The following is a 72,089-nucleotide window of genomic DNA, read 5'->3' on the forward strand; positions in this document are numbered from 1 at the left end:
AAATCAGTTCTCAGATTCCACAGAAAAGAGGCTAGCAAAGAAATCCAAGAAATACAGATGTAAATCTGTGAGTGGAAGTCACACATCACGGAGCAGTTTGTCAGAAACTTTCTCTCCAGATTTCATCTCAGGATATTTCCTTTTTCATTATAGCCCTCTATGGGCTTCCAAATATCACTTTGCCAATTCCACAAAAACTGTCTTAGCGAAAGGTTTCTTGAGGGGAAAGCTGTACCCCTGTGAGATGTTTTCACAGAACACTAAGAAGTTTCTCAGAAAGCTTCTTTCTCTTTGTTATCGGAGGATATTTCCTTTGGCCCTATAATCTTCAAAGGGATCCGAAATATCTGTTGTCAGATTCCACAGAAATAAGGCTAGCAAAGAGATCCATGAAATACAGATGTAACTCTGTGAGATGAATTAACAGAACACTAAGCAGTTTCTCAGAAAGCTTCTTTCCAGAGTTCATCTGAGGATATTTCCTTTTTCACCATTGCCCTCTATGGGCTGCCAAATATCAGTGTGCCAATTCCACAAGAACTGTCTTAGTGAAAGGCTTCTTGAGGGGAAAGCTGAAAATCTGTGAGATGATTTCACAGAACACAAAGAAGTTTCTCAAAAAGTTTCTTATTCTTTGTTATCGGAGGATATTTCCTTTGGCCCTAGAGTCTTCAAAGGGATCCGAAATATCTGTTCTCAGATTCCACAGAAATAAGGCTAACAAAGAGATCCACGAAATACAGATGTAACTCTGTGAGTGGAAGTCACACATCACAGAGCAGTTTCTCAGAAAGTTTCTTTCCGGATTTCATCTCAGGATATTTCCTTTTTCACCATAGCCCTCTAGGGGCTTACAAGTATCACTTTGCCAATTCCACAATAACTGTCTTAGCGAAAGGCTTCTTGAGGGGAAAGCTGTAACTCTGTGAGGTGATTTCACAGAACACAAAGAAGTTTCTCAGAAAGCATCTTTCTCTTTGTTATCGGAGGATATTTCCTTTGGCCCTATAGTCTTCAAAAGGATCCGAAATATCTGTTCTCAGATTCCACAGATATAAGCCTAGTAAAGAGATCCACGAAATACAGATGTAACCCTGTGAGTGGAAGTCACACATCACAGAGCAGTTTCTCAGAAAGCTTCTTTCCAGATTTCATCTGAGGGTATTTCCTTTTTCACCATAGACCACGATGGGCTTTCAAATATCACTCTGCCAATTACACAATAACTGTCTTAGCGAAAGGCTTCTTGAGGGGAAAGCTGTAACTTCGTGTGTTGATTTCACAGAACTCAAAGAAGTTTCTCAGAAAGCTTCTTTCTCTTTGTTATCAGAGGATATTTCCATTGGCCCTAGAGTCTTCAAAGGGATACGAAATATCTGTTCTCAGATTCCACAGAAATAAGGCTTGCAAAGAGATATACGAAATACAGATGTAACTCTGTGAGATGAATTAACAGAACACTCAGCATTTTCTCAGAAAGCTTCTTCCCAGATTTCATCTGAGGATATTTCCTTTTTCACCATAGCCCTCTACGGGCTTCCAAATATCACTTTGCCAATTCCACAAGAACTGTCTTAGCGAAAGGCTTCTTGAGGGGAAAGCTGTAACTCGGTGAGATGATTTTGCAGAACACAAAGAAGTTTCTCAGAAAGCTTCTTTCTCTTTGTTTTCGGATGATATTTCCTTTGGCAGTAGAGTATTGAAAGGGATCCGAAAAATCTGTTCTCAGATTCCACAGAAATGAGGCTAACAAAGAGATCCACGAAATACAGATGTAACTCTGTGAGTGGAAGTCACACATCACAGAGCAGTTTCTCAGAAAGCTTGTTCCAGATTTCATCTGAGGATATTTCCTTTTTCACCATAGACCTCGATGGGCTTCCAAATATCACTCTGCCAATTCCACAAGAACTGTGTTAGCGAAAGGCTACTTGAGGGGAAAGCTGTAACTCTGTGAGATGATTTCACAGAACACAAAGAAGTTTCTCAGAAAGCTTCTTTCTCTTTGTTATCGGAGGATACTTCCTTTGGCCCTATAGTCTTCAAAGGGATCCGAAATATCTGTTCTCAGATTCCACAGAAATAAGGCTAGCAAAGAGATCCACGAAATACAGATGTAACTCTGTGAGTGGAAGTCACACATCACAGAGCAGGTTCTCTGAAAGCTTCTTCCAGATTTCATCTGAGGATATTTCCTTTTTCACCATAGCCCTCTATGGGCTTCGAAATATCACTTTGCCAATTCCACAAGAACTGTCTTAGCGAAAGGATTCTTGAGGGGAAAGCTGTAACTCTGGGAGATGATTTCACAGAACACAAAGAAGTTTCTCAAAAAGCTTCTTTCTCTTTGTTACCGGAGGATATTTCATTTGGCCCTATAGACTTAAAAGGGATCCGAAATCTCTGTTCTCAGATTCCACAGAAATAAGGCTAGCAAAGAGATCCACGAAATACAGATGTAACTCTGTGAGATAAATTAACAGAACACTAAGCAGTTTCACAGAAAGCTTCTTTCCAGATTTCTTTTGAGGATACTTCCTTTTTTCACCATAGCCCTCTATGGGCTTCCAAATATCACTTTGCCAATTCCACAAGAACTGTCTTAACCAAAACCATCTTCTGGGGAAAGCTGTAACCCTGTGAGATGATTTCACAGAACACAAAGAAGTTTCTCAGAAAGCTTCTTTCTCTTTGTTATTGGAGGATATTTCCTTTGGCCCTATAGTCTTCAAAAGGATCCGCAATATCTGTTCTCAGATTCCACAGGAATAAGCCTAGCAAAGAGATCCACGAAATACAGATGTAACTCTATGAGTGGAAGTCAAACATCACAGAGCAGTTTCTCAGAAAGCTTCTTTCCAGATTTCATCTGAGGATATTTCCTTTTTCACCATAGCCCTCTATGGGCTTCCAAATATCACTCTGCCAATTCCACAAGAACTGTCTTAGCGAAAGGCTTCTTGAGGGGAAAGCTGTAACTCTGTGAGTTGATTTCACAGAACACAAAGAAGTTTCTCAGGAAGCTTCTTTCTCTTTGTTATCGGAGGATATTTCCATTGGCCCTAGAGTCTTCAAAGGGATCCGAAATATCTGTTCTCAGATTCCACGTAAATAAGGCTAGGAAAGAGATCCACGAAATACAGATGTAACTCTGTGAGTGGCAGTCACACATCACAGAGCAGTTTCTCTGAAAGCTTCTTCCAGATTTCATCTGAGGATATTTCCTTTTTCACCATAGCCCTCTATGGGCTTCCAAATATCACTTTACCAATTCCACAAGAACTGTCTCAGCGAAAGGCTTCTTGAGGGGAAAGCTGTAACTCTGTGGGATGATTTCACAGAACACAAAGAAGTTTCTCAAAAAGCTTCTTTCTCTTTGTTACCGGAGGATATTTCCTTTGGCCGTAGAGTCTTCAAAGGGATCCGAAAAATCTGTTCTCAGATTCCACAGATATGAGGCTAGCAAAGAGATCCACGAAATACAGATGTAAATCTCTGAGTGGAAGTCACACATCACAGAGCAGTTTGTCAGAAACTTTCTTTCCAGATTTCATCTCAGGATAATTCCTTTTTCACCATAGCCCTCTATGGGCTTCCAAACATCACTTTGCCAATTCCTCAAGAACTGTCTTAGAGAAAGGCTTCTTGAGGGGAAAGCTGTAACTCTGTGAGATGACTTCACAGAACACAAAGAAGTTTCTCAGAAAGCTTCTTTCTCTTTGTTATCGGAGGATATTTCCTTTGTCCCTTGAGGCTTCAAAGGGATCCGAAATATCTGTTCTCAGATACCACAGAAATAAGGCTAGGAAAGAGATCCATGAAATACAGATGTAACTCTGCGAGATGAATTAACAGAACACTAAGCAGTTTCTCAGAAAGCTTCTTTCCAGATTACATCTGAGCATATTTCCTTTTTCACCATTGTCCTCTATGGGCTTCCAAATATCACTTTGCCAATTCCACAAGAACTGTCTTAGCGAAAGGCTTCTTGAGGGGAAAGCTGAAACTCTGTGAGATGATTTCACAGAACACAAAGAAGTTTCTCAGAAACCTTATTTCTCTTTGTTATTGGAGGATATTTCCTTTGGCCCTAGAGTCTTCAAGGGATCCTAAATATCTGTTCTCAGATTCAACGAAAATAAGGCTACCAAAGATCCACGAAATACAGATGTAACTATGTGAGTGGAAGTCACACATCACAGAGCATTTTCTCAGAAAGTTTCTTTCCAAATTTCATCTCAGGATATTTCCTTTTTCAAAATAGCCCTCTAGGGGTTTACTAGTATCACTTTGCCAATTCCACAAGAACTGTCGTAGCCAAAGGCTTCTTGAGGGGAAAGCTGTAACTCTGTGAGATAATTTCACAGAACACAAAGAAGTTTCTCAGAAAGCTTCTTTCTCTTTGTTATCGGAGGATATTTCCTTTGGCCCTATAGTCTTCAAAAGGATACGAAATATCTGTTCTCAGATTCAACAGAAATAAGCCTAGTAATGAGATCCACGAAATACAGATGTCACCCTGCGAGTGGAAGTCACACATCACAGAGCAGTTTCTCAGAAACCTTCTTTCCAGATTTCATTTGAGGGTATTTCCATTTTCACCATAGACCTCGATGGGCTACCAAATATCACTCTGCCAATTACACAAGAACTGTCTTAGCGAAAGGCTTCTTGAGGGGAAAGCTGTAACTCTGTGAGATGATTTCACAGAACACAAAGAAGTTTCTCAAAAAGCTTCTTTCTCTTTGTTACCGGAGGATATTTCCTTTGGCCGTAGAGTCTTCAAAGGGATCCGAAAAATCTGTTCTCAGACTCCACAGATATGAGGCTAGCAAAGAGATCCACGAAATACAGATGTAAATCTCTGAGTGGAAGTCACACATCACAGAGCAGTTTGTCAGAAACTTTCTTTCCACATTTCATCTCAGGATATTTCCTTTTTCACCATAGCCTTCTATGGGCTTCCAAATAACACTTTGCCAATTCCACAAAAACTGTCTTAGCGAAAGGCTTCTTGAGGGGAAAGCTGTAACTCTGTGAGATGATTTCACAGAACACAAAGAAGTTTCTCAGAAAGCTTCTTTCTCTTTTTTGTCGGAGGATATTTCCTTTGGCCCTAGAGTCTTCAAAGGGATCCGAAATATCTGTTCTCAGATTCCACGCAAATGAGGCTAGCAAAGAGATCCACGAAATACAGTTGTAACTCTGCGAGATGAATTAACAGAACACTAAGCAGTTTCTCAGGAAGCTTCTTTCCAGATTTCATCTGAGGATACTTCCTTTTTCACCGTAGCCCTCTATGGGCATCCAAATATCACTTTGCCAATTCCACAAGAACTGTCTTAGCGAAAGGCTTCCTGAGGGGAAAGCTGTATCTCTGTGAGATGATTACACAGAACACAAAATAGTTTCTCAGAAAGCTTCTTTCTCTTTGTTATCGGAGGATATTTCCTTTGGCCCTAGAGTGTTCAAAGGGATCCGAAATATCTGTTCTCAGATTCCATGGAAATAAGGCTAGCAAAGAGATCCACGAAATTCAGATGTAACTCTGTGAGATCAATTAACAGAACACTAAGCAGTTTCTCAGAAAGCTTCATTCCAGATTTCATCTGAGGATATTTCTTTTTTCACCATAGCCATCTATGGGCTTCCAAATATCACTTTGCCAATTCCACAAGAACTGTCTTAGCGAAAGGCTTCTTGAGGGCAAAGCTATAACTCTGTGAGGTGATTTCAGAAAACCCTAAGAAATTTCTCAGAAAGCTTCTTTCTCTTTGTTATCGGAGGATATTTCCTTTGGCCCTATAGTCTTCAAAGGGATCCGAAATATCTGTTCTCAGATTCCACAGAAATAAGGCTAGCAAAGAGATCCACGAAATACAGATGGAACTCTGTGAGTGGAGTCACACATCACAGAGCAGTTTCTCAGAAAGCTTCTTTCCAGATTTCATCTGAGAATATTTCCTTTTTCACCATAGCCCTCTATGGGCTTCCAAATATCACTTTGCCAATTCCACAAAAACTGTCTAAGCGAAAGGCTTCTTGAGGGGAAAGCTGTAACTCTGTGAGATGATTTCACAGAACACAAAGAAGTTTCTCAGAAAGCTTCTTTCTCTTTGTTATCAGAGGATAATTCCTTTAGCCCTATAGTCTTCAAAGGGATCCGAAATATCTGTTCTCAGACTCCACAGAAATAAGGCTAGCAAACAGATCCACGAAATAAAGATATAACTCTGTGAATGGAAGGCACACATCACACAGCAGTTTCTCAGAAAGCTTCTTTCCAGTTTTCATCTGAGAATATTTCCTTTTTCTCCGTAGCCCTCTAAGGGCTTCCAAATATCACTTTGCCAATTCCACAAGAACAGTCTCAGCGAAAGGCTTCTTGAGGGGAAAGCTGTAACTCTGTGAGATGATTTCACAGAACACAAAGAAGTTTCTCACAAAGCTTCTTTGTCTTTGTTATCGGAGGATATTTCCTGTGGCCCTTGAGTCTTCAAAGGGATCAGAAATATCTGTTCTCAGATTCCACAGAAATAAGGCTAGCAAAGAGATCCACGAAATACAGATGTAACTCTGTGAGTGGAAGTCACCCATCACAGAGCAGTTTCTCAGAAAGCTTCTTTCCAGATTTCATCTGAGGATATTTCCTTTTTCAAGATAGCCCTCTAGGTGCTTCCAAATATCACTTTTTAATTCCACAAGAACTGCCTTAGCGAAAGGCTTCTTGAGGGGAAAGCTGTAACTCTGTGAGATGATGTCACAGAACACAAAGAAGTTTCTCAGAAAGCTTCTTTCTCTTTGTTATCGGAGGATATTTCCTTTTGTCCTATAGTCTTCAAAGGGATCCGAAATATCTGTTCTCAGATTCCACAGAAATAAGGCTAGCAAAGAGATCCACGAAATACAGGTGTACCTCTGTGAGTGGAAGTCACACACCACAGAGCAGTTTCACAGAAAGCTTCTTTCCAGATTTCATCTGAGGATATTTCCTTTTTCACCTTAGCCCTCTAAGGGCTTCCAAATATCACTTTGCCAATTCGACAAGAACTGTCTTAGCGAAAGGCTCTCTTCAGGGGAAAGCTGTAACTCTGTGAGATGACTTCACAGAACACAAAGAAGTTTCTCAGAAAGCTTCTTTCTCTTTGTTATCGGAGGATATTTTCTTTCGCCCTGTAGTCTTCAAAGGGTTCCGAAATATCTGTTCTCAGATTCCACAGAAATAAGGCTAGCATAGAGATCCACGAAAGACAGATGTAATTCTGTGAGATGAATTAACAGAACACTAAGCAGTTTCTCAGAAAACTTGTTTCCAGATTTCATTTGAGGATATTTCCTTTTTCACCGTAGCCCTCTATGGGATTCCAAATATCACTTTGCCAATTCCACAAGAACTTTGTTAGCGAAAGGCTTCTTGAGGGGAAAGCTGTAACTCTGTGAGTTGATTTCACAGAACACAAAGAAGTTTCTCAGAAAGCTTCTTTCTCTTTGTTATCGGAGGATATTTCCATTGGCCCTAGAGTCTTCCAAGGGATCCGAAATATCTGTTCTCAGATTCCACAGAAATAAGGCTAGCAAAGAGATCCACGAAATACAGATGTAACTCTGTGAGTGGAAGCCACACATCACAGAGCAGTTTCTCAGAAAGCTTCTTTCCAGATTTCATCTGAGGATATTTCCTTTTTCACCATAGCCCTCTATGGGCTTCCAAATATCACTTTGCCAATACCACAAGAACTGTCTTAGCGAAAGGCTTCTTGAGGGGAAAGTTGTAACTCTGTGAGATGATTTCACAGAACACAAAGAAGTTTCTCAAAAAGCTTCTTTCTCTTTGTTACCGGAGGATATTTCCTTTGGCCGTAGAGTCTTCAAAGGGATCCGAAAAATCTGTTCTCAGACTCCTCAGATATGAGGCTAGCAAAGAGATCCACGAAATACAGATGTAAATCTCTGAGTGGAAGTCACACATCACAGAGCAGTTTGTCAGAAACTTTCTTTCCAGATTTCATCTCAGGATATTTCCTTTTTCACCATAGCCCTCTATGGGCTTCCAAATAACACTTTGCCAATTCCACAAGAACTGTCTTAGCGAAAGGCTTCTTGAGGGGAAAGCTGTAACTCTGTGAGTTGATTTCACAGAACACAAAGAAGTTTCTCAGAAAGCTTCTTTCTCTTTGTTATCGGAGGATATTTCCATTGGCCCTAGAGTCTTCAAAGGGATCCGAAATATCTGTTCTCACATTCTACGCATATGAGGCTAGCAAAGAGATGCACGAAATACAGATGTAAATCTGTGAGTGGAAGTCACACATCACAGAGCAGTTTCTCAGAAAGCTTCTTTCCAGATTTCATCTCAGGATAATTCCTTTTTCACCATAGCCCTGTATGGGCTTCCAAACATCACTTTGCCAATTCCACAAGAACTGTCTTAGAGAAAGGCTTCTTGAGGGAAAAGCTGTATCTGTGTGAGATGATTTCACAGAACTCTAAGAAGTTTCTCAGAAAGCTTCTTTCTCTTTGTTATCGGAGGATATTTCCTTTGTCCCTTGAGTCTTCAAAGGGATCCGAAATATCTGTTCTCAGATTCCACAGAAATAAGGCTAGGAAAGAGATCCATGAAATACAGATGTAACTCTGTGAGATGAATTAACAGAACACTAAGCAGTTTCTCAGAAAGCTTTTTACCAGATTACATCTGAGCATATTTCCTTTTTCACCATTGTCCTCTATGGGCTTCCAAATATCACTTTGCCAATTCCACAAGAACTGTCTTAGCGAAAGGCTTCTTGAGGGGAAAGCTGAAACTCTGTGAGATGATTTCACAGAACGCAAAGAAGTTTCTCAGAAACCTTATTTCTCTTTGTTATTGGAGGATATTTCCTTTGGCCCTAGAGTCTTCAAAGGGATCCTAAATATCTGTTCTCAGATTCCACGAAAATAAGGCTACCAAAGATCCACGAAATACAGATGTAACTATGTGAGTGGAAGTCACACATCACAGAGCATTTTCTCAGAAAGTTTCTTTCCAAATTTCATCTCAGGATACTTCCTTTTTCAAAATAGCCCTCTAGGGGTTTACTAGTATCACTTTGCCAATTCCACAAGAACTGTCGTAGCCAAAGGCTTCTTGAGGGGAAAGCTGTAACTCTGTGAGATAATTTCACAGAACACGAAGAAGTTTCTCAGAAAGCTTCTTTCTCTTTGTTATCGGAGGATATTTCCTTTGGCCCTATAGTCTTCAAAAGGATACGAAATATCTGTTCTCAGATTCCACAGAAATAAGCCTAGTAATGAGATCTACGAAATACAGATGTCACCCTGCGAGTGGAAGTCACACATCACAGAGCAGTTTCTCAGAAACCTTCTTTCCAGATTTCATTTGAGGGTATTTCCATTTTCACCGTAGACCTCGATGGGCTACCAAATATCACTCTGCCAATTACACAAGAACTGTCTTAGCGAAAGGCTTCTTGAGGGGAAAGCTGTAACTTCGTGTGTTGATTTCACAGAACAGAAAGAAGTTTCTCAGAAAGCTTCTTTCTCTTTGTTATCGGAGGATATTTCCATTGGCCCTAGAGTCTTCAAAGGGATACGAAATATCGGTTCTCAGATTCCACAGAAATAAGGCTTGCAAAGAGATGTACGAAATACAGATGTAGCACTGTGAGATGAATTAACAGAACACTCAGCAGTTTCTCAGAAAGCTTCTTCCCAGATTTCATCTGAGGATATTTCCTTTTTCACCATAGCCCTCTATGGGCTTCCAAATATCACTTTGCCAATTCCACAAGAACTGTCTTAGCGAAAGGATTCTTGAGGGGAAAGATGTAACTCTCTGAGATGATTTCACAGAACACAAAGAAGTTTCTCAAAAAGCTTCTTTCTCTTTGTTACCGGAGGATATTTCCTTTGGCCGTAGAGTCTTCAAATGGATCCGAAAAATCTGTTCTCAGATTCCACAGATATGAGGCTAGCAAAGAGATCCACGAAATACAGATGTAAATCTCTGAGTGGAAGTCACACATCACAGAGCAGTTTGTCAGAAACTTTCTTTCCAGATTTCATCTCAGGATATTTCCTTTTTCACCATAGCCCTCTATGGGCTTCCAAATAACACTTTGCCATTTCCACAAAAACTGTCTTAGCGAAAGGCTTCTTGAGGGGAAAGCTGTAACTCTGTGAGATGATTTCACAGAACACAAAGAAGTTTCTCAGAAAGCTTCTTTATCTTTTTTGTCGGAGGATATTTCCTTTGGCCCTAGAGTCTTCAAAGGGATCCGAAATATCTGTTCTCAGATTCCACGCAAATGAGGCTAGCAAAGAGATACACGAAATACAGATGTAACTCTGCGAGATGAATTAACAGAACACTAAGCAGTTTCTCAGAAAGCTTCTTTCCAGATTTCATCTGAGGATACTTCCTTTTTCACCGTAGCCCTCTATGGCCATCCAAATATCACTTTGCCAATTCCACAAGAACTGTCTTAGCGAAAGGCTTCTTGAGGGGAACGCTGTAACTCTGTGAGATGATTTCACAGAACACAAAATAGTTTCTCAGAAAGCTTCTTTCTCTTTGTTATTGGAGGATATTTCCTTTGGCCCTAGACTCTTCAAATTGATCCGAAATATCTGTTCTCAGATTCCACGGAAATAAGGCTAGCAAAGAGATCCACGAAATTCAGATGTAACTCTGTGAGATGAATTAACAGAACACTAAGCAGTTTCTCAGAAAGCTTCATTCCAGATTTCATCTGAGGATCTTTCCTTTTTCACCATAGCCATCTATGGGCTTCCAAATATCACTTTACCAATTCCACAAGAACTGTCATAGCGAAAGGCTTCTTGAGGGCAAAGCTATAACTCTGTGAGATGATTTCAGAAAACCCTAAGAAATTTCTCAGAAAGCTTCTTTCTCTTTGTTGTCGGAGGATATTTCCTTTGGCCCTATAGTCTTCAAAGGGATCCGAAGTATCTGTTCTCAGATTCCACAGAAATAAGGCTAGCAAAGAGATCCACGAAATACAGATGTAACTCGGTGAGTAGAAGTCACACATCACAGAGCAGTTTCTCAAAAATCTCCTTTCCAGATTTCATCTGAGGATATTTCCTTTTCCACCGTAGCCATCTAAGGGCTTTCAAATATCACTTTGCCAATTCCACAAGAACTGTCTTAGCGAAAGGCTTCTTGAGGGGAAAGCTGTAACTCTGTGAGATGATTTCACAGAACACAAAGAAGTTTCTCAGAAAGCTTCTTTCTTTTGTTATGGGAGGATATTTCCTTCAGGCCTATAGTCTTCAAAGGGATCCGCAATATCTGTTCTCAGATTCCACAGAAATAAGGGTAGCAAAGAGTTCCACGAAATACAGATGTAACACTGTGAGATGAATTAACAGAACACTAAGCAGTTTCTCAGAAAGCTTATTTCCAGATTTCATCTGAGAATATTTCCTGTTTCAACGTAGCCCTCTATGGGCTTCCAAATATCACTTTGCCAATTCCACAAGAACTGTATCAGCGAAAGGCTTCTTGAGGGGAAAGCTGTAACTCTTTGATATGATTTCCCAGACACAAAAAAGGTTCTCACAAAGCTTCTTTCTTTTGTTATGAGAGGATATTTTCTTTGGCCCTATAGTCTTCAAAGGGATCCGAAATATTTGTTCTTAGTTTCCACAGAAACAAGGCTAGCAAAGAGATCCACGAAATACAGATGTAACTCTGTGAGATGAATTAACAGAACACTAAGCAGTTTCTCAGAAAGCTACTTTCCGGATTTCATCTGAGGATATTTCCTTTTTCATCATAGCCCTCTATGGGCTTCCAAATATCACTTTACCAATTCCACAAGAACTGTCTTAGCGAAAGGCTTCTTGGGGAAAGCTGTATCTCTGTGAGATGATTTCACAGAACACAAAGAAGATTCTCAGAAAGCTTCTTTCTTTTGTTATCGGAGGATATTTCCTTTGGCCCTAGAGCCTTCAAAGGGATCCGAAATATCTGTTCTCAGATTCCACGGAAATTAGGCTAGCAAAGAAATCCACGAAATACAGATGTAACTCTGTGAGTGGAAGTCACACATCATAGAGCAGTTTCTCAGAAAGTTTCTTTCAAGATTTCATCTGAGGATATTTCCTTTTACACCATAGCCCTCTTGGGGCTTCCAAATATCAGTTTGCCAATTCCACAAGAACTGTCTTAGCGAAAGGCTTTTTGAGGGGAAAGCTGTAACTCTGTGAGATGATTTCACAGAACACAAAATAGTTTCTCAGAAAGCTTCTTTCTCTTTGTTATCGGAGGATATTTCCTTTGTCCCTATAGTCTTCAAAGGGTTCCGAAATATCTGTTCTCAGATTCCATGGAAATAAGGCTAGCAAAGAGATCCACGAAATTCAGATGTAACTCTGTGAGATGAATTAACAGAACACTAAGCAGCTTCGCAGAAAGCTTCATTCCAGATTTCTTCTGAGGATATTTCCTTTTTCACCATAGCCATCTATGGGCTTCCAAATATCACTTTGCCAATTCCACAAGAACTGTCTTAGCGAAAGGCTTCTTGAGGGCAAAGCTGTAACTCTGTGAGATGATTTCAGAAAACCCTAAGAAATTTCTCAGAAAGCTTCTTTCTCTTTGATATCGGAGGATATTTCCTTTGCCCCTATATTCTTCTAAGGGATCCGAAATATCTGTTCTCAGATTCCACAGAAATAAGGCTAGCAAAGATATCCACGAAATACAGATGTAACTCTGTGAGTGGAAGGCACACATCACACTGCAGATTCTCAGAAAGCTTCTTTCCAGATTTCATCTGAGGATATTTCCTTTTTCACCAAAGCCCTCTATGTGCTTCCAAATATCACTTTGCCAATTCCACAAGAACTGTCTTAGCGAAAGGCTTCTTGAGGGGTAAGCTGGTACTCTGTGAGATGATTTCAAAGAACACAAAGAAGTTTCTCAGAAAGCTTATTTCTCTTTGTTATCGGAGGATATTTCCTTTGGCCCTAGAGTCTTCAAAGTGATCCGAAATATCTGTTCTCAGATTCCGCAGAAATAGGGCTAGCAAAGAGATCCACGAAATACAGATATAACTGTGTGAGTGGAAGGCACACATCACACAGTAGTTTCTCAGAAAGCTTCTTTCCAGATTTCATCTGTGGATATTTCCTTTTTCATCATAGCCTTCTACCGGCTTCCAAATATCACTTTGCCAATTCCACAAGAACTGTCTTAGCGAAAGGCTTCTTGAGGGGAAAGCTGTAACTCTGTGAGATGATTTCACAGAACACAAAGAAGTTTCTCAGAGAGCTTCTTTCTCTTTGTTACCGGAGGATATTTCCTTTGGCCCTATAGTCTTCAAAGGGATCCGAAATATCTGTTCTCAGATTCCACAGAAATAAGGCTAGCACAGAGATCATCGAAACACAGATGTAATTCTGAGAGATGAATTAACAGAACACTAAGCAGTTTCTCAGAAAGCTTCTTTCCAGATTTCCTCTGAGGATATTTCCTTTTTCAGAATAGCCCTCTAAGGGCTTCCAAATATCACTTTGCCAATTCCACAAGAACTGTCTCAGCGAAAGGCTTCTTGAGGGGAAAGCTGTAACTTTGTGAGATGATTTCGCAGAACACAAAGAAGTTTCTCAGAAAGCTTCTTTCTCTTTGTTATCGGAGGATATTTCCTTTGGTCCGAGAGTCTTCACAGGGATCCGAAATATCTGTTCTCAGATTCCACAGAAATAAGCCTAGCAAAGAGATCCACGAAATACAGATGTAACTCTGTGAGATGAATTAACAGAACACTAAGCAGTTTCTCAGAAAACTTCTTTCCAGATTTCATCTGAGGATATATCCTTTTTCACCATAGCCCTCTATGGGCTTCCAAATATCACTTTGCCCATTCCACAAGAACTGTCTTAGCGAAAGGCTTCTTGAGGGGTAAGCTGGTACTCTGTGAGATGATTTCACAGAACACAAAGAAGTTTCTCAGAAAGCTTCTTTCTCTTTGTTATCGGAGGATATTTCCTTTGGCCATAGAGTCTTCAATGGGATCCGAAATATCTGTTCTCAGATTCCACAGAAATAAGGCTACCAAAGAGATCCACGAAATACAGATGTAACTCTGTGAGTGGAAGTCACACGTCACAGAGCACTTTCTCAGAAAGCTTCTTTCCAGATTTCATCTGAGGATATTTCCTTTTTCACCATAGGCCTCTAAGGGCTTCCAAATATCACTTTGCCGATTCCACAAAAACTGTCTTAACGAAAGGCTTCTTGAACAGAAAGCTGTAAGTCTGTGAGATGATTTCACCCAACACTAAGAAGTTTCTCAGAAAGCTTCTTTCTCTTTGTTATCGGAGGATATTTCCTTTGGCCCTATAGTCTTGAAAGGAATCCGAAATATCTGTTCTCAGATTCCACGGAAATAAAGCTAGCAAAGAAATCCACGAAATACAGACGTAACTCTGTGAGGGGAAGGCGCACATCACACAGCAGATTCTCAGAAAGCTTCTTTCCAGATTTCATCTGAGAATATTTCCTTTTTCACCATAGCCCTCTACGGGCTTCCAAATATCACTTTGCCAAGTCCAGAAGAACTGTCTTAGCGAAAGGCTTCTTGAGGGGAAAGCTGTCACTCTGTGAGATGATTTCACGGAACACAAAGATGTTTCTCAGAAAGCTTCTTTCTCTTTGTTATCGGAGGATATTTCCTTTGGCCCGACAGTCTTCAAAGGGATCCGAAATATCTGTTCTCAGATTCCACGGAAATAAGGCTAGCAAAGAGATCCACGAAATTCAGATGTAACTCTGTGAGTGGAAGTCTGACATCACAGAACAGTTTCTCAGAAGTCTTCTTTCCAGATTTGATCGGAGCATATTTCCTTTTTCACCAAAGCCCTCTATGGGCTTCCAAATATCACTTTGCCAATTCCACAAGAACTGTCTTAGCGAAAGGCTTCTTGAGGGGAAAGCTGTAACTCTCCGAGATTATTTCATAGAACACAAAGAAGTTTCACAGAAAGCTTCTTTCTCTTTGTTATCAGGGGATATTTCCTTTGGCCCTATAGTCTTCAAAAGGATCCGAAATATCTGTTCTCAAATTCCACAGAAATAAGGCTAGCAAAGAGATCGACGAAATACAGATGCAACTCTAGGATTGGAAGTCACATATCACAGAGCAGTTTCTAAGAAAGCTTCTTTCCAGATTTCATCTGAGGATATTTCCTTTTTCACATAGCCCTCTATGGGCTTCCAAATATCACTTTGCCAATTCCACAAGAACTGTCTTAGTGAAAGGCTTCTTGAGAGGAAAGCTGTAAGTCTGTGAGATGATTTCACAGAACAGAAAGACGTTTCTCAGAAAGCTTCTTTCTCTTTTTTTTACAGGGGATATTTCTTTGGCCCTATAGTCTTCAAAGGGATCCGAAATATCTGTTCTCAGATTCCACAGAAATAAGGCTAGCAAAGAGATCCATGAAATACTGATGTAACTCTGTGAGTGGAATTTACTCTTCACACAGTAGTTTCTCACAAAGCTTCTTTCCAGATTTCATCTGAGGATATTTCCTTTTTCACCATAGCCCTCTAGGGGCTTCCAAATATCACTTTGCCAATTCCACAAGAACTGTCTTAGCGAAAGGCTTCTAGAGGGGAAAGCTGTAACTCTGTGAGATGATTTCACAGAACCCAAAGAAGTTTCTCAGAAAGCTTATTTCTCTTTGTTATCTGAGGATATTTCGTTTGGCCCTGTAGTCTTCAAAGGGATCCGAAATATCTGTTCTCACATTCCACGGAAATAAGGCTAGCAAAGAGATCTCTGAAATACAGGTGTAACACTGTGAGATGAATTAGCAGAACACTAAGCAGTTTCTCAGAAAGCTTCTTTCCAGATTTCATCTGAGGATATATCCTTTTTCACCACAGCCCTCTAAGGGCTTCCAAATATCACTTTGCCAATTCCACAAGAACTGTCTTAGCGAAATGCTTCTTGGGGGGAAAGCTGTAACTCTGTGAGATGATTTCACAGAACACAAAGACGTTTCTAATAAAGCTTCTTTCTCTTTGTTATCGGAGGATATTTCCTTTGGCCCTAGATTCTTCAAAGGGAAACGAAATATCTGTTCTCAGATTCCACAGAAATAAGACTAGCAAAGAGATCCACGAAATACAGATGTAACTCTGTGAGTGGAAGTCAAACATCACAGAGCAGTTTCTCAGAAGACTTCTTTCCAGATTTCATCTGAGGATATTTCCTTTTTAACCATAGCACTCTATGTGCTTCCAAATATCGCTTTGCCAATTCCACAAGAACTATCTTAGTGAAAGGCTTCTTGAGGGGAAAGCTGAAACTTTGTGAGATGTTTTCACAGAACACAAAGAAGTTTCTCAGAAAGCTTCTTTCTCTTGGTTATTAGAGGATATTTCCTTTCGCCCTATAGTCTTCAAAGGGATCCGAATTATCTGTTCTCAGATTCCACAGAAATAAGGCTAGCAAAGAGATCCACGAAATACTGATGTAACTCTGTGAGTGGAAGTCGCACATCACAGAGCAGTTTCTCAGAAATCTTCTTTCCAGATTTCATCTGAGGATATTTCCTTTTTCACCATAGCCGTCTATGGGCTTCCAAATATCACTTAGCCAATTCCACAAGAACTGTCTTAGCGATAGACTTCTTGTGGGGAAAGCTGTAACTCTGTGAGGTGATTTCACAGAACACAAAGAGGTTTCTCAGAAAGCTTCTTTCTCTTTGTTATCGGAGGATATTTCCTTTGGCCCTATAGTCTTCAAAGGGATCAGAAATATGTGTTCTCAGATCCAACAGAAATAAGGCTAGCAAAGAGATCCACGAAATACAGATGTAACTCTGTGAGGGGAAGTCACACATCACGGAGCAGTTTCTCAGAAAGCTTCTTTCCAGATTTCATCTCAGGATAGTTCCTTTTTCACCATAGCCCTCTATGGCCTTCCAAATATACTTTGCCAGTTCCACAGGAACTGTCTTAACGAAAGGCTTCTTGATGGGAAAGCTGTAACTCTGTGTGATGATTTCACAGAACACAAAGAAGTTTCTCAGATAGCTTCTTTCTCTTTGTTATCGGAGGATATTTACTTTGGCCCTATAGTCTTCAAAGGGATCCAAAATATCTGTTCTCAGATTCCACAGAAATAAGGCTAGCAAAGAGATCCACGAAATACAGATGTAACTCCGTGAGTGTAAGTCACACATCACAGAACAGTTTCTCAGAAAGCTTCTTTCCACATTTCATCTGAGGATATTTCCTTTATCACCATAGCCCTCTATGGGCTTCCAAATATCACTTTGCCAATTCCACAAGAACTGTCTTAGCGAAAGGCTTCTTGAGGGGAAAGCTATAACTCTGTGAGATGATTTCACAGAACACAAAGAAGTTCCTCAGAAAGCTTTTTTCTCTTTCTTATCATAGGATATTTCCTTTGGCCCTATAGTCTTCAAAGGGATCCGAAATATCTGTTCTCAGATTCCACAGAAATAAGGCTAGCAAAGAGATGCACGAAATACAGATGTAACTCTGTGAGTGGAAGTCACACATCACAGAGCAGTTTCTCAGAAAGTTTCTTTCCAGATTTCATCTGAGGATATTTCCTTTTTCTCCATAGCCCTCTATGGGCTTCCAAATATCACTTTGCCAATTCCACAAGAACTGTCTTATCAAAAGACTTCTTGAAAGGAAAGCTGTAACTCTGTGAGATGATTTCACAGAACACAAAGAAGTTTCTCAGAAAGTCTATTTCTCTTTGTTATCGGAGGATATTTCCTTTGGCCCTATGGTTTTCAAAGGGATCCGAAATATCTGTTCTCAGATTCCACAGAAATAAGGCTAGCAAAGAGATCCATGAAATACTGATGTAACTCTGTGATTGGAATTTACTCTTCACACAGTAGTTTCTCACAAAGCTTCTTTCCAGATTTTATCTGAGGATATTTCCTTTTTCACCATAGCCTTCTAGGGGATTCCAAGTATCACTTTGCCAATTCCACAAGAACTGTCTTAGCGAAAGGCTTCTAGAGGGGAAAGCTGTAACTCTGTGAGATGATTTCACAGAACCCATAGAAGTTTCTCAGAAAGCTTATTTCTCTTTGTTATCTGAGCATATTTCGTTTGGCCCTATAGTCTTCAAAGGGATCCGAAATATCTGTTCTCAGATTCCACGGAAATAAGGCTAGCAAAGAGATCCCTGAAATACAGATGTAACACTGTGAGATGAATTAGCAGAAGACTAAGCAGTTTCTCAGAAAGCTTCTTTCCAGATTTCATCTGAGGATATTTCCTTTTTCACCATAGCCCTCTATGGGCTTCCAAATATCACTTTGCCAATTCCACAAGAACTGTCTTAGCGAAAGGCTTCTTGTGGGGAAAGCTGTAACTCTGTAAGATGATTTCACAGAACACAAAGAAGTTTCTCAGAAAGCTACTTTCTCTTTGTTATAGGAGGATATTTCCTTTGGCCCTAGATTCTTCAAAGGGAACCGAAATATCTGTTCTCAGATTCCACAGAAATAAGGCTAGCAAAGAGATCCACGAAATACAGATGTAACTCTGTGAGTGGAAGTCAAACATCACAGAGCAGTTTCTCAGAAGACTTCTTTCCAGGTTTCATCTGAGGATATTTCCTTTTTAACCATAGCCCTCTACGGGCTTCCAAATATCGCTTTGCCAATTCCACAAGAACTATCTTAGTGAAAGGCTTCTTGAGGGGAAAGCTGAAACTTTGTGAGATGTTTTCACAGAACACAAAGAAGTTTCTCAGAAAGCTTCTTTCTGTTGGTTATTAGAGGATATTTCGTTTCGCCCTATAGTCTTCAAAGGGATCTGAATTATCTGTTCTCAGATTCCACAGAAATAAGGCTAGCAAAGAGATCCACGAAATACTGATGTAACTCTGTGAGTGGAAGTCGCACATCACAGAGCAGTTTCTCAGAAATCTTCTTTCCAGGTCTCGTCTCAGGATATTTCCTTTTTCACCATAGCCCTCTATGGGCTTGCAAATATCACTTAGCCAATTCCACAAGAACTGTCTTAGCGATAGACTTCTTGAGGGGAAAGCTGTAACTCTGTGAGATGATTTCACAGAACACAAAGAGGTTTCTCAGAAAGCTTCTTTCTCTTTGTTATCGGAGGATATTTCCTTAGGCCCTATAGTCTTCAAAGGGATCAGAAATATGTGTTCTCAGATCCAACAGAAATAAGGCTAGCAAAGAGATCCACGAAATACAGATGTAACTCTGTGAGTGGAAGTCACACATCACGGAGCAGTTTCTCAGAAAGTTTCTTTCCAGAGATCATGTGAGGATATTTCCTTTTTCACCACAGCCCTCTAAGGTCTTCCAAATATCACTTTTCAATTCCACAAGAACTGTCTTATCGAAAGACTTCTTGAGAGGAAAGCTGTCATTCTGTGAGATGATGTCACAGAACACAAAGAAGTTTCTCAGAAAGCTTCTTTCTCTTTGTTATCAGAGGATATTTTCTTTGGCCCTAGAGTCTTCAAAGGGATCCGAAATATCTGTTCTCAGATTCCACGGAAATAAGACTAGCAAAGAGATCCACGAAATACAGATGTAACTCCGTGAGTGGAAGTCACACATCACAGAACAGTTTCTCAGAAAGCTTCTTTCCAGATTTCATCTGAGGATATTTCCTTTTTCACCATAGCCCTCTATGGGCTTCCAAATATCACTTTACCAATTCCACAAGAACTGTCTTAGCGAAAGGCTTCTTGAGGGGAAAGCTGTAACTGTGTGAGATGATTTCACAGAACACGAAGAAGTTTCTCAGAAAGCTTCTTTCTCTTTGTTATCAGAGGATATTTGCTTTGTCCGTATAGTCTTCAAAGGGATCCGAAATATCTGTTCTCAGATTCCACAGAAATAAGGCTATCAAAGAGATCCACGAAATACAGATGGAACTCTGTGAGTGGAGTCACACATCACAGAGCAGTTTCTCAGAAAGCTTCTTTCCAGATTTCATCTGAGGATATTTCCTTTTTCACCATAGCCCTCTATGGGCTTCCAAATATCACTTTGCCAATTCCACAAGAACTGTCTTATCTGAAGACTTCTTGAGAGGACAGCTGTAATCTGTGAGATGATTTCACAGAACACAAAGAAGTTTCTCAGAAAGCTTCTTTCTCTTTGTTATCGGAGGGTATTTCCTTTGGCCCTAGAGTCTTCAAACGGATCTGTAATATGTGTTCTCAGATTCCACAGAAATAAGGCTAGCAAAGAGATCCACGAAATTCATATGTAACTCTGTGAGTGGAATTCACACATCACAGAGCAGTTTCTCAGAAATCTTCTTTCCAAATTTCATGTGAGGATATTTCCTTTTTCACCATAGCCCTCTATGGGCTTCCAAATATCACTTTGCCAATTGCACAAGAACTGTCTTAGCGAAAGGCTTCTTGAGGAGAAAGCTGTTCCTCTGTGAGATTATTTCACTGAACACAAAGAAGTTAATCAGAAAGCTTCTTTCTCTTTGTTATCGGACTATGTTTCCTTAGGCCCCAGAGTCTTCAAAGGGATCCGAAATATCTGTTCTCAGATTCCACAGAAATAAGCCTAGCAAAGTGTTCCACGAAATACAGATGTAACTCTGTGAGACGAATTAACAGAACACTAAGCAGTTTCGCAGAAAGCTTCTTTCCAGATTTCATCTGAGTATATTTCCTTTTTCACCATAGCCCTCTATGGGATTCCAAATATCACTTTGCCTATTCCACAAGAACTATCTTAGTGAAAGGCTTCATGAGGGGAAAGCTGTAACTCTGTGAGATGATTTCACAGAACACAAAGAAGATTCTCAGAAAGCTTCTTTCTCTTTGTTATCGGAGGATATTTACTTTGGCCCTAGAGTCTTCAAAGGGATCCGAAATATCTGTTCTCAGATACCACGGAAATAAGGCTAGAAAAGAGATACACGAAATACAGATGTAACTCTGTGAGTGGAAGTCACACATCACAGAGCAATTTCTCAGAAACCTTCTTTCTAGATTTCATCTGGGGATATTTCCTTTTTCACCATAGCCCTCTATGGGCTTCCAAATATCACATTGCCAATTCCACAAGAACTGTCTTATCGAAAGACTTCTTGAGAGGAAAGCTGTAACTCTGTGAGATGATTTCTCAGAACACAAAGAAGTTTCTCAGAAAGTTTCTTTCTCGTTGTTATCGGAGGATATTTCCTTTGGCCCTATGGTCTTCAAAGGGATCCGAAATACCTGTTCTCAGATTCCACAGAAATAAGGCTAGCAAAGAGATCCACGAAATACAGATGTAACTCTGTGAGGGGAATTTACACATCACACAGTAGTTTCTCACAAAGCTTCTTTCCAGATTTCATCTGAGGATATTTCCTTTTTCACCATAGCCCTCTAGGGGCTTCCAAATATCACTTTGCCAATTCCACAAGAACTGTCTTAGCGAAAGGCTTCTAGAGGGGAAAGCTGTAACTCTGTGAGATGATTTCACAGAACACAAAGAAGTTTCTCAGAAAGCTTATTTCTCTTTGTTATCTGAGGATATTTCCTTTGGCCCTATAGTCTTCAAAGGGATCCGAAATATCTGTTCTCAGATTCCACAGAAATAAGGCTAGCAAAGAGATCCATGAAATGCAGGTGTAACACTCTGAGATGAATTAACAGAACACTAAGCACTTTCTCAGAAAGATTCTTTCCAGATTTCATCTCAGGATATTTCCTTTTTCACCATAGCCCTCTATGGGCTTCCAAATATCATTTTCCGAATTCCACAAGAACAGACTTAGGGAGCGGCCTCTTGAGGGGAAAGCTGTAACTCTGTGAGATTAAATCACTGAACAATAAGCAGTTTCTCAGAATGCTTCTTTCCAGATTTCATCTGAGAATATTTCCTTTTTCACCAAAGCCCTCTATGGGCTTCCATATATAACATAGCAAATTCCACAAGGAATGTCTTAGCGAAAGGCTTCTAGAGTGGAAAGCTGTAACTGTGAGACGATTTCACAGAACACAAAGAAGTTTCTCAGAAAGCTTCTTACTCTTTGTTATCGGGGGATATTTCCTTTGGCCCTGAAGTATTCAAAGGGATCCGAAATATCTGTTCTCAGATTCCACAGAAATAAGACTAGCAAAGAGATCCACGAAATAGAGATGTAACTCTGTGAGTGGAAGTCACATATCACAAAGCAGTTTCTCAGAAACCTTCTTTCCAGTTTTTCTCTGAGGATATTTGCTTTTTCACCGTAGCCCTCTACGGGATTCCAAATATCACTTTGCGAATTCCACAAGAACTGTCTTAGCGAAAGTCTTCTTGAGGGGAAAGCTGTAACTCTGTGAGATGATTTCACAGAACACTAACAGTTTCTCAGAAAGCTTCTTTCCAGATTTCATCTGAGGATATTTCCTTTTTCGCCATAGCTCCCTATGGACTTCCAAATATCACCTTGCAAATTCCCCAAAAACTGTCCTAGTGAAAGGCCTCTTGAGGGGAAAGCTGTAACTCTGTGAGAAGATTTCACAGAACACAAAGAAGTTTCTCAGAAAGCGTCTTTCTCTTTGTTATCGGATGATATATCCTTTGGCCCTATAGACTTCAAAGGGATCCGAAATATCTGTTCTCATATTTCACAGAAATAAGGCTAGCAAAGACATACACGAAAGACAGATGTAACTCTGTGAGTGGAAGTCACACATCACAAAGCAGTTTCTCAGAAAGCTTCTTTCCAGTTTTTCTCTGAGGATATTTTCTTTTTCACCATAGCCCTCTATGGGCTTCCAAATATCACTTTGCGAATTCCACAAGAACTGTCTTAGCGAAAGTCTTCTTGAGGGGAAATCTGTAACACTGTGAGATGATTTCACAGAATACAAAGAAGTTTCTCAGAAAGCTTATTCCTCTTTGTTATCGGAGGATATTTCCTTTGGCCCTATAGTCTTCAAAGGGATCCGAAATATCTGTTCTCAGATTCCATAGAAATAAGGCTAGCAAAGAGATCCACGAAATACAGATGTAACTCTGTGAGTGGAAGTCACACATCACAAAGCAGTTTCTCAGAAAACTTCTTTCCAGTTTCTCTCTGAGTATATTTTCTTTTTCACCATAGTCCCCTATGGGCTTCCAAATATCACTTTGCGAATTCCACAGGAACAGACTTAGCGAGCCGCCTCGTGAGGGGAAAGCTGTAACTCTGTGAGATGAATTCACAGAACACTAAGCAATTTCTCAGAAAGCTTCTTTCCAGATTTCATCTGAGGATATTTCCTTTTTCACCATAGCCCTCTATGTTTTTGCAACTATCACTTTGCAAATTCCACAAGAACTGTCTTAGCGAAAGGCTTATTGAGGGGAAAGCTGTAAGTCTGTGAGATGATTTCACAGAACACAAAGAAGTTTCTCAGAAAGCTTCTTTCTCTATGTTATCGGAGGATATTTCCTTTGGCCCTATAGACTTCAAAGGGATTCGAAAAATGTGTTCTCAGATTCCACAGAGATAAGGCTAGCAAAGAGATCCACGAAATACAGAGGTAACTGTGTGAGTGGAAGTCACACATCACAAAGCAGTTTCTCAGAAAGCTTCTTTCCAGTTATTCTCTGAGGATATTTACTTTTTCACCATAGCCCTCTATGGGATTCCAATTATCACATTGCGAATTCCACAAGAACAAGCTTACCGAGCGGCCTCTTGAGGTGAAAACTGGAACTCTGTGAGATGAATTCACAGAATACTAAGCAGTTTCTCAGAAAGCTTCTTTCCAGATTTCATCTGAGGATATTTACTTTTTCACCATAGCTCCCTATGGGCTTTCATATATCACTTTGCAAATTACCCTAGAACTGTCCTAGTGAAAGGCTTCTTGAGGGGAAAGCTGTAACTCTGTGAGATGATTTCACGGAACACAAAGAAGTTTCTCAGAAACCTTCTTTCTCTTTGTAATAGCAGGATATTTCCTTTGGCCCTGTAGTCTTCAAAGGGATCCGAAATATGTGTTCTCAGATTCGACAGAAATAAGGCTAGCTAAGAGATCCACGAAAGACAGATGTAACTCTTCGAGTGGAAGTCACACATGACAAAGCAGTTTCTCAGAAAGCTTCTTTCCAGTTTTTCTCTGAGGATATTTTCTTTTTCACCATAGCCCTCTATGGGCTTCCAAATATCACTTTGCAAATTCCCAAAGAACAGACATAGCGAGCGACCTCTTGAGGGTAAAGCTCTAACTCTGTGAGATGAATTCACAGAACACCAAGCAGTTTCTCAGAAAGCTTCTTTCCAGATTTCATCTGATAATATTTCCTTTTTCACCATAGGCCTTTATGGGCTTCCAAATGTCACTTTGCAAATTCCACAAGAACTGTCTTAGCGAAAGGCTTCTTGAGGGGAAAGCTGTAACTCTGTGAGATGATTTCACAGAATACAAAGAAGTTTCTCAGAAAGCTTTTTTCTCTTTGTTATCGGAGGATTTTTCCTTTGGCCCTATAGACTTCTAAGGGATCCGAAATATCTGTTCTCATATTTCACAGAAATAAGGCTAGCAAAGACATCCACGAAATACAGATGTAACTCGGTGAGTGGAAGTCACACATCACAAAGCAGTTTCTCAGAAAGGTTCTTTCCAGTTTTTCTCTGAAGATATTTTCTTTTTCACCATAGCCCTCCAAGGGCTTCCAAATATCACTTTGCGAATTCCACAAGAACAGGCTTACCGAGCGGCCTCTTGAAGGGAAAGCTATAATTCTGTGAGATGAATTTACGGAACACTAACAATTTCTCAGAAAGCTTCTTTCCATATTTAATCTGAGGATATTTCCTTTTTCACCATAGCCCTCTATGGGCTTCCAAATATCACTTTGCAAATTCCTCAAGAACAGGCTTAGCGAGTGGCCTCTTGAGGGGAAAGCTGTAACTCTGTGAGATGAATTCACAGAATACTAGGCAGTTTCTCAGAAAGCTTCTTTCCAGATTTCATCTGAGGAGATTTCCTTTTTCACCACAGCCCTCTATGGGCTTCCAAATATCACTTTGCAAATTCCAAAAGAACTGTCTTAACGAAAGTCTTCTTGAGGGCAAAGCTCTAACTCTGTGAGATGATTTCACAGAACACACAGAAGTTTCTCAGAAAGCTTCTTTCTCTTTGTTATAGGAGGATATTTCCTTTGGCCCTATAGTCTTCAAAGGGATCCGAAATATCTCTTCTCAGATTCCATAGAAATAAGGCTAGTCAAGAGATGCACGAAATACAGATGTAACTCTGTGAGTGGAAGTCACACATCACAAAGCAGTTTCTCTGAAAGCTTCCTTCCAATTTTTCTCTGAGGATATTTTCTTTTTCACCATAGCCCTCTATGGGCTTCCAAATATCACTTTGCGAATTCCACAAGAACAGGCTTAGCGGGCTTCCTCCTGAGGGAAAGCTATAACTCTGTGAGATGAATTCAAAGAACAGTAAGCAGTTACTCAGAAAGCTTCTTTCCAGATTTCATCAGAGGATATTTCCTTTTTCACAATAGCCCTCTATGGGCTTCCAAATATCACTTTGCCAATTCCACAAGAACTCTCTTACCGAAAGGCTTCTTGAGGGGAAAGATGTTACTCTGTGAAATGATTTCACAGAACAGAAAGAAGTCTCTCAGAAAACTTCTTTCTCTTTGTTATCGGGGGATATTTGCTTTGGCCCTGTAGTCTTCAAAGGGATCCGAAATATCTGTTCTCAGATTCCACAGAAATAAGGCTAGTGAAGAGATCCACGAAATACAGATGTAACTCTGCGACTGGAAGTCACACATCACAAAGCAGTTTCTCAAAAAGCTGCTTTCCAGTGTTTCTCTGAGGATATTTTCTTTTTCACCATAGCCCTCTAAGGACTTCCAAATATCACTTTGCGAATTCCATAATAAAGGGCTTAGCGTGCGGCCTCTTGAGGAGAAACCTGTATTTCTGTGAGATATTTCACAGAACACTAAGCAGTTTCTCAGAAATCTTCTTTCCAGATTTCATCTGAGGTATTTACTTTTTCTCCATAGCCCTCTAAGGGCTTCCAAATATAACTTTGCAAATTCCAGAAGAACTGTCTTAGCGAAAGGTTTCTTGAGGGGATAGCTGTAACTCTGTGAGATGATTTCACAGAACACAAAGAAGTTTCTCAGAAAGTTTCTTTCTCTTTGTTATCGGAGGATATTTTCTTTGGCCCTATAGTCTTCAAATAGATCCGAAATATCTGTTCTCAGATTCGACAGAAATAAGGTGAGCAAAGAGATCCACGAAATACAGATGGAACTCTGTGAGTGGAAGTCACACATCACCAAGCAGTTTTTCAGAAAGCTTCTTTCCACTTTTTCTCTGAGGATATTTTCTTTTTCACCATAGCCTTCTAAGGGCTTCCAAATATCACTTTGCGAGTTCCCCAAGAATAGGCTTAGCGAGCGGCCTCTTGAGGGGAAAGCTGTAACTCTATGAGATGATTTCACAGAACACTAAGCAGTTTCTCAGAAAGCTTCTTTCCAGATTACATCTGAGGATATTTCCTTTTTCACCATAGCTCTCTATGGGCTTCGAAATATCACTTTGCCAATTCCACAAGAACTGTCTTAGCGAAAGGGTTCTTGAGGGGAAAGCTGTAACTCTGTGAGATGATTTCACAGAAAACAAAGAAGTTTCTCAGAAAGCTTCCTTCTCTTTGTTATCAGAGGATATTTCCTTTGGCCCTATAGTCTTCAAAGGGATCCGAAATATCTGTTCTCAGATTCCACAGAAATAAGGCTAGCAAAGAGATCCACGAAATACAGATGTAACTCTGTGAGATGAATTAACAGAACACTCAGCAGTTTCTCATAAAGCTTCTTTCCAGATTTCATCAGAGGATATTTCCTTTTTCACCATAGCCCTCTATGGGCTTCCAAATATCACTTTGCCAATTCCACAAGAACTGTCTTAGCGAAAGGCTTCTTGAGGAGAAAACAGTAACTCTGTGAGATGATTTCACAGAACACAAAGAAGTTTCTCAGAAAGCTTCTTTCTCTTTGTTATCAGAGGATATTTCCTTTTGCCCTATAGTCTTCAAAGGGATCCGAAATATGTGTTCTCAGATTCCACAGAAATAAGGCTATCAAAGAGATCCACGTAAGACAGATGTAACTCTGTGAGTGGTAGTCACACGTCACAAAGCAGTTTCTCAGAAAGCTAATTTCCAGTTTTTCTCTGAGGATATTTTCTTTTTCACCATAGCCCTCTAAGGGCTTCCAAATAACACTTTGCGAATTCCACAAGAACAGGCTTAGCGAGCGGCTTCTTCAGTGAAAAGCTGTAACTCTGTGAGATTTATTCACAGAACACTAAGCAGTTTCTCAGAAAGCTTCTTTCCAGATTTCATCTGAGGATATTTCCTTTTTCAACTTAGCCTTCTATGGGCTTCCAAATATCCCTTTACAAATTCCACTAGAACTGTCTTAGCCAAAGGCTTCTTGAGGGGAAAGCTGTTACTCTGTGTGATCATATCAGAGAACACAAAGAAGTTTTCCGAAAGCTTCTTACTCTTTATTATCGGAGGATATTTCCTTTGGCCCTACAGTCTTCAAAGGGATCCGAAATATCTGTTGTCAGATTCGACAGAAATAAGGCTAACAAAGAGATCCACGAAACACAGATGTAACTCTGTGAGTGGAAGTCACACATCACGGAGCAGTTTCTCAGAAAGCTTCTTTCCAGTGTTTCTCTGAGGATATTTTCTTTTTCACCATAACCCTCTAGGGGCTTTCAAATATCACTATGCGAATTCCACAAGAACTGGCTTAGCGAGCGGCCTCTTGAGGGGAAAGCTGTAACTCTGTGAGATGATTTCACAGAACACTAAGATGTGTCTCAGAGAGCATCTTTCCAGATTTAATCTGAGGATATTTCGTTTTTCACCAGAGCCCTCTATGGGCTTCCAAATGTTACTTTGCAAATTCCCCAAGAACTGTCTTAGCGAAAGGCTTCTTCAGGGGAATGCTGTAACTCTGTGAGATGATTTCACAGAACACAAAGGAATTTCTCAGAAAGCTTCTTTCTCTTTGTTATCGGAGGATATTTCCTTTGGCCCTATAGTCTTCAAAGGGATCCGAAATATCTGTCCTCAGATTCCACAGAAATAAGGCTAGCAAAGATATCCACGAAAGAGAGATGTAACTCTATGAGTGGAAGTCACGCATCACAAAGCAGTTTCTCAGAAAGCTTCTTTCCAGTTTTTCTCTGAGGATATTTTCTTTCTCAACATAGCCCTCTATGGGCTTCCAAATATCACTTTGCGAATTCCACAAGAACAGGCGTAGCGAGCGGCCTCTTGAGGGGAAAGCTGTAACTCTGTGAGATGAATTCAGAGAACACTAAGCAGTTTTTCAGAAAGTTTCTTTCCAGCTGTCTTCTGAGGTATTTCCTTTTTCACCATAGCCCGCTAAGGGATTGCTAATATCACTTTGCAAATTCTACAAGAACTGTCTTAGCGAAAGGCTTCATGAGGGTAAAGCTGTAACTCTGTGAGATGAATTCACGGAACACTTTCCAGTTTCCCAGAAAGCTTCTTTCCAGATTTCATCTGAGGATATTTCCTTTTTCACCATAGCACTCTATGGGCTTCTAAATATCACTTTGCAAATTCCACAAGAACTGTCTTAGCGAAAGGCTTCTTGATTGGAAAGCTGTAACTCTGTGAGATGATTTCACAGAACACAAAGAAGTTTCTCAGAAAGCTGCTTTCTCTTTGTTATCGGAGGATATTTCCTTTGGCCCTATAGTCTTCAAAGGAATCCGAAATATCTGTTCTAGGATTCCACAGAAATAAGGCTAGCAAAGAGATCCATGAAAGACAGATGTAGCTCTGCGAGTGAAAGTCACACATCACAAAGCAGTTTCTCAGAAATCTTCTTTCCAGTTTTTCTCTGAGCATATTTTGTTTTTCCCCATAGCCCTCTATGGGCTTCCAAATATCACTTTGCGAATTCCACAAGAACTGGCTTAGCCAGCGGCCTCTTAATGGGAAAGCTGTAACTCTGTGAGTTGATTTCACAGAACATTAAGCAGTTTCTCAGAAAGCTTCTTTCAAGATTTCATCTGAGGATATTTCCTTTTCCACCATAGCCCTCTACGGGTTTCCAAATGTCACTTTGCAAATTCCACAAGAACTGTCTTACTGAAAGGCTTTTGAGGTGAATCCTGTAACTCTGTGTGATGATTTCACAGAACACAATGAAGTTTCTCAGAAAGTTTCTTTCTCTTTGTTATCGGAGGATATTTCCTTTGGCCCTATAATCTTCAAAGGTATCCGTAGTATCTGTTCTCAGATTCCACATAAATAAGGCTAGCAAAGTGATCCACGAAAGGCAGATGTACCTCGGTGGTTGGAAGTCACACATCACAAAGAAGTTTCTCAGAAAGCTTCTTTCCAGTTTTTCTCTGACGATATTTTCTTTTTCACCGTAGCCCTCTATGGGCTTCCAAATATCCTTTGCGAATTCCTCAAGAACAGGCTTAGCGAGCGGCGTCTTAATGGGAAAGCTGTAACTCCGTGAGATGATTTCACAGAACACTAAGCAGTTTCTCAGAAACCTTTCCAGATTTCATCTGAGCATATTTCCTTTTTCACCATAGCTGTCTAAGGACTTGAAAAAATCACTTTGCAAATTCCACAAGAACTGTCTTAGCGAAAGGCGTCTTGAGGGGAAAGTTGTAACTCTGTGAGATGATTTCACAGAACACAAAGAAGTTTCTCCGAAAGCTTCTTTCTCTTTGTTATCGGAGGATATTTCCTTTGGCCCTATAGTCTTAAAAGGGATCCGAAATACCTGTTCTCAGATTCCACAGAAATAAGGCTAGCAAAGAGATCTACGAAAGACAGATGTAACTCTGTGAGTGGAAGTCACACATCACACAGCAGTTTCTCAGAAAGCTTCTTTCCAGTTTTTCTCTGAGGATATTTTCTTTTACACCATAGCCCTCAATGGGCTTCCAAATACCACTTTGCAAATTCCACAAGAACTGTCTTAGCCAAAGGCTTCTTGAGGTGAAAGCTGTAACTCTGTGAGACGATTTCACAGAACACAAAGAAGTTTCTCAGAAAGTTCTTTCTCTTAGTTATCGGAGGTTATTTCCTTTGGCCCTATAGTCTTCAAACGGATGTGAAATATCTGTTCTCAGATACCACAGAAATAAGGCTAGCAAAGAGATCCACGAAATACCGATGTAACTCTGTGAGTGGAAGGCACACATTACAAAGCAGTTTCTCAGAAAGCTTCTTTCCGGTTTTTCCCTGAGGATATTTTCTTTTTCACCATATCCCTCTGTGGGCTTCCAAATATCACTTTGCGTATTCCACATGAACAGGCTTAGCGAACGGCCTCTTGAGGGGAAAGCTGTAACGCTGTGAGATGATTACACAGAACACTAAGCAGTTTCTCAGAAAGTTCTTTCCAGATTTCATCTGAGGATATTTCCTTTTTCACCATAGCCCTCTAAAGGCTTCCAAATATCACTTGGCAAATTCCACAAGAACTGTCTTAGCGAAAGGCTTCTTGAAGGGAAAGCTGTAACTCTGTGAGATGATTTCACAGAACACAAAGAAGTTTCTCATAACACTTCTTTCTCTTTGTTATCGGAGCATATTGCCTTTTGCCGTATAGTCTTCAAAGGGATCCGAAATATCTGTTCTCACATTCCACAGAAATAAGGCTAGCACTGAGATCCACGAAACACAGATGTAACTCTCTGAGTGGAAGTCACACATCACACAGCAGTTTCTCAGAAAGCTTCTTTCCAGTTTTTCTCTAAGGATATTTCCTTTTTCACCATACCTCTCCATGGGCTTCCAAATGTCACTTTGCGAATCCCACAAGAACAGGATTACCGAGCGGCCTCTTTAGGGGAAGGCTGTAACGCTGTGAGATGATTTCACAGAACACTAAGCAGTTTCTCAGAAAGATCTTTCCAGATTTCATCTGAGGATATTTCCTTTTTCACCATACCCTATAAGGGCTTCCAAATATCACTTTGCAAATTCAGAAGAACTGTCGTAGCGAAAGGCTTCTTGAAGGGAAAGCTGTAACTCTGTGAGATGATTTCACACAACACAAAGAAGTTTCTCAGAAAACTTCTTTCTCTTTGTTATCGGAGGATATTTCCTTTGGCCCCATAGTCTTCAAAGGGATCCGAAATATCTCTTCTCAAATTCCACAGAAATAAGGCTAGCACAGAGATCCACGAAATACAGATGTAACTCTGTGAGTGTAAGTCACACATCACAAAGTAGATTCTCAGAAAGCTGCTTTCCAGTTTTTCTCTGAGGATATTTCCTTTTTAACCATAGCCCTCTATGAGCTTCCAAATATCACTTTGTAAATTCCACAAGAACTGTCTTAGCGAAAGGCTTCTTGAGGGGAAACCTGTAACTCTGTGAGATGACTTCACATAACAGAAAGAAGTTTCTGAGAGAGATTCTTTCTCTTTATTATCGGAGGATATTTCCTGTGCCCCTATAGTATTCAAGGGAATTTGAAATATCTTCTCAGATTCCAAAGAAATAAGGCTAGCAAAGAGATCCACGAAATACAGATGGAACTCTGTGAGTAGAAATCACACATCACAAAGCAGTTTCTCAGAAAGCTTTTTTCCAGTTTTTCTCTGAGTATATTTTCTTTTTCACCATAGCCCTCTAGGGGCTTTCAAATATCACTTTGCGAATTCCACAAGAACTGGCTTAGCGAGCGGCCTCTTGAGGGAAAAGCTGTAACTCTGTGAAATGATTTCGCAGAACACTAAGATGTGTCTCAGAGAGCATCTTTCCACATTTCATCTGAGGATATTTCCTTTTTCACCATAGCCCTCTAAGGGATTCCAAATACCACTTTGCAAATTCCACAAGAACTGTCTTAGCGAAAGGCTTCTTGAGGGGAAAGCTGTAACTCTGTGAGATCATTTCACAGAACACAATGTAGGTTCTCTGAAAACTTCTTTCTCTTTTATCGCAGGATATTGCCTTTGGGCCTATAGTCTTCAAAGGGATCCGAAATATCTGTTCTCAGATTTCACAGAAATAACTCTAGCAAAGATATCCACGAAATACAGTTGTAACTCTGTGAGTGGAAGTCACACATCACAAAGCAGTTTCTCAGAAAGCTTCTTCCCAGTTTTTCTCTGAGGTTATTTTCTTTTTCACGATAGCCCTCTATGGGCTTCCAAATATCACTTTGCGAATTCCACAAGAACAGGCTTAGTGAGGGGCTTCTTGAGGGGAATACTGTAACTCTGTGAGATGAATTCACAGAACACTAAGCAGTTTCTCAGAAAGCTTCTTTACAGATTTCATCTGAGGATATTTCCTTTTTAATCATAGCCCTCTATGTGCTGGAAATATCACTTTGCAAATTCCACAAGAACTGTCTTGCTGAGAGGCTTTTGAGGTGAAACCTGTAACTCTGTGAGAGGATTCCACAGAACACAAAGAAGTTTCTCAGAATTCTTCTTTCTCTTTGTTATCGTAGGATATTTCCTTTGGCCCTATAGTCTTCAAAGGGATCTGAAATATCTGTTCTCAGATTCCACAGAAATAAGGATAGCAAAGAGATCCACGAAAGACAGTTGTAACTCTATGAGTGAAAGTCACACATCACAAAGCAGTTTCTCAGATAGCTTCTTTCCCGTTTTTCTCTGAGGATATTTTCTTTTTCACCACAGCCCTCTATGGGCTTCCAAATATCACTTTGCAAATTCCTCAAGAACAGGCTTAGCGAGCGGCCTCTTTATGGGAACGCTGTAACTCTGTGAGATGATTTCACAGAACACTAAGCAGTTTCTCAGAAAGCTTCTTTCCAGATTTCATCTGAGGATATTTCCTTTTTCACCATAGCCGTCTATGGGCTTCAAAATATCATTTTGCAAATTCCACAAGAACTGAGTTAGCGAAAGCTTTCTTGAGGTGAAAGCTATAACTCTGTGAGATGATTTCACAGAACACAAAGAAGTTTCTCAGAAAGTTTCTTCCTCCTTGTTGTCGGAGGATATTTCCTTCGGCCTTATAGTCTTCAAAGGAATCCGAAATATCTGCTCTCAAATTCCACAGAAATAAGGGTAGCAAACAGATCCACGAAGTACAGATGTAACCCTGTGAGTGGAAGTCACACATCACAAAGCAGTTTCTCAGAAAGCTTTTTTCCAGTTTTTCCCTGAGGATATTTTCTTTTACACCATATTCCTCTATGGGCTTCCAAATATGACTCTGCGTAATCCACAAGAACAGGCTTAGCGAGTGGCCTCTTGAGGGGAAAGCTGTAACTCTCTGAGACGATTCCACAGAACACTAAGCAGTTTGTCAGAAAGTTCTTTAAAGATTTCATCTGAGGATATTTCCTTTTTCACCATAGCCCTCTATGAGCTTCCAATTATCACTTTGCAAATTCCACAGGAACTGTCTTAGCGAAACTCTTCTTGAGGGGAAAGCTGTAACTCTGTGAGTTGATTTCACAGAACACAAAGAAGTTTCTCAGAAAGCTTCTTTCTCTTTGTTATCGGAGGATATTTCCTTTGTCCCTATAGTCTTCAAAGGGATCCGAAATATCTGTTCTCAGATTTCACAGAAACAAGGCTAGCAAAGAGATCCACGAAATACAGATGTAACTCCGTGAGTGGAAGTCACACATCACAAAGCAGTTTCTCAGAAAGCTTCTTTCCAGTTTTTCTCTGAGGTTATTTTCTTTTTCACGATAGCCCTCTATGGGCTTCCAAATATCACTTTGCGAATTCCACAAGAACAGGCTGAGCGAGCGGCCTCTTGAGGGGAATGCTGTAACTCTGTGAGATGAATTCACAGAACACTAACCAGTTTCTAAGAAAGCTTCATTACAGATTTCATTGAGGATATTTCCTTTTTCACCATAGCCCTGTAGGGGTTCCAAATATCACTTGGCAAATTCTACAAGAACTGTCTTAGCAAAATTCTTCTTGAGGGGAAAGCTGTATCTCTCAGAGATGATTTCACAGAACACAAAGAAGTTTCTCAGAAAACTTCTTTCTCTTTGTTATCGGAGGATATTTCCTTTGGCCCTAAAGACTTCAAAGGGATCCGAAATATCTCTTCTCAGATTCCACACAAATAGGGCTAGCAAAGAGATCCAAAAGAGACAGATCTCACTCTGCGAGTGAAAGTCACATACCACAAAACAGTTTCTCAGAAAGCTTCTTTCCCGTTTTCTTTTCCTTTGGCCCAATAGTTTTCAAAGGGATCCGAAATATCTGTTCTCAGATTCCACAGAAATAATGCTAGCAAAGAGATCCACGAAATACAGATGTAACTCGGTGAGTGGAAGTCACACATCACAAAGGAGTTTCTCAGAAAGCTTCTTTCCAGTTTTTCTCTGAGTATATTTTCTTTTTCACCATAGCCCTCTATGGGCTTCCAAATATCACTTTGCGAATTCCACAAGAACAGGCTTAGCGAGAGGCCTCTTGAGGGGAATGCTGTAACTCTGTGAGATGAATTCACAGAACACTACGCAGTTTCTCAGAAAGCTTCTTTCCAAATTTCATCTGAGGATATTTCATTTTTCTCCATAGCCCACTATGGGCTTCCAAATATCACTTTGCAAATTCCACAAGAATTGTCTTACTGAAACGCTTCTTTAGGTGAAAGCTGTAACTCTGTGAGATGATTTCACAGAACACAAAGAAGTTTCTCAGAAAGCTTATTTATCTTTGTTATCGGAGGATATTTCCTTTGGTCCTATAGTCTTCAAAGGGATCCGAAATATCTGCTCTCAGATTTCACAGAAATAAGGCTAGCAAAGAGATCCACGAAATACAGATGTAACTCTGTGAGTGGAAGTCACACATAAAGAGCACTTTCTCAGAAAGCTTCTTTCCAGTTTTTCTCTGAGGATATTTTCTTTTTCACCATAGCCCCCTAAGGGCTTCCAAATATCACTTTGCGAATTCCACAAGAACAGGCTTAGTGAGCGGCCTCTTCAGGGGAAATCTGTAACTCTGTGAGATGAATTCACAGAACACTAAGCATTTCTCAGAAAGCTTCTTTCCAGATTTCATCTGAGGATATTTCCTTTTTCAGCATAGCCCTCTATGGGCTTTTGAATATCACTTTGCAGTTTCCACAAGAACTGTCCTATCGAAAGGCTTCTTGAGGCGAAAGCTGTAACTCTGTGAGATGATTTCACAGAACACTAAGCAGTTTCTCAGAAAGCTTCTTTCTCTTTGTTATCGGAGGATATTTCCTTTGGTCCTATAGTCTTCAAAGGGATCCGAAATATCTGTTCTCAGATTCCACAGAAATAAGGCTAGCAAAGATATCCACGAAATACAGATGTAACTCTGTGAGTGGAAGTCACACATCACAAAGCACTTTCTCAGAAAGCTTCTCTCCAGTTTTTCTCTGAGGATATTTTCTTTTTCACCATAGCCCGCTAAGGGCTTCCAAATATCACTTTGCGAATTCCACAACAACAGGAATAGCGAGACGACTCTTAATGGGAAAGCTATAACTCTGTGAGGTGATTTCACAGAAAACTAATCAGTTTCTCAGAAAACTTCTTTCCAGATTTCATCTGAGGATATTTTCTTTTTCACCATAGCCCTCTATGGAATTCAAAATATCACTTTGCCAATTCCACAAGAACTGTCTTAGCGAAAGGCTTCTTGAGGGAAAAGCTGTACCTCTGTGAGATGATTTCACAGAACACAAAGACGTTTCTCAGAACGCTTCTTTCTCTTTGTTATCGGAGGATATTTCCTTTGGCCCTGTAATCTTCAAAGGGATCCGAAATATATGTTCTCAGATTCCACAGAAATAAGGCTATCAAAGAGATCCACGACATACAGATGTATCTCTGTCAGTGGAAGTCACACATCACAAAGCAGTTTCTCAGAAAGCTTCTTTCAATTTTTTCTCTGAGGATATATTCTTTCTCACCATAGCCCTCTATGGGCTTCCAAATATCACTTTGAGAATTTCACAAGAATAGGCTAAGCGTGCGGCCTCTTGAAGGGGAAGCTGTAACACTGTGAGGTGAATTCACAGAACGCTAAGTAGTTTCTCAGAAAGCTTCTTTCCAGATTTCATCTGAGGATATTTCCTTTTTCACCAAAGCCCTCTATGGGCTTCCAAATACCACTTTGCAAATTCCACAAGAACTGTCTTAGCGAAAGGCTTCTTGAGGGGAAAGCTGTAACTCTGCTAGATGATTTCACAGAACACAAAGAAGTTTCTCAGAAAGATTCTTTCTCTTTGTTATCAGAGGATACTTTCTTTGGCCCTATATTCTCAAAGGGATCAGAAATATCTGTTCTCAGATTTCACAGAAATAAGGCCAGCAAAGAGATCCACGACTTACAGAGGTAACTCTGTGAGTGCAAGTCACACATCACAAAGCAGTTTCTGAGAAAACTTCTCTCCAGTTTTTCTTTGAGGATATTTTCTTTTTCACCACAGCCCGCCAAGGGCTTCCAAATATCACTTTGCCAATTCCACAAGAACAGGCTTAGCGAGCGGCCGCTTAATGAAAAGCTGTAACTCTGTGAGATGTTTTCACAGAACACTAAGCAGTTTCTCAGAAAGCTTCTTTCCAGATTTCATCTGAGGATACTTCCTTTTTCACCATAGCCCTCTATGGGCTTCCAAATATCACTTGGCCAATTCCACAAGAACTGTCTTAAGAAAGGCTTCTTGAGGGTAAAGCTGTAACTCTGTGAGATGATTTAACAGAACACAGAGAAGGTTCTCATAAAGCTTCTTTCTCTTTGTTATCGGAGGATATTTCCTTTGGCCCTATAGTCTTCAAAGGGATCCGAAATATCTGCTCTCAGATTTCACAGAAATAAGGCTAGCAAAGAGATCCACGAAATACAGAGGTAACTCTGTGATTCGAAGTCACACATCACAAAGCAGTTTCTCAGAAAGCTTCTTTCCAGTTTTTCTCGAGGATATTTTCTTTTTCACCATAGACCCCTAAGAGCTTCCAAATATCACTTTGAGAATTCCACAAGAACAGGCTTAGCGAGAGGCCTCTTCAGGGGAAAGCTGTAACTCTGTGAGATGAATTCACAGAACACTAAGCAGTTTCTCAGAAAGCTTCTTTCCACATTTCATCTGAGGATATATCCTTTTTCACCGTAGCCCTCTATGGGCTTCCAAATATCACTTTGCAAATTCCACAAGAACTGTCTTAGCGAAAGGCTTCGTGAGGGGAAAGCTGTAATTCTGTGAGATGATTTCACCGAACACAAAGAAGTTTCTCAGAAAGATTCTTTCTCTTTGTTATCGGAGAATATTTCCTTTGGCCCTATAGACTACATAGGGATCCGCAGTATCTGTTCTCAGATTCCACAGAAATAAGGCTAGCAAAGAGATCCACGAAATACAGATGTAACTCTGTGAGTGAAAGTCACACATCACAAAGCAGTTTCTCAGAAAGCTTCTTTCCAGTTTCTCTCTGAGGATATTTTCTTTTTCACCATAGTCCCCTAAGGGCTTCCAAATATAAGTTTGCGAATTCCACAAGAACAGGCTTAGCGAGCGGCCTCTTGTGGGGAAAGCTGTAACTCTGTGAGATGAATTCACAGAACACTAAGCAGTTTCTCAGAAAGCTTCCCTCCAGATTTCATCTGAGGATATTTCCTTTTTCACCATAGCCCTCTATGGGCTTCCAAATTTCACTTTGCAAATTCCACAAGAACTGTCTTAGCGCAAGGCTTCTTGAGGGGAAAGCTGTAACTCTGTGAGGTGATTTCACATAAAACAAAAAAGTTTCTCAGAGAGCTTCTTTCTCTTTGTTATCGGAGTATATTTCCTTTGGCCCTATAGTCTTCAAAGGGATCCGAAATATCTGTTCTCAGATTCCACAGAAATAAGGCTAGCAAAGTGATCCACGAAATACAGATGTAACTCTCTGAGTGGAAGTCACACATCACAAAGCAATTTCTCAGAAAGCTTCTTTCCAGTTTTTCTCTGATGATATTTTCTTTCACACCATAGCCCTCTATCGGCTTCCAAATATCACTTTGCAAATTCCACAAGAACAGGCTTAGCTAGCGAACTCTTGAGGGGAAAGCTGTAACTCTGTGAGATAAATTCACAGAACACTAAGCAGATTCTCAGAAAGCTTCTTTCCACATTTCATATGAGGATATATCCTTTTTCACCGTAGCCCTCTATGGGCTTCCAAGTATCACTTTGCAAATTCCACAAGAACTGTCTTAGCGAAAGGCTTCGTGAGGGGAAAGCTGTAACTCTGTGAGATGATTTCACCGAACACAAAGAAGTTTCTCAGAAAGATTCTTTCTCTTTGTTATCGGAGAATATTTCCTTTGGCCCTATAGACTACATAGGGATCCGCAGTATCTGTTCTCAGATTCCACAGAAATAAGGCTAGCAAAGAGATCCACGAAATACAGATGTAACTCTGTGAGTGAAAGTCACACATCACAAAGCAGTTTCTCAGAAAGCTTCTTTCCAGTTTTTCTCTGAGGATATTTTATTTTCACCATAGTCCCCTAAGGGCTTCCAAATATCAGTTTGCGAATTCCACAAGAACAGGCTTAGCGAGCGGCCTATTGTCGGGAAAGCTGTAACTCTGTGAGATGAATTCACAGAACACTAAGCAGTTTCTCAGAAAGATTCTTTCCAGATTCATCTGAGGATATTTCCTTTTTCTCCATAGCTCTCTATGGTCTTCTAAATATCACTTTGCAAATTCCACAAGAACTGTCCTGGCGAATGGCTTCTTCAGGGGAAAGCTGTAACTCTGTGAGAGGGTTTCACAGAACACAAAGAAGTTCCTCAGAAAGCTTCTTTCTCTTTGTTATCGGAGGATACTTCCTTTGGCCCTATAGTCTTCAAAGGGATCAGAAATATCTGTTCTCAGATTTCACAGAAATAAGGCTAGCTAAGAGATCCACGAAAGACAGATGTAACTCTGTGATGGAAGTCACACATCACAAAGCACTTTCTCAGAAAACTTCAGTCGAGTTTTTCTCTGAGGATAATTTCTTTTTAACCATAGCCCGCAAAGGGCTTCCAAATATCACTTTGAGAATTCCACAAGAACAGGCTTAGCGAGCGGCGTCTTCAGGAGAAAGCTGTAACTCTGTGAGAGGAATTCACAGAGCACTAAGCAGTTTCTCAGAAAGCTTCTTTCCAGATTTCATCTGAGGATATTTCTTTTTTCACCACAGCCCTCTATGGGCTTTTAAATATCACTTTGCATATTCCACAAGAACTCTCCTGGCGAAAGGCTTCTTGAGGGGAAAGCTGTAACTCTGTGAGATGATTACACAGAACAAAAAGAAGTTTCTCAGAAAGCTTCTTTCTCATTGTTATCGGAGGATGTTTCCTTTGGCCCTATAGTCTTCAAAGGTATCCGAAATATCTGTTCTCAGATTCCACAGAAATAAGGCTAGCAAAGAGATCCACGAAATACAGATGTAACTCTGTGAGTGGAAGTCACACATCACAAAGCAGTTTCTCAGAAAGCTTCTTTCCAATTTTTCTCTGAGGATATTTCCTTTTTCACCTTAGCCCTCTATGGGTTTCGAAATATCACTTTATGAATTCCACAAGAACAGGCTTCGCGAGCGGCTTCTTTTGAGGTAATCTGTAACTCTGTGAGATGAATTAACAGAACACTAAGCAGTTACTCAGAAAGCTTCTTTCCACATTTCATCTGAGGATATTTCCTTTTTTACAATAGCCCTCTATGGGCTTAAATATATCACCTTTCAAATTCCACAAGAACTGTCTAAGCGAGCGGCTTCTTGAGGGGAAAGCTGTAACTCTGTGAGATGATTTCGCAGAACACAGAGAAGTTTCTCGTAAAGCTTCTTTCTCTTTGTTATCGGAGGATATTTCTTTGGCCCTGAAGTTTTCAAAGGGATTCGAAATATCTGTTCTAAGATTCCACAGAAATAAGGCTAGCAAAGAGAGCCACGAAATACAGATGTAACTCTGTGAGTGGAAGTCACACATGACAAAGCAGTTTCTCAGAAAGCTTCTTTCCAGTTTTTCTCTGAGGATATTTTCTTTTTCACCATAGCCCTCTATGGGCTTCCAAATATCACTTTGTGAATTCCACAAAAACAGGCTTAACGAGCGGCCTCTTCAAGGGAAAGCTGTAACTCTGTGAGATGAAATAACAGAATGCTAAGCAGTTTCTCAAAAGATTCTTTCCAGATTTCATCTGAGGAGATTTCCTTTTTCACCGTAGCCCTCTATGGGCTTCCAAATACCACTTGGCAAATTCCATAAGAACAGACTTAGCGAAAGGCTTCTTGAGGGGAAAGCTGTAACTCTGTGAGATGATTTCAAAGAACACAAAGAAGTTTCTCAGAAAGCTTCTTTCTCTTGGTTATCGGAGGATGTTTCCTTTGGCCCTATAGTCTTCAAAGGGATCCGAAATATCAGTTTTCAGATTCCACAGAAATAGGACTAGCAAAGATATCCAGGAAATACAGATGTAACTCTGTGAGTGGAAGTCACACGTCACAAAGCAGATTCTCAGAAAGCTTCCTTCCAGTTTTTCTCTGAGGATACTTTCTTTTTCACCGTAGCCCTCTATGGGCTTCCAAATATCACTTTGTGAATTCCACAAGAACAGGCTTAGCGATCGGCTTCTTGAGGAGACAGCTGTAACTCCGTGAGATATATTAACAGAACACTAAGCAGTTTCTCAGAAAGCTTCTTTCCAGATTTCGTCTGAGGATATTTCCTTTTTCACCGTAGCCCTCTATGGGCTTCCAAATATCACTATGCAAATTCCACAAGAACTGTCTTAGCGAAAGGCTTCTTGAGGGGAAAGCTGTAAATCGGTGAGATGATTTCACAGAACACAAAGAAGTTTCTCAGAAAGCTTCTTTCTCTTTGTTATCGGAGGACATTGCCTTTCTCCCTGTAGTGTTCAAATGATCAGAAATATCTGTTCTCAGATTCTACAGAAATAAGGCTAGGAAAGAGATCCACGAAATACAGATGTAACTCTGTGAGTGGAAGTCACACATCACAAAGCAGCTTCTCAGAAAGCTTCTTTCCTGTTTTTCTCTGAGGATATTTTCTTTTTCACCATAGCGCTCTATGGGCTTCCAAATATCACTTTGTGAATAACACAAGAACAGGCTTAGCGAGCGGCGTCTTTAGGGGAAAGCTGTAACTCTTTTGATGAATTAACAGAACACTAAGCCCTTTCTCTGAAAGCTTCTTTCCAGATTTCATCTGAGGATATTTCTTTTTTCACCAGAGCCTTCTATGGGCTTCCAAATATCACTTTGCAAATTCCACAAGACAGGCTTAGGGAGCGGCCTCTAGAGGAGAAAGCTGTAACTCTGTGAGATGAATTAAGAGAACACTAAGCAGTTTCTCAGAAAGCTTCTTTCCAGATTTCATCTGAGCATATTTCCTTTTTCACCATAGCACTCTAGGGGCTTCCAAATATCACTTTGCAAATTCCACAAGTACTGTCTTAGCGAAAGGATTCTTGAGGGGAAATCTGTAACTCTCTGAGATGATTTCACAGAATAAAAATTAGTTTCTCAGTAAGCTTCGTTCTCTTTGTTATCGGAGGATATTTCCTTTGGCCCTATAGTTTTCAAAGTGATCCGAAATATCTGTTCTCAGATTCCACAGAAATAATGCTAGCAAAGAGATACACGAAATACACATGTAACTCTGTGAGTGGAAGTCACACATCACAAAGGAGTTTCTCAGAAAGCTTCTTTCCAGTTTTTCTCTGAGGATATTTTCTTTTTCACCAGAGCCCACTATGGGCTTCCAAATATCACTTTGCGAATTCCACAAGAACAGGCTTACCGAGCGGCTTCTGGAGGGGAAAGCTGTAACTCTGTGAGATGATTTCACAGAACAAAAAGAAGTTTCTCAGAAAGCTTCTTTCCAAATTTCATCTGAGGATATTTCCTTTTTCACCATAGCCCTCTAGGTGTTCCAAATATCACTTTGCAAATTCCACAAGAATTGTGTTAGTGAAAGTCTTCCTGAGGGAAAAGCTGTAACTCTGTGAGATGATTTCGCAGAACACAAAGAAGTTTCTCAGAAAGCTTCTTTCCAGTTTTTCTCTGAGGTTATTTTCTTTTTCAACATAGCCCTCTATGGGCTTCAAATATCACTTTGCAAATTCCACAAGAACTGTCTCAGCGAAAGGCTTCTAGAGTGGAAAGCTGTAACTCTGTGAGATGATTTCACAGAACACAAAGAAGTTTTTCAGAAAGCTTCTTTCTCTTTGTTATCGGAGGATATTTCCTTTGGCCCTATAGTCTTCAAAGGGTTCCGAAATATCTGTTCTCAGATTCCACAGAAATAAGGCTAGCAAAGAGATCCATGAAATACAGATGTAACTCAGTGAGTGGAAGTCACACATCAAAAAGGAGTTTCTCAGAAAGCTTCTCTCCAGTTTTTCTCTGAGGATATTATCTTTTTCAACATTACCCTCTATGGGCTTCCAAATATCACTTTGCGAATTCCACAAAAACAGGCTTAGCGAGTGGCTACTTGAGGCGAAAGCTGTAACTTTGTGAGAAAAATTAACAGAACACGAAGCAGTTTCTCAGAAAGCTTCTTTCCAGATTTCATCTCAGGATATTTCCTTTTTCACCATAGCCCTCTAGCTGTTCCAAATATCACTTTGCAAATTCCACAAGAATTGTGTTAGTGAAAATCTTCCAGAGGGAAAAGCTGTATCTTTGTGAGATGATTTCACAGAACACAAAGAAGTTTCCTAGAAAGCTTCTTTCTCTTTGTTATCGGAGGATATTTCCTTGGCCCTATAGTCTTCAAAGGGATGCGAAATATCTGTTCTCAGATTCCACAGAAATAAGGCTAGCAAAGATATCCACGAAATACAGATGTAACTATGTGAGTAGAATTCACACATCACAAAGCAGTTTCTCAGAAAGCTTCTTCCCAGTTTTTCTCTGAGGATATTTTCTTTTTCACGATAGCCCTCTATGGGCTTCCAAATATCACGTTGCGAATTCCAGAAGAACAGGCTTAGCGAGGGGCTTCTTGAGGGGAAAGCTGTAACTCTGTGAGATGAATTGACAGAACACTAAGCAGTTTCTCAGAAAGCTTCTTTCTAGATTTCATCTGAGGATATTTCCTTTTTCACAGTAGCCCTCTAAGGGCTTCCAAATATCATTTTGCAAATTCCACAAGAACTGTCTAAACGAAAGGCTTCTTGAGTGGAAAGCTGTAACTCTGTGAGATGATTTCACAGAACTCAAAGAAGTTTCTCACAAAGCTTCTTTCTCTTTCTTATCGGAGGATATTTCCTTTGGTCCTATAGTTTTCAAAGGGATCCGAAATATCTGTTCTCAGATTCCACAGAAATAAGGCTAACAAAGAGATCCACGAAGTACAGATGTAATTCTGTGAGTGTGAGTCACACATCACAAGGCAGTTTCTCAGAAAGCTTCTTTCGAGTTTTTCTCTGAGGATACTTTCTTTTTCACCATAGCCCTCTATGTGCTTCCAAATATCACTTTGCGAATTAAACAAGAAGAGGCTTAGCGATTGGCCTCTTGAGCGGAAAGCTGTAACTCTGTGAGATGAATTAACAGAACACTAAGCAGTTTCTTAGAAAGCTTCTTTCTAGATTATATCTGAAGATAGTTCCTTTTTCACCATAGCCCTCTATGGGCTTCCAAATATCACTTTGCAAATTCCACAAGAACTCTCTTAGCGAAAGGCTTCTTGAGGGGAAAGCTGTAACTCTGTGAGATGATTTCACAGAACACAAAGAAGTTCCTCAGAAAGCTTCTTTCTCTTTGTTATCGGAGGATATTTCCTTTGGCCCCATAATCTTCAAAGGGATCCGAAATATCTGTTCTCAGATTCCACAGAAATAAGGCTAGCAAAGAGCTCCACGAAAGACAGATGTAACTCCGTGAGTTGAAGTCACACATCACAAAGCAGTTTCTCAGAAAACTTCTTTCCAGTTTTTCTCTGAGGATATTTTCTTTTTCACCATAGCCCTCTAGAGGTTCCAAATATCACTTTGCGAATTCCACAAGAACAGGCTTAGCGAAAGGCTTCTTGAAGGGAAAGGTGTAACTCCGTGAGATGAATTAACAGAACACCAAGCAGGTTCTCAGAAAGCTGCTTTCCAGATTTCATCTGAGGATATTTCCTTTTTCACCATAGCCCTCTATGGACTTCCAAATATCACTTTGCCAATTCCACAAATACAGGCTTAGCGAATGGCTTCTTGAGGGGAAAGCTGTAACTCTGTGAGATGAATTAACAGAACACTAAGCAGTTTCTCAGAAAGCTTCTTTCCAGATTTCATCTCAGGATATTTCCTTTTTCAACGTAGCCCTCTAAGGGCATCGAAATATCACTTTGCAAATTCCACAAGAACGGGCTTAGCCAAAGGCTTCTTGAGGGGAAACCTGTAACTCCGTGAGATGATTTTACAGAACACAAAGAAGTTTCTCAGAAAGCTTCTTTCTCTTTGTTATTGGAGGATATTTCCTTTGGCCCTATAGTCTTCAATGGGATCCGAAATATCAGTTCTCAGATTCCACAGAAATAAGGCCAGCAAAGAGATCCACGAAAGACAGATGTAACTCTGTGAGTGCAATTCACACATCACAAAGCAATTTCTCAGATAGCTTCTTTCCAGTTTTTCTCTGAGTATATTTTCTTTTTCATCATAGCCCTTTGTGGGATTCCAAATATCGCTTTGCAAATTCCAAAAGTTCAGGCTTACCGAATGGCTCTTGAGGGGAAAGCTGTAACTCTGTTAGATGAATAAACAGAAAACTAAGCAGTTTCTCAGAAAGCTTCTTTCCAGATTTCATCTGAGGATATTTCCTTTTTCACTGTAGCCCTATATGGGCAACGAAATATCACTTTGCAAATTCCACAAGAACAGGCTTAGCGAATGGATTGTTGAGGGGAAAGCTGTAACTCTGTGAGTTGAATTAACACAACTTCTCAGAAACCTTCTTTACAAATTTCATCTGAGGATATTTCCTTTTTCACGGTAGCCCTGTATGGGCATCGAAATATCACTTTGCATATTCCACAAGTCCAGGCTTAGCGAAAGACTTCTTGAGGGGAAAGCTGTAACACTGTGAGATGAATTAACTGAACACTAAGCAGTTTCTCAGAAAGCTTCTTTCCAGGTTTCATCTGAGGATATTTCCTTTTTCACCATAGCCCTCTATGGGCTTCCAAATATCACTTTTCAAATTCCACAAGAAGTGTCTTAAGAAAGGCTTCTTGAGGGGGAAGCTGTAACTCTGTGAGATGAATTAACAGAACACTAAGCAGTTTCTCTGAAAGCTTCTTTCCAGATTTCATTTGAGGATATTCCCTTTTTCGTCGTAGCCCTGTATGGGCATCGAAAAATCACTTTGCAAATTCCACAGAAACAGGCTTAGCGAAAGGCTTCTTGAGGGGAATCCTGTAACTCTGTGAGATGATTTCACAGAACACAAAGAAGTTTCTCAGAAAGCTTCTTTCTCTTTTTTATACGAGGATATTTCCTTTGGCCCTATAGTCTTCAATGGGATCCAAAATATCAGTTCTCAGATTCCACAGAAATATGGCTAGGAAACAGATGCACGAAATACAGATGTAACTCTGTGAGTGGAAATCACATCACAAAGCAGATTCCCAGAAAGCTTCTTTCCAATTTTTCTCTGAAGATATTTTCTTTTTCACCATAGACCTCTATGGGCATCGTAATATCACTTTGCAAATTCCACAAGAACAGGCTTAGGGAACGTCTTCTTGAGGGTAAAGCTGTAACTACGTGAGATGAATTAACAGAACACTACGCAGTTTCTCAGAAAGCTTCTTTCTCTTTGTTATCAGAGGATATTTAAATTGGCCCTATAGTCTTCAAAGGGATCCGAAATATCAGTTCTCAGATTCCACAGAAATAAGGCTAGCAAACAGATCCACGAAATACAGCAGTAATTTTGTGAGTGGAAGTTGCACATCACAGAGTAGTTTCTGAGAAAGCTTGTTTCCAGTGTTTCTCTGAGGATATTTTCTTTTTCACTGTAGCCCTCTATGAGCTTGCAAATATCACTTTGCAAATTCCACAAGAATAGGCTTAGCGAATGACTTCTTGAGGGGAATGCTGTAACTCTGTGAGATGAATTACCAGAACACTAAGCAGTTTCTCAGAAAGCTTCTTTCCAGTTTTCGTCTGAGGATATTTCTTTTTCACCATAGCCCTCCATGTGCTTGCAAATATCACTTTGCAAATTCCACAAGAACAGTCTTAGGGAAAGGCTTCTTGAGGGGAAAGCTGTAACTCTCTGAGAGGTTTTCACAGAACACAAAGATGTTTCTCAGAAAGCTTCTTTCTCTTTGTTATCGGAGGATATTTCCTTTGTCCCTATAGTCTTCAAAGAGATCCGAAACACCCGTTCTCAGATTCCACACAAATAAGGCTAGCAAAGAGATCCAGGAAATACAGGTATAATACTGTGAGGGGAAGTCACAAATCACAGAGCAGTTTCTGAGAGGGCTTCTTTCCAGTTTTTCTCCGAGGATATTTTCCTTTTCACCATAGCCCTCTGTGGGCTTCGAAATATCACTTTGCAAATTCCACAAGAACAGGTTTACCAAACGGCTTCTTGAGGGGAAAGCTGTAACTCTGTGTGATGAATTAACAGAACACTAAGCAGTTTCTCAGAAAGCATCTTTCCAGTTTTCATCTGAGGATATTTCGTTTATCACGATAACCCTCCATGGGATTAAAAATATCACTTTGCACATTCCACAAGAACAGTCTTAGCGAAAGGCTTCTAGAGGGGAAAGCTGTAACTCTGTGAGATGATTTCACAGAACACAAAGAAGTTTCTCAGAAAGCTTCTTTCTCTTTGTTATCGGAGGATATTTCCTTTGGCCCTATAGTCTTCAAAGGGATCCGAAATATCCGTGCTCAGATTCCACAGAAATAAGGCTAGCAAACAGATACAGGAATAACAGCCGTAACGCTGTGAGTGGAAGTCACACATCACAAAGTAGTTTCTCAGAAAGCTTCTTTCCAGTTTTTCTCTGAGGAAATTTTCCTTTTCACCCTAGCCCTCTAAAGGCTTCCAAATCTCACTTTGCAAATTCCACAAGAACAGGCTTAGCGAACGGCTTCTTGAAGGGAAAGATGTAACTCTGTGAGATGAATTAACAGAACACTAAGCAGTTTCTCAGAAAGCATTTTTCCAGTTTTCATCTGAAGATTTTTCCTTTTTCACCATAGCCCTCCATGGGATTCCAAATATCACGTTGTACATTCCACAAGAACAGTCTTAGCGAAAGGCTTCTTGAGGGGAAATCTGAAACTCTGTGTGATGATTTCACAGAACACAAAGAAGTTTCTCAGAAAGCTTCTTTCTCTTTGTAATCGGAGGATATTTCCTATGTCCCTATAGTCTTCAAAGGGATCCGAAATATCCGTGCTCAGATTCCACAGAAATAAGGCTAGCAAACAGATCCCGGAAATACAGCTGTAACGCTGTGAGTGCAAGTCACACATCACAGAGCAGTTTCTCAGAAAGTTTCTTTCCAGTTTTTCTCTGAGGATATTTTCTTTTTCACCATAGCCCTCTAGGGGCTTCCAAATATCACTTTGGAAATTCGACAAGAACAGGCTTAGCGAATGGCTTCTTGAGGGGAAAGCTGAATTCTGAGAGATGAATTAACAGAACACTAAGCAGTTTCTCAGAAAGCTTCTTTCCAGTTTTCATCTGAGGATATTTCTTTTTCACCATAGCCCTCCAAGGGCTTCAAATTTCACATTGAAAATTAAACAAGAACAGTCTTCGTGAAAGGATTCTTGAGGGGAAAGCTGTAACTCTGTGAGAGGATTTCACAGAACACAAATAAGTTTCTCCGAAAGCTTCTTTCTCTTTCTAATCGGAGGATATTTCCTTTGTCCCTATAGTCTTCAAAGGGATCAGAAATATCAGAAGTCAGATTCCACAGAAATAAGGCTAGCAAACAGATCCAGGAAATATAGCTGTAACGCTGTGAGTGGAAGTCACACATCACAAAGCAGTTTCTCAGAAAGCTTCTTTCCAGCTTTTCTCTGAAGATATTTTCTTTTTCACCATAGCCCTCTAAGGGCTTCCAAATATCACTTTGCAAATTCCACAAGAACAGGCTTAGCGAACGGCTTATTGAGGGGAAAGCTGTAACTCTGTGAGATGAATTAACAAAACACTAAGCAGTTTCTCAGAATGCTTCTTTCCAGTTTTCATCTGAGGATATTTCCTTTTTCACCATAGCCCTCCTTGGGCTTCCATATATCACTTTTCAAATTCCACAAGAACAGTCTTAGCGACAGACTCCTTGAGGGGGAAGCTGTAACTCTGTGAGATGATTTCCCAGAACTCAAAGAAGTTTCTCAGAAAGCCTCTTTCTCTCTGATATCAGAGGATATTTCCTTTCTGCCTGTAGACTTCAAAGAATGGGAAATATCCGTTCTCAGGTTCCACAGAAATAAGGCTAGCAAACAGACCAATGAAATACAGCTGTAACTATGTGAGTGGAAGTCACACAAGACAAAGCAGTTTCTCAGAAAGCTTCTTTACAATTTTTCCCTGAGGATATTTACTGTCTCACCACAGCCCTCTATGGGCCTCCCAATATCACTTTGCAAATTCCACAAGAACAGGCTTAGCGAAGGGCTTCTTGAGGGGAAAGCTGTAACTTTGTGAGATGAATTGACAGAACACTAGGCAGTTTCTCAGAAAGCTTCTTTCCAGATTTCATCTCCGGATATTTCCTTTTTCACCGTAGCCCTCTATGGGCAACGAAATATCACTTTGAAAATTCCACAAGATAAGGCTTAGCGAAAGGCTTCTTGAGGGGAAAGCTGTAACTCTGTGAGATGATTTCACTGAACACAAAGAAGTTTCTCAGAAAGCTTCTTTCCCTTTGTTACCGGAGGATATATCCTTTGACCCTATAGTCTTCAAAAGAATCGGAAATATCAGTTCTCAGATTCCACATAAATAAGGCTAGCTAACAGATCCACGAAATACAGATGTAACTCTGTGAGTGGAAGTCACACATCACAAAGCAGTTTCTCAGAAAGCTTCTTTCCAGTTTTTCTCTGAGGATACTTTCTTTTTCACCATTGCCTTCTATGGGCTTCCATAAATCACTTTGCAAATTCCACAAGAACAGGTTTAGCGAACGGCTTCCTGAGGGGAAAGATGTATCTCTGTGAAATGAATTAAAAGAACACTAAGCAGTTGCTCAGAAAGATTCTTTCCAGATTTCATCTGAGGATATTTCCATTTTCACCGTAGCCCTCTATGGGCATCAAAATATCACTTTCTAAATTCCACAAGACCAGGTTTAGCGAAAGGCTTCTTGACCGAAAGCTGATAACTCTGTGAGATGATTTCACAGAACACAAAGAAGTTTCTCAGAAAGCTTCCTTCTCTTTGTCATCGGAGGATATTTCCTTTGGCCCTATAGTCTTCAAAGGGATCCGAAATATGAGTTCTCAGATTCCACAGAAATCAGGCTAGGAAACAGACCCACGAAATACAGATATAACTCTGTGAGTGGACGTCACACATCAAAAATTGGTTTCTCAGAAAGCTTCTTTCCAGATTTTCTCTGAAGATATTTTCTTTCTCACCACAGCCCTCTATGGGCTCCCAAATATCATTTTGCAAATTCCACTGAAACTGGCTTAGCAAACGGCTTCTTGATGGGAAAGCTGTAACTCTGTGAAATGAATTAACAGAACACTAAGCAGTTTCTCAGAAAGCTTCTTTCCAAATTTCATCTGAGGATATTTCCTTTTTCACCTTACCCCCCTAAGGGCATCGAAATATCACTTTGCCAATTCCACAATATCAGGCTTAGCGAAAGGCTTCCTGAGGGGAAAGCTGTAACTTGGTGAAATGATTTCACAGAACACAAAGAAGTTTCTCAGAAAGCTTCTTTCCCTTTGGTACCGGAGGATATTTCCTTTGGCCCTATAGTCTTCCATGGGATCCGAAATATCTGTGCTCAGATTCCACAGAAATAAGGCTAGCAAACAGATCCATGAAATACAAACGTTATTCTGTGAGTGGAAGTCACACATGAAAAAGCAGTTTCTCAGAAAGCTTCTTTCCAGTTTTTCTCTGAGGATATTTTCTTTCTCACCATAGCCCTCTAAGGGCTTCCTAACATCACTTTGCAAATTCCACAAGAACAGGCTTAGCGAACGGCTTCTTGAGGGGAAAGATGTAACTCTGTGAGATGAATTAACAAAACACTAAGCAGTTTCCCACAAAGCTTCTTTCCACATTTCATCTGAGAATATTTCCTTTTTCACCATAGCCCTCTATGGGCTTCCAAATATCACTTTGAAAAATTCCAAAAGATCAGGCTTATCGTGAGGCTTCATTACCGAAAGCTGTAACTCTGTGAGATGATTTCACAGAACACAAACAAGTTTCTCAGAAACTTCTTTCCCTTTTTTACCAGAGGATATTTCCTCTGGCCCTATAGTCTTCAAAGGGATCGGAAATATCAGTTCTCAGATTCCACAGAAATAAGGCTAGCAAAGCGAACCACGAAACACAGATGTAACTCTGTGAGTGGCATTCACACATCACAAATCACTTTCATAGAAAGCTTCTTTACAGTTTTTCTCTGAGGATATTTTCTTTTTCACCGTATCCCTCAATGGGCTTCCAAACATCACTTTGCAAATTCCACAAGAACAGGCTTACCGAATGGCTTCTTGAGGGGAAAGGTGTAACAATGTGAAATGAATTAACAGAACACTAAGCAGTTTCTCAGAAACCTTCTTTCCAGATTTCATTTGAGGATATTTCCTTTTTCACTGTAGCCCTCTATGGGCATCGAAATATCACTTTGCAAATTCCACAAGAACAGGCTTAGCGAAAGGCTTCTTGAGGGGAAAGCTGTAACTCTGTGAGATGATTTCACAGAACAAAAAGAAGTTTCTCAGAAAGCTTCTTTCTCTTTTTTATCGGAGGATATTTCCTTTGTCCCTACAGTCCTTAAAGGGATCCGAACTATCAGTTCTGAGATTCCACAAGAATCAGGCTAGCAAACAGATCCACGAAATACAGATGTAACTCTGTGAGTGGAAGTCACACATCAAAAATTAGTTTCTCAGAAAGCTTCTTTCCAGTTTTTCTCTGAGGATATCTTCTTTTTCACCATTGCCCTCTATGGGCTTCCAAATATCACTTTGCAAATTCAACAAGAACAGGCTTAGCGTACGGTTTCTGGAGGGGAAAGATGTAACTCTCTGACATGAATTAACAGAACACTAAGCAGTTTCTCAGAAAGCTTCTTTCCAGATTTCATCTGAGGATATTTCCTTTTTCACCATAGCCCTCTCTGGGCATCAAAATATCACTTTGCAAATCCCACAAGAACAGTGTTAGAGAAAGTCTTCATGACCGAAAGCTGTAACTCCATGGGATGATTTCACAGAACACAAAGAAGTTTCTCAGAAAGCTTCTTTCTCTTTGTTATCAGAGGATATTTCCTTTGGAACTATAGTCTTGAAAGGGATCCGAAACATCAGTTCTTAGATTCCACAGAAATCAGGCTAGCAAACCGATCCACGAAACACAGATGTAACTCTGTGAGTGAAAGTCACACATGACAAAGCAGTTTCTCAGAAAGCTTCTTTCCAGTTTTTCTCTGTGGATATCTTCTTTTTCACCATTGCCCTCTAAGGGCTTCCAAATATCACTTTGTAAATACCACAAGAAGAGACTTAGTGAACGGCTTCTTGACAGGAAAGCTGTAACTCTCTGAGATGAGTTAACAGAACACTAAGCAGCTTCTCAGAAAGGTTCTTTGCATATATCATCTGAGGATATTTCCTTTTTCACCGTAGCCCTCTGTGGGCATCAAAATATCACTTTGCAAATCCCACAAGAACAGTCTTAGAGAAAGGCTTCATGACCGAAAGCTGTAATTCTGTGAGATGATTTCACAGAACACAAAGAAGTTTCTCAGAAAGCTTCTTTCCCTTTGTTATCAGAGGATATATCCTTTGGCCCTATAGTCTTCAAAGGGATCGGAAATATCAGTTCTGAGATTCCACAGAAATCAGGATAGCAAACAGATACACGAAATACAGATGTAACTCTGAGTCGAAGTCACACATCACAAAGCAGTTTCTCAGAAAGCTTCTTTCCAGTTTTTCTCTGAGGATACTTTCTTTTTCTCCTTAGCCCTCTAAGGCCTTCCAAAAATCACTTTGCAAATTCCACAAGAACCGGCTTAGCGAACGGCTTCTTGAGGAGAAAGCTGTAACTCTGCGAGATGAATTAACAGAATACTAAGCAGTTTCTCAGAAAGGTTCTTTCCAGATTTCATCTGAGGATATTTCCTTTTTCACCGTAGCCATCTATGGGCATCGAAATATCACTGCAAATTCCACAAGATCAGGCTTAGCAAAAGGCTTCTTGACCGAAAGCTGCAACTCTGTGAGATGATTTCACAGAACACGAAGAATTTTCTCAGAAAACTTCTTTCTCTTTGTTATCAGAGGATATTTCCTTTGGCCCTATAGTCTTGAAAGGGATCCGAAACATCCGTTCTTAGATTCCACAGAAATCAAGCTTGCAGAGAGATCCGCGAAACACAGATGTAACTCTGAGAGTGGAAGTCATACATGACAAAGCAGTTTCTCACAGAGCTTCTTTCCAGTTTTTCTCTGAGGATATTTTCTTTTTCACCATAGCCCACTATGTGCTTCGAAATATCACTTTGCAAATTCCACAAGAACAGTCTTAGCAAACGGCTTCTTGAGGGGAAAGCTGTAACTCTGTGAGATGAATTAACAGAACACTAAGCAGTTTCTCACAAAGCTTCTTTCCAGATTTCATCTGAGGATATTTCCTTTTTCACCATAGCCCTCTATAGGCATCGAAATATCCCTTTTCAAATTCCACAAGAACAGGCTTAGCGAAAGGATTCTTGAGGGGAAAGCTGTAACTCTATGAGATTATTTCACTGAACACAAAGAAGTTTCTCAGAAAGCTTCTTTCCCTTTGTTACCGGAGGATATATCCTTGGGCCCTATAGTCTCCAAAGGGATCGGAAATATCAGTTCTCAAATTCCACAGAAATAAGGCTAGCAAAGAGATCCACGAAATACAGATGTAACTCTGTGAGTGGAAGTCACACATCACAAAGCAGTTTCTCAGAAAGCTTCTTTCCAGTTTCTCTCTGAGGATAGTTTCTTTTTCACCATAGCCCTCTAAGGGCTTCCAAACATCACTTTGCAAGTTCCACAAGAACAGGCTTAGCGAACGCCTTCTTGAGGGGTAAGATGTAGCTCTGTGAAATGAGTTAACAGAACACTAAGCAGTTTCCCAGAAAGCTTCTTTCCAGATTTCATCTGAGGATATTTCCTTTTTCACCGTAGCCCTCTATGGGCATCGAAATATCACTTTGCAAATTCCACATTTTTAGGCTTAGCGAAAGGCTTCTTGAGGCGAAAGCTGTAACCCTGTGAGATGATTTCACAGAAAACAAAGAAGTTTCTCAGAAAGCTTCTTTCCCTTTGTTATCGGAGGATATTTCCTTTTGCCCTATAGTCTTCAAAGGAATCCGAAATATCAGTTCTCAGATTCCACAGAAATCAGGATAGCAAACAGATCCAAGAAATACAGATGTAAGTCTTTGAGGGGAAGTCACACATGACAAAGCAGTTTCTCAGAAAGCTTCTTTCCAGTTTTTCTCTGAGGATATTTTCTTTTTCACCATAGCCGTCCAAGGAGTTCCAAATATCACTTTGCAAATTCCACAAGAACAGGCGTAGCGAACGGCTATTTGAGGGGAAAGCTGTAACTCAGTGAGATGAATTAACAGAACACTAAGCAGTTTCTCAGAAAGCTTCTTTCCAGATTTCATTTGTGTATATTTCCTTTTTCACCGTAGCCCTCTATAGGCATCGAAATATCACTTTGCAAATTCTACAAGATCAGGCTTAGCGTAAGGCTTCTTGAGGGGAAAGCTGTAACTCTGTGAGATGATTTCACAGAACAGAAAGAAGTTTTTCAGAAAGCTTCTTTGTCTTTGTTATCAGAGGAAATTTCCTTTGGCCCTATAGTCTTCAAAGGGATCGAAAATATCAGTTCTCAGATTCCACAGAAATAAGCCTAGCAAACAGATCCACGAAATACAGATGTAACTATGAGTGGAAGTCACACATGACAAAGCAGTTTCTCAGAAAGCTTCTTTCCAGTTTTTCTCTGAGGATATTGTCTTTTTTACCCTAGCCTTCTAAGGGCTTCCAAATATCACTTTGCAAATTCCACAAGAACAGGCTTAGCGAACGGCTTCTTGAGGGGAAAGCTGTAACTCTGTGAGATGGATTAACAGAACACTAAGCAGTTTCCCAGAAAGCTTCTTTCCAGATTTCACATGAGGATATTTCCTTTTTCACCGTAGCCCTCTATGGGCATCGAAATATCACTTTGCAAATTCCACAAGATCAGGCTTAGCGAAAGGCTTCATGACCGAAAGCTGTAACTCTGTGAGATGATTTCACAGAACCCAGAGAAGTTTCTCAGAAAGTTTCTTTCTCTTTCTATCAGAGGATATTTAATTTGGCCCTACAGTCTTCCAAGGGATCCGTTATATGAGTTCTCAGATTCCACAGAAATAAGGGTAGGAAACAGCTCCATTAAATACAGCTGTAACTCTTTGAGTGGAAGACACACATCAGAAAGCAGTTTCTCAGAAATCTTCTTTCCAGTTTTTCTCTGAGGATATTTTGTTTTTCAACATAACCCTCAATTGACTTGCAAATATCACTTTGCAAATTGCACGACAACAGTCTTAGCGAACGGCTTCTTGAGGGAAAAACTGTAACTCTGTGACATGAATTAACAGAACACTAAGCAGTTTCTCAAAAAGCTTCTTCCCAGTTTTTCTGTGAGGATATTTCGTTTTTCACCATAGCCCTCAATGGACTTCCAAATATCACTTTGCCAATTCCACAAGAACAGTCCCAGTGAAAGGCTTCTTGAGGGGAAAGCTGTAACTCTGTAAGATGATTTCACAGAACACAAAGAAGTTTCTGAGAAAGCTTCTTTCTCTTTGTTATCGCTGGATATTTCCTTTGGCCCTATAGACTTCCAAGTGATCCGAAATGTTAGTTCTCGGATTCCACAGAAATACGGTAGCAAACATCTCCACGAAATACAGCCGTAACTCTGTGAGGGGAAGTCACACATCAGAAAGCAGTTTCTCAGAAAGCTTCTTTCCAGTTTTTCTCTGAGGATATTTTGTTTTTCACCATAGCCCAACGGGTTCTTCCAAATATCACTTTGACAATGCCAGAAGAACTGTTTCAGCAAAAGGCTACTTGAGGGGAAGCTGTAACTCTATGAGATGATTTCACTGAACACAAAGAAGTTTCTCAGAAAGCTTCTTTGTCTTTTCTATCGGAGGATATTTAATTTGGCCCTATAGTCTTCCAAGGGATCCGAAATATGAGTTCTTATATTCCACAGAAATCAGGCTAGCAAACAGCTCCATGAAATACAGCTGTAACTCTGTGAGTGGAAGACACACATCACAAAGCAGTTTCTCAGAAATCTTCTTTCCAGTTTTTCTCTGAGGATATTTTGTTTTTCCCCATAACCCTCAATTGACTTGCAAATATCACTTTGCAAATTGCACGAGAACTGTCTTAGCGAACAGCTTCTTGAGGGGAAAGCTGTACCTCTGTGACATGAAATAACGGAACACTAAGTAGTTTCTCAAAAAGCTTCTTCCCAGTTTTTCTGTGAGGATATTTTGTTTTTCACCGTAGCCCTCAATGGACTTCCAAATATCACTTTGCCAATTCCACAAGAACAGTCCCAGCGAAAGGCTTCTTGAGGGGAAAGCTGTAACTCTGTGAGATGCAGTAAGAGAACACTAAGCCGTTTCTCAAAAAGCTTCTTTTCAGTTTTCATCTGATGATATTTCCTTTTTCACCATAGGCCTCCATGGGTTTCCAAATATTACTCTGCGAATTCCACAAAAACAGTCCCAGCAAAAGGCTTCTTGAGGGGAAAGCTGTAACTCTGTAAGATGATTTCACAGAACACAAAGAAGTTTATCAGAAAGCTTCTTTCTCTTTGTTATCGCAGGATATTTCCTTTGGCCCTATAGTCTTCCAAATGATCCGAAATGTCAGTTCACAGATTCCACAGAAATAAGGCTAGCAAACAGCTCCACGAAACGCAGCCTTAACTCTGTGAGGGGAAGTCACACATCAGAAAGCAGTTTCTCAGAAAGCTTCTTTCCAGGTTTTCTCTGAGTATATTTTCTTTTTCACCATAGCCCAACTAGGTCTTCCAAATATCACTTTGCCAATTCAACACGAACTGTCTTAGCGAAAGGCTTCTTGAGGGGAAAGATGTAACTCTGTGAGATGGTTTCACAGAAATCAAAGAAGTTCCTCAGAAAGGCTCTTTCTCTTTTCTGTCGCAGGATATTTCCTTTGACCCTATAGTCTTCCTAGGGATCCGAAATATCTGTTCTCAGATTACACAGAAATATGGCAAGCAAACAGCTCCATGAAATACAGCTGTAACTCTGTGAGTGGAAGTGACACATCAAAAAACAGTTTCTCAGAAATCTTCTTTCCAATTTTTCTCTGAGGATATTTTCTTTTTCACCGTAGCCCTCTATGGGCTTCCAAATACCATTTTGCAAAATTCACAAGAACAGTCTTAGTGAACGGCTTATTCAGGGGAAAGCTGTAACTCTGTGAGATGAATTAATACAACACTAAGCCGTTTCTCAGAAAGCTTCTTTCCACTTTTTCTCTGAGGATATTTTCTTTTTCACCGTAGTCCAAAAGGTTCTTCCAAATATCACTTTGACAATTCCAGAAGAACTGTTTCAGCAAAAGGCTTCTTGAGGGGAAAGCTGTAACTCTGAGAGATGATTTCACAGAACACAAGGAAGTTTCTCAGAAAGCTTCTTTCTCTTTTCTATCAGAGGATATTTAATTTGGCCCCAGAGTCTTCCAAGGGATCCGTAATATGAGTTCTCAGACTCCACAGAAATAAGGCTAGCAAACAGCTTCATGAAATACAACTGTAAATCTGCGAGTGGAAGACACACATCACAAAGCAGTTTCTCAGAAAGCTTCTTTCCAGTTTTTCTCTGAGGATATTTTCTTTTTCACCATAGCCCTCATTTGGCTTACAAACATCACTTTGCAAATTCCACGAGAACAGTCTTAGCATACGGCATCTTGAGGGGAAAGCTGGAACTCTGTGAGATGAATTAACAGAACAGTAAGCAGTTTCTCAAAAAGCTTCTTTCCAGTTTTTCTCTGAGGATATTTTTCTTTGCAACATGGCCCTCAATTGGCTTGTTAATATCACTTTGCAAATTCCACGAGAACAGACTTAGTGAACTGCTTCTTGAGGGGAAACCTGGAACACTGTAAGATGAATTAAAAGAACACTAAGCAGTTTCTCATAAACTTCTTTCTAGTTTTTTTCTCAGGATATTTTCTTATTCACCAGAGCCCTCCATGGGCTTCCAAATATCACTTTGCAAATTCCACAAGAACAGTCTTAGCGAAAGGCTTCTGGAGGGGAAAGCTGTAACTCTGTGAGATGATTTCACAGAACACAAGAGGTTTATCAGAAAGTTTCTTTCTCTTTTCTATCGAAGGATATTTTCTTTGGTCCTATAGTCTTCCAAGGGATCGGAAATATCAGTTCTCAGATTCCACAGAAATAAGGCTAGCAATGAGCTCCAAAAATAGAGCTGTAACTCTGTAAGTGGATGTCACACATCACAAAGCAGTTTCTCAGAAATCTTCTTTCCAGTTTTTCTCTGAGGATATTTTCTTTTTCACCATAACCCTCTAAGGGCTTCCAAATCTCACTTTGCAAATTCCACAAGAACACTCTTAGCTAACGGCTTCTTGAGGGGAAAGCTGTAACTCTGTGAGATGAATTAACAGAACACTAAGCAGTTTCTCAGAAAGCTTCTTTCCAGTTTTCATCTGAGGATATTTTCTTTTTCACCATAGCTCTCCATGGACTTCCAAATATCGCTTTGCCAATTCCACAAGAACAGTCTCAGCGAAAGGCTTCTTGAGGGGAAAGCTGTAACTCTGTGAGATGATTTCACAGAACACAAAGTAGTTTCTCAGAAAACTTCTTTCTCTTTTCTATCAGAGGATATTTCCTTTGGCCCTATGGTCTTCCTAGTGATCCGAAATTTCCGTTCTCAGATTCCACAGAAATATGGCTAGCAAACAGCTCCACGGAATACAGCTGTAACTCTGTGAGGGGAAGTCACACATCACAAAGCAGTTTCTCCTAAAGTTCTTTCCAGTTTTTCTCTGAGGATAATTTCTTTTTCACCATACCCCTCCACGGGCTTCCAAATAACACTTTCCCAATTCCACAAGAACAGACTTAGCGAAAGGCTTCTTGAGGGGAAAGCTGTAACTCTGTTAGATGAATTAACAGAACACTAAACAATTTCTCAGAAGGCTTCCTTCCAGATTTCATCTGAGTATATTTCCTTTGTCAGAAAGCTTCTTTCTCTTTGTTATCGGAGGATATTTCCTTTGGCCCTCTACGCTTCAAAGGGATCCGAAATATCCCTTCTCAGATTCCTCAGAAATAAGGTTGGAAAACAGATCCCCGAAAACAGCTCTAACTCTCTGAATGGAAGTCACGCATCACAAAGCAGTTCTCAGAAATCTTCTTTCCAGTTTTTCTCTGAGGATGTTTTCTTTTTCACCTTAGCCCTCTGTGGGCTTCCATGTATCACGTTGCAAATTCCACAAGAACACGCTAAGCGAACGGCTTCTTGAGGGGAAAGCTGTAACCCTGTGAGATGAATTAACTGGACACTAAGCAGTTTCTCAGAAAGCTTCTTTTAAGTTTTCAACTGAGGATATTTCCTTTTTCAGCATAGCCCTCCATGGGCTTCCAAATATCACTTTGCAAATTCCACAGGAACAGTCTTAGCGAAAGGTTTCTTGAGGGTAAAGCTGTAACTCTGTGAGAAGATTTCACGGAACACAAAGAAGTTTCTCAGAAAGCTTCTTTCTCTTTCTTATCGGAGGATATTTCCCTTGTCATTATAGCCTTCAAAGGGATCCGAAATATCAGTTCTCAGATTCTACAGAAATAAAGCTAGGAAACAGCTCCAAGAAATACAGCTGTAACTCTGTGAGTGGAAGTCCCACATCACAAAGCAGTTTCTCAGAAAGTTGAATTCCAGTTTGTCTCTGAGGAGATTTTCCTTTTCACCTTATCCCTCTATGCGCTTCCAAATGTCACTTTGCAAATTCCACAAGAACAGGCTTAGCGAACGGCTTCTTGAGGGGAAAGCTGTAACTCTGTGAGATGAATGAACAGAACGCTAAGCAGTTTCTAAGAAAGCTTCTTTCTCTTTTCCATCGGAGGATATTTCCTTTGGCCGTAGAGTCATCCAAGGGTTCGAAATATCAGTTCTTAGATTCCACAGAAATAAGGCTCGCAATCAGCTCCACGAAATACAGCTGTAACTCTGTGGGTGGAAGTCAAACATCACTAAGCAGTTTCTCATAAAGCTTCTTTCAGGTTTTTCTCGGAGGATATTTTCTCTTTCACCATAGGCCTCTATGGGCTTCCAAACTCCACTTTTCAAATTCCAGAAGAACAGGCTTAGCGAACGGCTTCTTAAGGGGAAAGCTGTAACTCTTTGAGATGAAGTAACCGAACACTAAGCAGTTTCTCAGAAAGCTTCTTTCCAGTTTTCATCTGTGGATATTTCCTTTTTCACCATAGTCCTCCATGGGCTTCCAAATATCACTTTGCAAATTCCACAAGAACAGGCTTAGCAAACGGCTTCCTTAGGGGAAAGCTGTAACTATGTGAGATGAAGTAACAGAACACTAAGCAGTTTCTCAGAAAGCTTCTTTCCAGTTTTCATCTGTGGATATTTCCTTTTTCACCATAGTCCTCCATGGGCTTCCAAATATCACTTTGCAAATTCCACAGGAACAGACTTAGCAAAAGGCTTCTTGAGGGGAAAGCTGTAAATCTGTGAGAGGATTTCACAGATCACAAAGAAGTGTCTCCGAGAGCTTCCTTCCATTTTTCATCTGAGGATATTTCCTTTTTCACCACAGACCTCCATGGGCTTGGAAATATCACTTTGCAAATTCCAAAAGAACAGGCTTTGCGAAAGGCTTCTTGAGGGGAAAGCTGTAACTCTTTTAGATGATTTCACAGAACAAAAAGAAATTTCTCAGAAAGCGTCTTTCTCTTTTCTTTCGGAGGATATTTCCTTTGGCCTTATAGACTTCAAAGGGATAAGAAATGTCCGTTCTCAGATTCCACAGATATAAGTCTAGCACACAGATCCACGAAATACAGCTGTAACTCTGTGAGTGGAAGTCACACATCACAAAGCAGTTTCTCAGAAAGCTGCCTTCCAGTTTTTCTCTGAGGATATTTTCTTTTTCACCATAACCCTCTAAGGGCTTCCAAATATCACTTTGCAAATTCCACGAGAACAGGCTTAGCGAACGGCTTCTTGAGGGGAAACCTGTAACTCTGTGAGATGAAGAAACAGAACAGTAAGCAGTTTCTCAAAAAGCTTCTTTCCAGTTTTCATCTGAGGATATTTCCTTTTTCACCATAGCCCTCCATGGGCTTCCAAATATCACTTTGCAAATTCCACAAGAAGAGTCATTGCGAAAGGCTTCTTTAGGGGAAAGCTGTAACTCTGTGAGATGATTTCACAGAACACAAAGAAGTTTCTAAGAAAGCTTCTTTCTCTTTGTTATCGGAGGATAATTTCTATGGCCCTTTAGTCTTCAATGTGATCCGAAAAATCCGTTCTCAGACTCCACAGAAGTAAGGCTAGCAAACACATCCACAAAATACAGCTGTAACTCTGTGAGTGGAAGTCACACCCAGAAAGCAATTTCTCAGAAAGCTTCCTTCCAGTTTTTGCCTGATAATATTTTCTTTTTCACAATAGCCCTCCATGGGCTTCCAAATATCACTTCGCAAATTCCACGAGAACAGGCTTAGCACGGCTTCTTGAGGGGAAAGCTGTAACTCTGTGAGAAGAAGTAACAGAACACAAAGAAGTTTCTCAGAAAGCTTCTGTCTCTTTGTTATCGGAGGATATTTCTTCTCGCCCTATAGTCTTCAAAGTGATCCGAAATATCTGTTCACAGATTCCACAGACATAAGGCTAGCAAACAGATCCACGAAATACAGCTGTAACTCTGTGAGTGGAAGACACACATCACAAAGAAGTTTCTCAGAAATCTTCCTTCCAGTTTTTCTCTGATAATATTTTCGTTTTCACCATAGCCCTCTATGGGCTTCCAAATATCACTTTGCAAATTCCACGAGAACAGGCTTAGTGAACGGCTTCTTGAGGGGGAAAGATGTAACTCTCTGACATGAATTAACAGAACACTAAGCAGTTTCTCAGAAAGCTTCTTTCCGGATTTCATCTGAGGATATTTCCTTTTTCACTGTAGCCCTCTCTGGGCATCAAAATATCACTTTGCAAATCCCACAAGAACAGTGTTAGAGAAAGTCTTCATGACCGAAAGCTGTAACTCCGTGAGATGATTTAACAGAACACAAAGAAGTTTCTCAGAAAGCTTCTTTCTCTTTGTTATCAGAGGATATTTCCTTTGGAACTATAGTCTTGAAAGGGATCCGAAACATCAGTTCTTAGATTCCACAGAAATCAGACTAGCAAACAGATCCACGAAACACAGATGTAACTCTGTGAGTGGAAGTCACACATGACAAATCAGTTTCTCAGAAAGCTTCTTTCCACTTTTTCTCTGAGGATATTTTCTTTTTCAACATAGCCCTCTATGGGCTTCCAAATATCTCTTTTCAAATTCCACAAGAATAGCCAAGTGAAAGGCTTCTTGAGGGGAAAGCTGTAACTCTCTGAGATGATTTCACAGAACACAAAGAAGTTTCTCAGAAAGCTTCTTTCCAGATTTCATATGAGGATATTTCCTTTTTCACCGTAGCCCTCTATGGGCATCGAAATATCCTTTTTCAAATTCCACAAGAACAGGCTTAGCGAAAGGCTTCATGACCCAAAGCTGTAACTCTGTGAGATGATTTCACAGAACACAAAGAAGATTTTCAGAAAGCTTCTTTCTCTTTGTTTTCGGAGGATATTTCCTTTGCCCTATAGACTTCAAAGGGATCCGAAATATCTGTTCTCAGATTCCACAGAAATCAGGCTAGCAAACAGATCCACGAAATACAGATGTAACTCTGTGAGTGAAAGTCACACATGGCAAAGCAGTTTCTCAGAAAGCTTCTTTCCAGTTTTTCTCTGTGGATATCTTCTTTTTCACCATTGCCCTCTAAGGGCTTCCAAATATCACTTTGCAAATTCCACAAGAAGAGACTTAGCGAACGGTTTCTTGAGAGGAAAGCTGTAACTCTCTGAGATGAGGTAACAGAACACTAAGCAGTTTCTCAGAAAACTTCTTTGCATATTTCATCTGAGGATATTTCCTTTTTCACCATAGCCCTCTGTGGGCATCAAAATGTCACTTTGCAAATCCCACAAGAACAGTCTTAGAGAAAGGCTTCATGACCGAAAGCTGTAATTCTGTGAGATGATTTCACAGAACACCAAGAAGTTTCTCAGAAAGCTTCTTTCCCTTTGTTACCGGAGGATATATCCTTTGGCCCTATAGTCTTCAAAGGGATCGGAAATATCAGTTCTGATATTCCACAGAAATCAGGATAGTAAACAGATACACGAAATACAGATGTAACTCTGAGTGGAAGTCACACATAACAAAGCAGTTTCTCAGAAAGCTTCTTTCCAGTTTTTCTCTGAGGATATTTTCTTTTTCTCCATAGCCCTCTAAGGGCTTCCAAAAATCACTTTGTAAATTCCACAAGAACAGGCTTAGCGAACGGCTTCTTGAGGGGAAAGCTGTAACTCTGCGAGATGAATCAACAGAATACTAAGCAGTTTCTCAGAAAGGTTCTTTCCAGATTTCATCTGAGGATATTTCCTTTTTCACCGTAGCCATCTATGGGCATCGAAATATCACTGCAAATTCCACAAGATCAGGCTTAGCAAAAGGCTTCTTTACCGAAAGCTGTAACTCTGTGAGATGATTTCACAGAACACGAAGAATTTTCTCAGAAAACTTCTTTCTCTTTGTTATCAGAGGATATTTCCTTTGGCCCTATAGTCTTGAAAGGGATCAGAAACATCCGTTCTTAGATTCCACAGATATCAGGCTAACAGACAGATCCACGAAACACAGATGTAACTCTGTGAGTGGAAGTCACACAAGACAAAGCGGTTTCTCAGAAAGCTTCTTTCCAGTTTTTCTCTGAGGATATTTTCTTTTTCACCACAGCCCAATATGGGCTTCCAAATATCACTTTGCAAATTCCACGAGAACAGGCTTAGCGAACGGCTTCTTGAGATGAAAGCTGTAACTCTGTGAGATGAAGTGACAGAACAATAAGCAGTTCCTCAGAAAGCTTCTTTCCAGTTTTCATCTGAGGATATTTTCTTTTTCAACTTAGCCCTCTATGGGCTGAAAAATATCACTTTGAAAATTCCACAAGAACACGCTTAGCGAAAGGCTTCTTGAAGTGAAAGCTGTCACTCTGAGAGGATTTTACAGAACACCAAGAAGTTTCTCCGAAAGCTTGTTTCCAGTTTTCATCTGAGGATATTTAATTTTTCACCCCAGTCCTTCATGGGCTTCCAAATATCACTTTGCAAATTCCACAAGAACTGTCTTAGTGAAAGGCTTCTTGAGGGGAAAGCTGTAACTCTGTGAGATGAATTAACAGAACACTAAGCAGTTTCTCAGAAAGATTCTTTCCAGTTTTTCTATGAGGATATTTCCTTTTCACCATAGCCCTCACCGAGCTGCCAAATGTCACTTTGCAAATTCCACAAGAACAGTCTTAGCGAAACTCTTTTTGAGAGGAAAGCTGTAACTCTGTGAGATGATTTCACAGAACACAAAGAAGTTTCTCAGAAAGCTTCTTTCTCTTTGTTATCGGAGGATATTTCCTTTGGCCCTATAGACTTCAAAGGGATTAGAAATGTCCCTTCTCAGATTCCACAGAAATAAGTCTAGCAAACAGATCCACGAAATACAGCTGTAACTCTGAGAGTGGAAGTCACATATCACAAAGGAGTTTCTCAGAAAGCTTCTTTCCAGTTTTTCTCCGAAGATATTTTCTTTTTCACCATAGGCCTCTATGGGCTTCCAAATTCCACTTTTCAAATTCCACAAGAATAGGCTTAGCGATCGGCTTCTTGAGGGGAAAGCTGTAACAGTTTGAGATGAAGTAACAGAACACTAAGCAGTTTCTCAGAAAGCTTCTTTCCAGTTTTCATCTGTGGATATTTCCTTTTTCAACGTAGCCCTCCATGGTCTTCCAAATATCACTTTGCAAATTCCACAAGAACAGCCTTAGCAAAAGGCTGCTCTTAGGGCAAAGCCGTAACTCTTTGAGAGGATTTCACAGAACACAAAGAAGTTTCTCAGAAAGCTTCTTTCCAGTTGTCTTCTGAGGGTATTTTCTTTTTCACCACAGCCATCCATGGGCTTCCAAATATCACTTTGCAGATTCCACAAGAACAGTCTTAGCGAAAGGCTTCTTGAGGGGAAAACTGTAACTCTGTGAGAGGATTTCACAGAACATGAAGTAGTTTCTCAGAAAGCTTCTTTCTCTTTGTTATCGGAGGATATTTCCTTTGGCCTTGTAGTCTTCAAAGTAAACCGAAAAATCCATTCTGAGGTTCTACAGAAATAAGGGTAGCAAACAGATCCATGAAATACAGATGTAACACTGTGAGTGGAAGTCACACATAACAAAGCAGTTTCTCAGAAAGCTTCTTTTCAATTTTTCTATGATAATATTTTCTTTTTCACCATAGTCTTCTAGGGGCTTAAAAATATCACTTTGCAAATTCCTCGAGAACAGGCTTAGCGAAATGCTTGTTGATGGGAAAGCTGTAACTCTGTGAGATGATTTCACAGAACACAAATTAGTTTCTCAGAAACCTTTTGTCTCATTGTTATCGGAGGATATTTCCTTTGGCTCTATAGTCTTCAAAGGGTTTCGAAATATCCATTCTAGGATTCCACAGAAATAAGGGTAGCAGACAGATCAACGAAATACTGCTGTAACTCTGTGAGTGGAAGTCACACATCATAAAGCAGTTTCTCAGAAAGCTTCTTTACAGTTTTTCTCTGAAAAAATTTTCTTTTTCACCATAGCCATCTATGGGCTTTAAAAACTTCACGTTGCAAATTCCACGAGAACAGGCTTAGCGAACAGCTTCTTGAGGGGAAAGCTGTAATTCTGTGAGATGAATTAACAGAACACTAAAAAGTTTCCCAAAAAGCTTCTTTACAATTTTCATCTGGGGTTATTTCCTTTTTCAACCTAGCCCTCCATGGGCTTCCAAATATAACTTTGCGAATTCCACCAGAACAGTCTTAACGAAAGACTTCTTGAGGAGAAAGATGTAACTCTGTTAGAGGATTACACAGAATACAAAGAAATTTCTCAGAAAACTTCTTCCCAGCTTTCATCTGACGATATTTCCTTCTTCACCACAGCCCTCTTAGGGCTTCCAAATATCACTTTGCAAATTCCACAAGAACAGTCCTAGCGAAAGACTTCTGAAGGGGAAAGCTGTAACTCTGTGAAATGATTTCACAGAAGACAAAGAAGTTTCTCAGAAAGCTTCTTTCTCTTTGTTATCTAGGATATTTCCTTTGGCCCCATAGACTTTAAAGGGATCCGAAATATCAGTTCTCAGATTCCGCAGAAATAAGGTTAGGAAACAGTTCCACGAAATTCAGCTGTAACTCTGTGAGTGGAAGTCACACATCACAAAGCAGTTTCTCAGAAAAATTCTTTCCACTTTTTCTCTGAGGAAATATTCTTTTTCACCATAGCCCTCTAAGGGCTTCCAAATATCACTTTGCAAATTCCACAAGAACAGACTTAGCGAACGGCTTCTTGAGGGGAAAGCTGTAACTCTGTGAGATGAATTGACAGAACACTTAGCAGTTTCTGAGAAACTTCTTTGCAGTTTTAATCTGAGGATATTTCCTTTTTCACCACAGCCATCCATGGGCTTCCAAATATCACTTTGCAAATTCCACAAGAACAATCTTAGAGAAAGGCTTCTTGAGGGGAAAACTGTAACTCTGTGACAGAATTTCACAGAACATGAAGAAGTTTCTCAGAAAGATTCTTTCTCTTTGTTATCGGAGGATATTTCCTATGGCCCTGTGGTCTTCACAGTGAACCGAAAAATTCATTCTCAGATTCCTCAGAAAAATGGCTAGCCAAGAGATCTAGGAAATAAAGCTGTAACTCTCTGAGTGGAAGTCACACATCGGAAAGCAGTTTCTCAGAAAGCTCCTTTCCAGTTTTTCTCTGATAATATTTTCTTTTTCACCATAGCCCTCTGTGGGCTTAAAAATAACTCTTTGCAAATTCCACAAGAACAGGCTTAGCGAACGGCTTCTTGAGAGGAAAGCTGTAACTCTGTGAGATGAATTAACAGAACACTAAGCAGTTTCTCAAAAAGCTTTTCCAGTTTTCATCTGAGGGTATTTCCTTTTTCACCATAGACATCCATGGGCTTCCAAATATCACTTTGCAAATCCCACAAGAACAGTGTTGGCGAAAGGCTTCTTCAGGGGAAAGCTGTAACTGTGTGAGAGGATTTCACAGAACACAAAGAAGATTCTCACAAAGCTTCTTTCCATTTTCCGTCTGAGGATATTTTCTTTTTCACCATAGCCCTCTATGGGATTAAAAATATCACTTTGAAAATTCCACGAGAACAGGCTGAGCGAACGGATTTTTGAGGGGAAAGCTGTAATTCTGTGAGATGAATTAACAGAACACTTAGCAGGTTCTCAAAAAGCATCCTTCCAGTTTTGGTCTTTGGGTATTTGCTTTTTCACATAGACCTCCATGGGCTTCCAAATATCACTTTGCAAATTCCACAAGAACAGTCTTAGAGAAAGTCTTCTTGAGGGGAAAGCTGAAACTCGGTGAGAGTATTTCACAGAACACAAAGAAGTTTCTCAGAAAGCTTCTGTCTCTTTGTTCTCGGAGGATATTTCCTTTGGCCCTATAGTCTTCAAACTGATCCGAAAATTCCGTTCTCAGATTCCAAAGGAGTAAGGCTAGCAAACAGATTCCTAAAATACAGCTGTAACTCTGTGAGTGGAAATCACACATCACAAAGTAGTTTCTCAGAAAGCTTCCTTCCAGTTTTTCTCTGATAATATTTTCTTTTTCACAATAGCACTCTAAGGGCTTCCAAATATAACTTCCCAAATTCCACGAGAACAGCCATAGCGAACGGATTCTTGAGGGGAAAGCTATAACTCTGTGAGATGAAGTAACAGAACACCAAGCAATTTCACAAAAAGCTTCTTCTCTGTTTTCATCTGATGATATTACCTTTTCACCATAGCCCTCCATGGGATTCCAAATATCACTTTGCAAATTCAACAAGAACAGGCTTAGCGAAAGGCATCTTTAGGGAAAATTGTAACTCTGTGAGAGGATTTCACAGAACACAAGGAATTTTCCCAAAAAGCTTCGTTCTCTTTGTTATCGGAGGATATTTTCTTTGGCCCTGTAGTCTTCAAAGTGATTCAAAAAATCCGTTCGCAGATTCCACAGTAATAAGGCTAGCAAACAGATCCACGAAATACAGCTGTAACACTGTGAGTGGAAGTCACACATCACAAAGCAGTTTCTCAGAAATCTTCCTTCCAGTTTTTTTTCTGATAACATTTCCTTTTTCAACATAGCACTCTATGGGCTTCAAAATATCACTTTGCAAATTCCATGAGAACAGGCTTAGCGAACGGCTTCTTGAGGGGAAAGCTGAAACTCTGGGAGATGAATTAACAGAACACTAAGCAGTTTCTCAAAAAGCTTCTTTCCAGTTTTATCTGAGGATATTTTCTTTTTCACCATAGCCCTCTAAGGGCTTCCAAATATCACTTTACAAATTACACAAGACCAGGCTTAGCGAACGGCTTCTTGAGGGGAAAGCTGTAACTCTGTGAGATGAATTAACAGAACACTAAGCAGTTTATCAGAAAGTTTCTTTCCAGGTTTCATCTGAGGATAGTTCCTTTTTCACCGTAGTGCTCTATGGACATCGAAATATCACTTTGCAAATACCACAAGATCAGGTTTAGCGAAAGGCTTCTTGAGGGGAAAGCTGTAAGTCTGTGAGATGATTTCACAGAACACAAAGAAGTTTCTCAGAAACCTTCTTTCTCTTTGTTATCGGAGGATATTCCCTTTGTCCCTATAGTCTTCAAAGGGATCTGAAATATCAGTTCTCAGACTCCACAGAAAGAAGGCTAGCAAACAGATCCACGAAATACAGCTGTAACTCTGTGAGTGGAAGTCACACATAACAGAGCAGTTTCTCAGAAAGCTTCTTTCCAGTTTTTCCCTGAGGATATTTTCTTTTTCAACATAGGCCTCTATGGGCTTCCAAATTCCACTTTTCAAATTCCACAAGAACAGGCTTAGCGAAAGGCTTCTTGAGAGGAAAGTTGTAACTCTTTGAGATGAAGTAACAGAACACTAAGCAGTTTCTCAGAAAGCTTCTTTCCAGTTTACATCTGTGGATATTTCCTTTTTCACCATAGCCCTCCATGGGATTCCAAATATCACTTTGCAAATTCCACAAGAACAGGCTTAGCGAAAGGCTTCTTGAGAGGAAAGGTATAACTCTCTGAGATGAATTAACAGAACACTAAACAGTTTCTCAGAAAGCTTCTTTCCAGCTTTCATCTGAGGATATTTCTTTTTCAAAAGAGCCCTCCATGGGCTTCCAAATATCACTTTGCAGATTCCACAAGAACAGTCTTAGGGAAAGGGTTCTTGAGGGGAAAGCTGTAACTCTGTGAGAGGATTTCACAGAACACGAAGAAGTTTCTCAGAAACCTTCTTTCTCTTTGTTATCGGAGGATATTTCCTTTGTCCCTATAGTCTTCAAAGGGATCCGAAATATCCGTTCTCAGATTCCACAGAAATAAGGCTAGTAAACAGATACACAAAATAAAGCTGTAACTCTGTGAGTGGAAGTCACACATCACAGAGCAATTTCTCAGAAAACTTCTTTCCAGTTTTTATCTGAGTATATTTTCTTTTTCACCATAGCCCTCTAAGGGCCTAAAAATATCACTTTTCAAATTCCACAAGTAGAGGCTTAGCAAACGGCTTCTTGATTGGAAAGCTGTAACTCTGTGAGATGAATTAACAGAACACTAAGCAGTTTCTCAGAAAGCTTCTTTCCAGTTTTCATCTGAGGATATTTCCTTTTTCACCATAGCCCTCCATGGGCTTCCAAATATCACTTTGCAAATTCCATAAGAACAGTCTAAGGGAATGGCTTCTTGAGGGGTAAGCTGTAACTCTGTGAGATGATTTCACAGAACACAAAGAAGTTTCTCAGAAAGCTTATTTCTCTTTGTTTTCGGAGGATATTTCCTTTGTCCCACTAGTCTTAAAAGGGATCCGAAATATCCGTTCTCAGATTCCACAGAAATAACAATTGCAAACAGATACACCAAATACAGCTGTAACTCTGTGAGTGGAAGTCACACATCACAAAGCAGTTTCTCAGAAAGCTTCTTTCCTGATTTCATCTGAGGATATTTCCTTTTTCAACGTAGCCCTCTATGGGAATTGAAATATCACTTTGCAAATTCCACAAGAACAGGCTTAGCGAAAGGCTTCTTGACCAAAAGCTGTAACTCGGTGAGATGAATTCACAGAACACAAAGAAGTTTCTGAGAAAGCTTCTTTCTCTTTGTTATCGAAGGATATTTCCATTGGCCCTATAGTCTTCAAAGGGATCCGAAATATCAGTTCTCAGATTCCACAGAAATCGGGCTAGCAAACGGATCCACGAAATGCAGATGTAACTCTGTGAATGGAAGTCACATATGACAAAACAGTTTCTCAGAAAGCTTCTTTCCAGTTTTTCTCTGAGGATATTTTCTTATTCACCATAGCCCTCTATGGGCTTCCATATATCACTTTGCAAATTCCACAAAACAGGCTTAGCGAACGGCTTCTGAGGGGAAAGCTGTAACTCTGTGAGATGAATTAACAGAACACTAAGCAGTTTCTCAGAAAGCTTCTTTCCAGATTTCATCTGAGGATATTTCCTTTTTCAACGTAGCCCTCTATGGGTATCGAAATATCACTTTGCAAATTCCACAAGATCAGACTTAGCGAAAGGCTTCTTGACCGAAAGCTGTAACTCTGTGAGATGATTTCACAGAACACAAAGAAGTTTCTCAGAAACCTTCTTTACCTTTGTTTCCGGAGGATATTTCCTTTGGCCCTATAAACTTCAAAGGGATCCGAAATATCAGTTCTCAGATTCCACAGAAATCGGGCTAGCAAACAGATCCACGAAATACAGATGTAACTCTGTGAGTGGAAGTCACACATGACAAAGCAGTTTCTCAGAATGCTTCTTTCCAGTTTTTCTCTGAGGATATTTTCTTTTTCACCATAGCCCTCTATAGGCTTCCAAATATCACTTTGCAAATTACACAAGAACCGGCTTAGCGAACGGCTTCTTGAGGGAAAAGCTGTAACTCGGTGAGATGAATTGACAGAACACTAAGCAGTTTCTCAGAAAGCTTCTTTCCAGATTTCATCTGTGGGTATTTAATTTTTCACCATACCCTCTCTGGGCATCGAGATATCACTTTGCAAATTCCACAAGAACCGGCTTATCGAAAGATTCCTTGACCGAAAGCTGTAACTCTGTGAGATGATTTCACAGAACACAAATAAGTGTCTCAGAAAGCTTCTTTCCCTTTGTTATCGGAGGATATTTCCTTTGGCGCTATAGTCTTCAAAGGGATCCGAAATATCAGTTCTTAGATTCCACATCTTCAAAGGTATCCGAAATATCAGTTCTCAGATTCCACAGAAATAAGGCTAGCAAACAGATCGAAGAAATACAGATGTAACTCTGTGAGTGGAAGTCACACATCACAAAGCAGTTTCTCAGAAAGCTTCTTTCCAGTTTTTCTCTGAGTATATTTTCTTTTTCACCATAGCCCTCTATGGGCTTCCAAATATCACTTTGCAAATTCCATAAGAACAGGCTTAGCGAACGGCTTCTTGAGGGGAAAGCTGTAACTCTGTGAGATGAATTTACAGAACACTAAACAGTTTCTCAGAAAGCTTCTTTCCAGATTTCATCTGAGGATATTTCCTTTTACACACACCGTAGCCCTCTATGGGCATCGAAATGTCACTTTCCAAATTCCACAAGAACAGGCTTAGCGAAAGGCTTCTTGAGTGGAAAGCTGTAACTCTGTGAGATGATTTCAAAGAACACAAATAATTTTAGCAGAAAGCTTCTTTCCCTTTGTTACCGCAGGATATTTCCTTTGGCCCTATAGTCTTCAAAGGGATTGGAAATATCAGTTCTCAGATTCCACAGAAATCAGGCTAGCAAACAGATCCACGAAATACAGATGTAACTCTGTGAGTGGAAGTCACACATGACAAAGCAGTTTCTCAGAAATCTTCTTTCCAGTTTTATCTGAGGATATTTTCTTTTTCACCATAGCCCTCTAAGGGCTTCCAAATATCACTTTACAAATTACACAAGACCAGGCTTAGCGAACGGCTTCTTGAGGGGAAAGCGGTAACTCTGTGAGATGAAATAACAGAACACTAAGCAGTTCATCAGAAAGTTTCTTTCCAGGTTTCATCTGAGGATAGTTCCTTTTTCACCGTAGCGCTCTATGGACATCGAAATATCACTTTGCAAATACCACAAGATCAGGTTTAGCGAAAGGCTTCTTGAGGGGAAAGCTGTAAGTCTGTGAGATGATTTCACAGAACACAAAGAAGTTTCTCAGAAACCTTCTTTCTCTTTGTTATCGGAGGATATTCCCTTTGTCCCTTTAGTCTTCAAAGGGATCCGAAATATCAGTTATCAGATTCCACAGTAATAAGGCTAGCAAACAGATCCACGAAATACAGATGTAAC

At 40.1% G+C, this 72,089-nt stretch overlaps 1 pseudogene; it reads right to left on the minus strand.

The window, feature by feature from the left end:
* Positions 1–21,369: 21,369 nt before the first annotated feature.
* LOC135968417 (uncharacterized) lies at positions 21,370–50,403 on the minus strand (annotated as a pseudogene).
* Between the last annotated feature and the right edge of the window lie 21,686 nt (positions 50,404–72,089).

Source organism: Macaca fascicularis, chromosome 19, assembly GCF_037993035.2.
Source record: "Macaca fascicularis isolate 582-1 chromosome 19, T2T-MFA8v1.1".
NCBI classification, from domain to species: domain Eukaryota; kingdom Metazoa; phylum Chordata; class Mammalia; order Primates; family Cercopithecidae; genus Macaca; species Macaca fascicularis.